Source organism: Tursiops truncatus, chromosome 8 (genome assembly GCF_011762595.2).
Source record: "Tursiops truncatus isolate mTurTru1 chromosome 8, mTurTru1.mat.Y, whole genome shotgun sequence".
NCBI classification, from domain to species: domain Eukaryota; kingdom Metazoa; phylum Chordata; class Mammalia; order Artiodactyla; family Delphinidae; genus Tursiops; species Tursiops truncatus.
This window is the reverse complement of record NC_047041.1, coordinates 49,400,572-49,472,660: the sequence shown is the minus strand read 5'-3', so window position 1 is coordinate 49,472,660 and position 72,089 is coordinate 49,400,572.

Below are 72,089 nucleotides of genomic sequence, written 5' to 3'. Positions count from 1 at the left end.
CTCAACTTTCCCTGTATCTCTAACCATTTCCCAATCTAAGTATTTTGCCTATACTTTTATTCTACAACCCAAAATAATGGATAATATCTGATTCCTTGACAGGGAAGACTTTCATGATGAGGGACTCATGACATAATCATTCAGACAGATAAGAATGAAACATTAATGGTGGAATTCACAAACAAAAAGCAAAAGCATATCTGCATGTGTACGTAAAGTATATATGTAAAATTTGTAAAAAGACCAACATGTTAACACAGAAAACTTCCTTGATTTTAAACCTAAGGTGAGACTTATGCATAGCATCAAAAAGTATCTTTAATTAAAGCACAGAGAGAATGAACCTCCTTTATTTTGTTGAAATTTGTATTAGTAATTTTATAGTAGCTCTCATTTCTAAATTAAAAACACAAGCTAACACTTCAAAGCTCTTGTATAAACAACTGACTTCAAAAAGCCAAATGTGTGTAAGCTCTGCTATAAACCTGATCCTTAATTATGTTCCACTTTGTATTCAAAACCATACTTGTGTCACTTCACTTTCTTTCACCCCTTCAGGAGTATTATTCTTTAGTTTATGTTCAGTTTTTCTATGACTGATAACATCTTTTGATCAATGAAAAGGTTGGTGTTGTTTCCAAAAGTAATGGTATGTAATAAAATTGTTCTACTCCAACAATTAAAAACATTTTATTATGTAATAAAATAGGTTCCTTTTCTCTAGCTCCAGCCACACAACATTAATTCAGACACTAATTCACACATGATATATTATTGCTAGAGCAGTAAGGGCATTTATTAGTAATACATACACACACACACATTAAGTTAAATATTATATATATATATATATATATATATATATTTTTTTTTGCGGTACGTGGGCCTCTCACTGTTGTGGCCTCTCCCGTTGCGGAGCACAGGCTCCGGACGCACAGGCTCAGCGGCCATGGCTCACGGGCCCAGCCACTCCGTGGCATGTGGGATCCTCCAGGACCGGGGCACGAACCCGTGTCCCCTGCATCGGCAGGCGGACTCTCAACCACTGTGCCACCAGGGAAGCCCTAAATATTATATTTAGATGATATCCAGTCTAAGCAGGTTTTTATTTTATTTCAATATAAGGAGAATTTTTCCTTTTGCAAGGGTAAGCCTGCAAGTTTAAGTCCAAAATCAGAAAAATCACTTAAGGTAATTTCATAAGGCAAAAGTATTTTGGAAAAAATATATAAATCAAAACTGAATAGGACAATTTGGACAGCATCTGATCTATAGAACTTAGGGCACAAAAGTTTTGTTAGTTGAGATATAAACACAAAGTATTATTTATAAATTTCCATGCACAATTCAAAGCACCGAACTAGGAGCTAAAAGACTTAGGTTGAATCCCAGCTCTACCAAAACGTAGCCATTGTTCAACCCTGGGAAAGTCACCTCTTTAAGAAAGTTTCCTTCACTGCTTAATGAGGCGTTTGGGCTCAAAAACTTCTCTTGGCAATGAGATTCAGAGACTCTGAGAGTCAGCTGGATTGTTCTTTATTAGAGTTCTTCCTGGCTATGTGCATCAATGATCAGAGTTGAAAGCTAGTCCTTCTGCCTTGTGGTTATCAGATTGAATTTTTTTGTTTTCTTATGTGAAATCTGTAAGTTGAAATGTAAATGCCTTCTCATGACATGCCAAGTGTTAGTGACGCAGAGGATGCCTAATTCTGCAGCCTACTTTCATGCCCTGCTTCATCATTGCAGTCCGGTGTTACTCTGCTCTGTGCGCCAACTGACCAAACCTGCCAGATTAGTTCCTGCTGCTGTGCCTTTGCACTTGTTAACTCTACTTGAATGTCTTTCTTCCCATTTTCTGTCTCCTTAGTATCTATTCTTTAGTCAAGACTTTAATTAATCAAGCAAATATTTGTGTCACCATTTATGGTAATATGGGTAATATAAAGTATAGGGAAATTGAAAACAAAATCACATGAAGAGTTGTTTAAAATGCAGATACATAAATCCATCTTGACTTACCAAAATAAACTCTTAGAACAGGACCTGGGAACCTGTATTTTGCCAGTGTCTCCATTAATCCTAAGACAACTATTCAATTAATGACCCTTTAAGAAACACTGGCTATAAGAAACTCCTACTTGTTCACTGTGTGACCCATAGGAGAGGGGGTACAATGGACCTATTATTCCAGTAGAAGTAAATTTCCTATAAGTTCCTAGGGTAATTTCCATATTTGTTTATTTATTCATTTCTGTAAACTCAGATAATATATGTCAGACTCCATGCTAAATGCTGGAAATATAGAAAGAACAAGGTCAACTCAATCTCTGCTCTTGACGGGGTCTGTTCTACCAGATGAAAGATACATGACAAATTAGTTATATAATTATTCATTTAATTACAATTGTAATTAATATCACGAATGACTCCCTGATAGTCTCTAAGAGTGACTATCGGTGAACGTGACTTAGAATCCTAAGTTACGGATAGTTTCCTTAGATATCTGACAGAAAATAGCACATTGATGCACAGGGATGAAATAGCCCATGGGAATACAAATATATAGATATATTTAAGGCACAGTAAAGAAAAATAAGTTGACAAAGGAGTCAGAGATGCCACAGACACTGATATTTGCACAACCACTCCAGCTCTCTGATAGTTGATATCTATGCAGTGTATTTTTTACCATCCTTTTCCTTTCAACTATTTGTAACTTGGATCTAAAGTGTGTCTCCTGTAAACAATATATAGTTAGATTTTTAAAATTCAGTCTGACAATCTCTGTCATTTTTTTGCGTTAAGCCATTCACATCAAATGTTTTCATTGATATGTTTGGATTTACACCTGCCATTGTGGTTTTCATTCTCTTTATGTCTCATGACTATTTTGTAACTCTGTTCTTCCTTTACCACATTCTTTTGCATTGAATGAAGATTTTCTTGTATACTGCTTTAATTTTTTAAACAAATTTTAGATAAGTTTTAAGTTATTTTCTTAGCAATTGCTCTAGGCCTTACAATATACATCACAACATCAGAATCTACTTCAAATTCTACTTCGAATTCACACTAACTTAACTCCAGCATGATGTAAAAACAGTACTCCTGTAGAGCTCCATTCTCTTCCCCTTTTCTGTGTTATTATTGTTATAATACATATGAAGTTTATGTATGTTAAAAACCCCCAAATTTGTTGTTATAATTATTGCTTTATATAATCATGTACTTTAAAGAGGCTAAGAGAACAAAGGAGGGCTCAATAATATTTATAGGGTTCTTTTGAAAGAAATATTAACCTTCTTATGCATCATTTGTGGTTCTCTTTATTTACTCCTGTGGATTTGAGTTACCATGTGTTGTTATTTCCTTGCTCCAGCATAGCTTCATCCCATTCAATCCCCTTTGTGCTGTTATTGTCAAGTATGTTAATATTCCTATATGTTAAATTCCAAACAGTATAATTTTATAGGTATTGTTTTATGAGATTGCTTTGTATATCAGTTAGCAGATGAAAGGAAAATGAATAGGTAATTAAGCTTTTTTGGGTCTTTACCTTTACCAGATTTATTTGTTTATTTATGCAGATTTGAATAGCTGTCCCATGTCACTTCAGATATTTTCCCTTTGCTTTTATCCTTAGCATGGCTTCCTAGGGGTCGCCCGGGGTCAGTATACACCATTTATGTTATACAACAAGGTTCTGCTCAAGCCACCTGAGCCAGTAAGATTTTTCAGCCTTTACCATTGGATCTCTGGGTGAATTGGAGATGGCTTTCACAGCTCAGGGAATTTACACTTTTGCCTGCACTCAGCCAGGGACAAATAGCTTGGAAGTTCCCTGGCTGGTTGCTCCTGAGAGGGTACAGCCTTGGGCATATGCATGGCCTTCTAGACCACCAGCAATGAGTGCAGTTTTATTTTTGAACCTGGCTTTCTTGAAGTCACCCCTGGGTCAGTGTAGCTTATTATTCATCCTGCTCGTGGTCAAAGGTTGTGCTTAGATCCCTTAAGATGGTAAGACTTCTGCCCTTTGCTCATGAATTTGTTGTATAGCATGGAGAATGCTTTCAACTCTTTCTGCTCTGATTACCCCAGCCTTCCAGATTGCCAGGCATGAATGCAAACCCAGAAGAGTCTCAGATTCCTCTTTCCCTGGCTTAGGCATGAACTTCTCCATGCCCTGCTCCAAGTAAAGCCTATGCTTTCAGGCAGATCTGTGGAGTTAGTGGTCCTTACGTCCTGCCTTTTACCTTGGTTAGAACCTCAGCCCACTGTATGAAGGCTGGGGGCAGGGACAGTAGCCTGCTTCTGCTAGAGTGACACCTCTACTCTACAAGTGAGCACTGGAGTGAATGGTAGCCTCTGGTCTTCTCAGTTTGCCCCTCTTGGCATGAAACCTCAACCCTAAAAGCAACCAAGTGGAGGAAAATTCAGGACCGCAATTTTCTTGGCCTTTTGTATCTTAGGGTAGAGCTCTTACCTTAAGACTGAAAGCTGATGGGAGAAGGGACTCCTAGTTGTCTCAGCTACTCTCACCCAGCCCAGAGCATCTGTGACACGGAGATGGGGACAGGGAGAATGAGATATGCAGGTGACCGGCAACTCCCAGGATAAAAATCACATGCCTAGACTGAGAGCTAAAGGAAGACGGAGACCCATTTTCTTGGCCACACTCCTCTGTGGTAAAACTTCCATAATATAGAGCTGAGGGTTGGCTTGAGAGGGGTAGGAGCAGGCCACAGTTCAAATGCCGCAAACTCACTGTTCTTCCCAAGATTTAGTAGAGTTTCTTGTATTAAGTTTTCTTCATTTGATGTACATTCTTTAGGTCAATTTCCAAAGACTTAAAACAAATTGTTAAAAATCATTTTCACCAGTGAAATGGTTGTTTTGATGACTAGAGGGTCTACCAAGATCCTCACACAGCCATTCTGGAAGTTCCACTCACAGAGAAATTAGAAAAAGACAATCAAAAAAGAAAGGAAAAATTCAATAAGCACATGAGGAGAATATAGGGTCTTAAAGTCATTGGAAGAGAGAATTTAAAGAAGCGTGTGTCAAATAGTGTTAAAATCTTCCCCCAAATCAAGAGCTGTGTATTGAGCACATGCCTTGGATTTAATAGCAAGAATGATGGTGATTTTTGATGTGCAGAGGTAGGGAGGAAAGCCACATTAAAGGGGGTGAGGGGTGTGTAGCTGGTGAGGAAATAGAGAACGGAAGTCATGAACGTGGTCTGTAAAGGGGAAGAGCTATATGGAGTCGTGAACCTAGGGGATTTTTACATTGTTTAAACAGTTGTTTGTAATAATTGGGAGAGAGGTCTATATTTTTAAATATAAGTGGGCAGGATCCTGCAAAGAGAGGCTGGGTGATATCAATGGAATATCAAAGAGTGGAGGATTAAGTTTTCCAAGAAAGTGGGAGGGAATGGAAGTAGAGTCTGGGGGCGGGGGGGATTAGCACTCTAAAATAGGAAAATTCCTCTGTTACAGAAGGAGGAAGGAGCAAAGAATCCATGTGCAAATAGGATCTCAGGTGGCAGAAGGCAGATGAAGTTCACTGGATCTCCATTGTGGAAGGAATCTCAATCAGGCCTCTCATCTAACTCTGTATTCTCCAGCAGCTATGTTATTACCATCTCCTTTTCTGGAACGAATGCTCATTGGTTTGTCCAAAGGTCAAACACTGGACAAGTGATGAAGGGTGTAACATGGGCAGGGAAAGGGACACAGGGTGAAACAGCTGCCCCTGTCTTTAGTACTTTTGAATATTCTCCCCAGTCATCACATACTGGGCTCAGAAGTAGAAACACCCTATGGAGCAATATGAGAGCTGGACAATGGGACGTTGAAGACAGGGAAGGAAGTAAAACCTATCACATCTGAAGGTATATTATGAGCCTCCCTGGGATTAAAAACTCATAAATATAGGTATTTAAATGTCTTGACTAGCTAATCTGGGAAACTCATGACTTTCAGTTGAGAACACTAAGTTGCTTGTTCAAGATACATAATTACTTAGAGGCAAAACTCAAGTCTCCCGACTCCTAGTCTGTGACTGTTCTAGTATGGCTATGTTTATTGTTCTATTTTGCAAGGAAAAGTGACCCAGAATCTGGGCATATAATGACACTTGCAATTAGTTTAGAACTCATGGAATCTGGTATGCATTGCTAGCCTGCTGAGGGTCTTAGTGTTGAAGTATATAATTACCAACAGCTAAAAATTCAGAGGATTTCACAAAAAACCCAGATTTGGAGAACTTCTGAAAAACTGAAAGATCTGGCAAGCCTGCTTCCTTTTAGCATTACTTGGCATAAACTGAGCAGCAATTTCTCTCTTTATAAAGGGTTATATCCTCTAACCCCCCATAATTAACACTGTTGCAATTTTTCTACATTGGGCTGATTTCACCGATTTACAGTTACATGCCTAGTTCCAATAGGCATTTGAGATGGTGCCTAAAAACTTATCATACAGAAGAAGCTAGGATCAAAAAAAAAAAAAAAAAAAGACAAAAAAGTGAAAGACAGCCTGATCCAAGGCACCATCTTACAATCAAAGGCTACTGTTCTAGTCTGCCTGGAACGGTTCTCCTTCTCATCTACCCTTCCTCTACAATCGCCCCATCTTCTCTCTCTGGATAAGTTTCACTCATTTTTCCATCAGCTTAGGAAACATCACATGTAGGAAAGTATCTCTAAATACCCACAAGGTGCTCAAGTTTGGACAGGTGCCCTTCTTGTGCTCCCAGAGCACCCTCTGTTCCCTAGAAGGTCGTACCTCTATCTTACTACATAACCTCTTCATAATTATCTGTGTCTGTGTCCATGTTCTCACTAGATCAGAGACCATAGCTCATCTCAGCATCCATCAAAACATATAGCTGGCATGTGTTAGGCTGAAGGTAAAGGTTCATCAAACTAAACCACACTGAACTCAAGAGTTCAAATCTCTGGACTGGAGAAAAGAAAATGGAGCTGAGAGGACATGAAAATATGTTAGTTCTAATCTACACTCTGTAACTAACCTTTTGAGTGACTTTGGGCAAATCACATTTTCTCTCTGGGCTTCAGTTCCTTACACGGAAAATGAATAAATTTACTAGACTTAAACTCTCTTAAGGGTCACAGTGTGTGATTCATCAATGATGCTCAGGAGGTATTTAAGACAATAAACTGACAGGGATTCCTCAAAGGTCTCTAAGATAATTCCAGCCTCAGAACTATATTGTCGAGGATTCCATCAGAAAGAGCACTATACTGAAGCGGATCATGACTGTCTATGGGTGGCTAAAATAATGGAGAAAAGTCAAAAGGGGTTTCTTGTTCTCACTGGTTTTTATATACACACAATCCTTTAAGATGGCAAAGTTAAAGTTAAGCAAAGTTAAACTAACCACAAAGCAGCCCTCTTGCAAATTAGCCCATGGGCGACCTCTAGAGGCCTTTCGATTTTTTACAGCAATATGAGAAATAAAGAAAACATTTAAAATCTATACATTCATTCTAGTGGAAGGTTTCTAATTAAGTTTTCCATTTAGAGAAAGCGAAATTGATAGTCTATACTTACACAATTTCCAGGTCCAGGGTAAAAAAGAATACTTTTGCTGTTGTCGTTTGTGTTTTTAGGTTAGTTTTTTAATCAGCCTTGCCTAGGTTTAAAACAAGGTCAGATATACAACTTCGCTCCATTAGTACAGTAAAAACTCTAAATGGTGCAGGAAGTCTTTCTTGAGGGATTTTCTAAAGTCACTCACCTTTCGCCTCCAACTGCACACCGTCCAGGGTTGTCCTTGTATCACCACATAGTTTTGTAAATGTCTGTGCATGTCATCCCCTCTAGACTTTCAACTATTGAACAGTAGGTATTACCTCCACATCTCCAGTGCCTAGCACAGTCCTTGTCTTAGAGAAGATTTTTAAAAAGGAGTGACAACAATCCCTGTTCCAGAAGTCTGTCATGAGGATAGCACTGAGGCACTGCACATGAGGCAGCTCTGCACGTAAGGCAGCTCAGCACGTGAGGCAGCTCTGCACGTGAGGCAGCTCTGCACGTGAGGCAGCTCAGCACGTGAGGCAGCTCTGCATGTGAGGCAGCTCAGCAGGTGAGGCAGCTCTACATATGAAACAGCTTTGCAAGGTGCTATCCAAGCACCACAGCATGTCACCACATATCCAGCCTGGTGCACTCTGGGAAAGGGGCTCCTCATCCAGGGCACTTGCAGTGGCTGTGGAAGCAGCATGATGCAGAAATGAGAATAATTTTCTGAGATAATAGCAATCTCTTTAGGGATCTAAATATATCCCTGGCTGTACTCAGAGTTTGAATTGGGCAGATAGGATGCCAGTGACACTAGAAAAAAATGGAGAGTGGGAAACCATAAAATTAATTATAAAGGATTTGTTTTCTGTTTGGGTATTAGAAGTTTTTGTAAAAGATGGATCACTCCTTACTATCACAAGTCTTCATGAAGTTAGAATGTCTACGTGAGATTTTGTTATTGTGTTTATAGATTATGAAACTCAAGTAGCTCCTCATTAAATACAGAATGGGGCATTAAGAATCCTCTAATGGAAAAGGGAACCCTCTTGCACTGTTGGTGGGACTGTAAATTGATACAGCCACTATGGAGAACAGTATGGAGGTTCCTTATAAAACTAAAAATAGAACTACCATACGACCCAGCAATCCCACTACGGGGCATATACCCTGAGAAAAGCATAATTCAAAAAGAGTCATGTACCAAAATGTTCATTGCAGCTCTATTTACTATAGCCAGGACATGGAAGCAACCTAAGTGTCCATCAAAAGATGAATGGATAAAGAAGATGTGGCACATATATACAGTGGAATATTACTCAGCCATAAAAAGAAACGAAATTGAGTTATTTGTAGTGAGGTGGATGGACTTAGAGACTGTCATACAGAGTGAAATAAATCATAAAGAGAAAAACAAATACCGTATGCTAACACATATATATGGAATCTAAAAAAAAAAAAGTGTTTATGAAGAACCTAGGGGCAGGACAGGAATAAAGATGCAGATGTAGAGAATGGACTTGAGGACACAGGGAGGGGGAAGGGTAAGCTGGAACGAAGTGAGGGAGTGGCATGGACTAATATATACTACCAAATATAAAATAGGTAGCTAGTGGGAAGCAGCCACATAGCACAGGGAGATCAGCTGGGTGCTTTGTGACCACCTAGAGGGGTGGGATAGGGAGGGTGGGAGGGAGACACAAGAGGGAGGAGATATGGGGATATATGTATAACTGATTCACTTTGTTATAAAGCAGAAGCTAACACACCATTGTAAAGCAATTATCCTCCAATAAAGATGTTAAAAAAAAAAGAATCCTCTAATGGATTGATGTGTAAACGGAATTGTTCAGAAAAGGTAAACAAGAACAACCAGATTAGGATCAACTGTAGAGGAATGAGGGAATCAACATTTACTGGCATGCACACTCGTGCCCTACATCTTCACTGAACTCTAGATTTCAGAAACCTTCTGAATATCTCAACTTGAAGGTTCCACACACATTCCACACTGGTCATGTCTAGTATGGAGACATTATTAACCAAATTTGTTCTGGAATGTCCTACCTCAATGACTGATGCTACTCAGTCACCCAAGCCAGAAATATGAGTCATCTCTGTTTCCTCTTTACGTGTCATTAAAAATTCTCTCACCTCTTCTCGTTCACTACCATATTTTTAGTTGAGGTCCTCGTCACTTCTCTTCTGAATTACTGACGTAGTCTCCTAGTTGTTTTTCTTGTTTTCAAAATCTAGTTGCTCTCCCCTTTTAATCCACTTACTCAACTGCTTCCAGAGCAACTGTCCGAGAACCCAAATTTGATCATTTTTGTCTCCTGCTTAATATCTTTCAATGTCTCATTACAGCTTACAGGACTACTCTTAAATGGCTTAGCTTAGCATATAAGCCCTTTGTAGTTTGAACCTTTTCTCATCTCTCACCATGCCCTGACAAGTATCCATTGTTTCCTATCTTCCAAAAAGCTATTCAAAGCAATTATACTCCAGCATCCTCAAGTTCCTTCTCTAGTAGGTCTGCATCTTTATTCCCGTCTTGCCCCTAGGTTCTTCTGACCATTTTTTTTTCTTTTTTTAGATTCCATATATATGTGTTAGCATACGGTATTTGTTTTTCTCTTTCTGACTGGGACATATACACACTACCAAACGTAAAATAGATAGCTAGTGGGAACCAGCCGCATAGCACAGGGAGATCAGCTCAGTGCTTTGTGACCACCTATAGGGGTGGGATAGGGAGGGTGGGAGGGAGGGAGATGCAAGAGGGAAGAGATATGGGGACATATGTATATGTATAACTGATTCACTTTGTTATAAAGCAGGAACTAACGCACCATTGTAAAGCAATTATACTCTAATAAAGATGTTAAAAATAAATAAATAAATAATTAAAAACAGCAATGAATATGTTCCTAAAAAAAATTATACTCCAGTATAGATGTTTAAAAAAACAAAAAGATATGCAGTGTTTCCCTTTGCTGTTTCATGGCTCTTTGCTTTCAAGCATGTTCTATCCCTTGTTTGGAATGTGCTCCCTCCCTCCTTTTCCTTGAAAATTTCCACTTACCCTTTAGCACAAAGCATGGGTCACCCCCTCTTCATTGCCATCCTTGACCTCTCACACCACAGGAGTGTTCTAGACGTCCCATCTCTGTGCTATTTTAGCATGTCCTGAAAACCTCTAACATACCACATGTCACACTGTATTGCAACTACTTAATTGTCTGCTACTCATTCTCTTTCAGAAGAGGCTGATTTTTACCAGACACCTTATGGATGGCTCCTTGATGTCCTCAGGATAAAAATTTTAAAGAAATCTTAGCATCACATATGAAGTCCTTTATAATCATTCTCCTAACTTTCTAGCATCATTTCCTCATAAACTTCCCCACTTCACTCCCTATTCTCTAAGCCCAGTGAAACATTTGTAGCTCCCCAAACAGCGTGTGTCTTAACATACTTTCTTAACTCTTCCAGGGACACCATTTTCTGGTCCTCTCCACTTGGTTTTTAAGATTATACACAATGGCCTACCAAGAGTCTTTTCTTCCCCTGTACTCCAAACCAACCCCCTCCCCCAACCATGGTTCTCATTCCACTGTAGAGAAATCATCAGTCTCCCTGTCTGGCGCAGTGAGCTTGAAGGCACTCCTGGGAGGAACCGGCTGTTTTGAGCTCAGGATTCCCATCACCAATTCCCAGCACTACTGGCCAGAGAGCTCAGTGGTTAAAGCTCTAAGCCATAGGCTTTGGAGTTCAACAACCTCCAAGTTCTTCTACGGCACTTTCTAATCATGCGATCTTAGTAGATAATTGGGATAAAAATGTGTATCACATGCTTTTTTCAAGAATAAAACACATATGGTGTACCAAGCCATGATTCCTGCACCTGGCACATAGTAAGCCCTGACCAAATGATAGAGTGAGTTATGACAGGCATTCAGTTACATCACTGGATGAACGAAAGATTGAGTGAGTTGCAAGGACAGTGAATGGATAGCTGTGTGTGCAAGTCCAGAAAAGAAGGGTGAAAGATATTCCAGGTGAGAAAAACACATGAAAGTGTGACAGCATGTCACACAGAGAGGTAGATATGTCTGGAGAAGATGAATGAAATGTGGAGTAAGAAATGATCATGAATGCATGATACTGATGACAGCCTCACCTTACTCTTCAATGCAGGCTGGGCGCTGGACCACACTAGGGGTCTGGATGAACCTCCAAGCTTATTGATACTAAGAATTCAAATGCTCATTCACAATTCTACCAGGTTATTTTTTTCTGATCACTCCAGAATTATCTGCTCCTCCATCTTTCTTCTCCTTTTACTTTCCACTGCAGTCCCAGAAGGACAATCTAATGGATTCACTGGGTTCCCATGGTTATAATTACCTCTTGCTCACTCCCCTGACTGCAGTGGTACTTCACATACCCTCCATGGGGTAGACAGACAAAAAGGTAGTTAAGTGGAAAGATGTCGTTTTGCTGAGGTGGTGCCTAAGGAAGTGATGCTCCTGGCCATCTTACATTTGTACCTTGAATGGCATTTTTGTACTTTTCTTTTTCAAAAGAAGAAGAAAAAAATCAGCAGGCCTGGAAGATTCTTATTCAGCTACTGGGCATCTCCAGGGCCAATCACTTCAGTATATTTTTCTCTTCCTCCTCTTCCACCAGCGTTTTTTTCTGTCCGTCATGTAGTTTCATCCTTTATAAATTAATAGGATTTGCTTTGCTATCAATCACCTGCTGTTTTTGGAGTTCTGTAGACCTGTCTCTCCTGTTTTTCACTGTTATATCAGAAGTATAGAAGTTAGAAGTGGAGCACAATATCACAACCCAACACACACACACACATTCACACAGAGGTGCACACATGCACGCATAAGGGTGCTCAAACCTGTACGCACATCCAGAATCTATTGTTAGTTTGAAATACTGACCTTAGAGAAAAGCTGGAAATGGACTGAAATAACGTAGTAGCCAATCCAGCCCACACAGAGAGTACATGAAGGAGCTATGAAAAATGAATTGTCTTTTTCCCATTTCTTATACACTGGACCACGTGGAGGATGACAAAGAACTTGTGTCATGACCTCATCCTCCTCTACTGCTTGGGAGATGCCAAGTCAGCTCCTTCCTCAGAGTGGTTTGAATTAGTTGAAGAAAAGAAAGCTATTTTTCCAAGAATAAAGGCATGAAGTTTCCATGTTTCTGGAAAAACATACTTTTCATGGTCCCTGGTACTCTAGAATCCAACTTACATGAATGTCAGGATCTAATATTTTTCATACTATATATAGTTTTTTGTATATTTGTTCATCTCTCCACCCCAGACTGTGAATTCTCCGCAGACAAGCTGATTTTATCATTATTTTCTTTAATTTATCAAAGAATTGCACTTTATGTACAATGAGACAGGCACTACACCAAGTGCTTTTTAAATATTAAAACTCATTTAATCCTCATAACAGCCCTATGATTTAGTGACTTCTATTATCTCTCTTTTTCAGATTAGGAACCTGAGACTCACAGAGATTAAGTAATTTCCCCAGGGTCATAAGCTAATAAAAGAAGATAGGAATGGAAACTAGATAGTAAGGATCCATGGCCTCTGCTTTGAAGAAATTTCTTTTGCAGTCTTTAATGATTATCACTTATACCCTAAGGCTAGCACAAGGTCTGCACATATTAGGTGCTCAATAAGCGTTCACGGAATGAATAATGTATTTGACCTGATTTTTAATTTTCTGATTTAAATGTTTACATGTTTACTGTGTGTCTCCCACTAATCTATGAGCTCTCAGAGGGGAGGAATCTTGTCTGACTTACAGTTGTATCTCAGCTTCTGAAATTGTGCCTGGAAAATCACTCAACAACTATCTGTTCAACAAATGGATGAATGAATGAGTCAGTGATCTTCATATCAAATAGACAAACTTCCACAGATAGAAACTATGCCATCATATGTTTTTCTATTGGTTTTCTATTGCTGCCATAACAAATTAACAAAAACTTAGTAGCTTAAGAAAAAAAAATATCTTACAGTTCTGAATGTTAGAAGTATGACACGGGTCTCACTGGACTCAAATCAAAAAGCTGGCAGGGCTGTGTAGCTTTCTGGAGGCCTAGGGGAAACCCATTTCCATGCTCTTCCCAGCTTCTAGAGGCCACCCATTTGCTTGGATCATGGCCCACCGCAATCTTCAAACCTGGCAACACTGTGCCTTTCTGTACCTACTTCTATAGTCACATCTTCCTCTGGCTAATTCTCCTCTTCTGCCTCTCTTTTCCACTTTTAAGGACACTTATGATTACATTGGGCCCATTTGATAATCCAGGATAGTTATTATTATTATTATTTTTTTTTTTTTGCAGTACGCAGGCCTCTCACTGTTGTGGCCTCTCCCGTTGTGGAGCACAGGCTCCGGACATGCAGGCTCAGCGGCCATGGCTCACGGGCCCAGCCACTCCACGGCATGTGGGATCTTCCCGGACCGGGGCACGAACCCATGTCCCCGGCATCGGCAGGCGGACTCTCAACCACTGTGCCACCAGGGAAGCCCCAGGATAGTTATTTTAAGATCAGTTCATTAGCAACCATAATTCCATCTGCCACCTAAATCCTTTTTATCATTCAAACTAACATTTTTATATGTTAGAGGGATTAGGACATGGACATCTTTAGGTGGACATTATTCTGCTTTCCATACCTTTCCTCCTTTACAAATTTCTCTGATCCAAAATGTCTATCCCTACACTTCATCTACAGATAAATCCCTCTCCTTAATTTTTTAACCTCTGCATGGTACTGATCTCTTTCCAACTTGTATTATACACATAGTCATACATATCTTATCCCCCAACAACAAAATAGGGCTTTTGCAGGAAGATACACACAACTCCATACGTCACAGAATTTAACACAGTAAGAACTTTATACACAGACTTACCAGTGTTTATCTATAGAGGAACATCATACAGTTTAGTTCTTTCAGCCACAATTTCTAAAAGATAAAGCTGAGTATGTACTAGGTGCTAAGTGGAAAAAACAGTTGAAGGCAGAGAGACAAGGACACAGAGATAGGGTAAGAGAGATGTGTAATAGATAAACAGTGTTGTGACAACAACAACAAGAATAATTTGTACAGATGCCACTTCCTGTGCCAAGCTCTGCACTAAGACATTTAATTGCAGTATCTCATTTAAATTACGTAAGCAGTGAGGTAGATCAGCCTTAGTATATAGATTATCAAACTGAAGCTCAGAAAACTTAAATAAAGGACCAAGAAGAGTACTTTGTATAAATATATAATTTCTACGAAAAATATTTTATACTCATTTTATATCTGAATAAACTAAAATTCAGAAAAGTTGAAGGCCACACCCACTTCTAGTGTCAGATCCGGAATTAGAAGGTAGGTATTTCTGGCACAAAAGAGTATTCAATCTCCCTCAGAGCTTTAGAGAATGCTTAGAAAGACTATTCTTGGCATAAAGATGCATAAAAAAATGGGAGACCTTAAATGACTGAACTTATTTAGTTTGTAAATTCTGACAAGTTTATGACAAAAATGAATAACAACAGCTGTATCCTAACTTTATTGGGAAAATTTATTTATTATTAATAATCTATGAAGAAAATATGTGATCATGCTCTACATGATCCCTGAAGAAACTGGTTTATAAAACAAATTAAGTAATCAATGTATCAATAAATCAGTGTGTATATACATATATATGCACACATATATGTGTATGTGTAAACAAATATATAGGTTTTTTATCTCAATAAAGATGTTACTGAGATAACAGCTTTATTGAGATATAATTCATATATTATAAAATCCACTGTTTTAAAGTGTACAATTCAATGTTTTTCAGGATGTTCACTAGTTTTGCAACCATCAGCGCTAATTTTGAAACACTTTTATTATCCCAAAAGAAACTCCATACTTATTAGCAATCACTCCTCATTGCCTGCCCAAACCATCACTTTCCCCACCCCATCCAAGCCATAAGCATCCACTAATCTAACATCTGTCTAGATATGCCTGGCCTGGATATTTCTAATGAATGAAATCCTACAATATGTGGTCTTTGAAGCTGAATTTTTCACATTCAATAATGTTTTCAAGGTCCATCCATGTTGTCTCATGTATCAGTACTTCATTCTCTTTTATGGCCAAAAAATATTATGTGAAAAAGGGAGGGTAAGGGAAGGGAGAATGGAAAATGAGAGAAAGAGAAAGGAGATGAGGGGAGGTAAGAGAAGAAGATGGAGGGAGGGAGGGAAGAAAGGAGGGAGGGAAGGAGGGAGGGGTTAGTTCACGGGAAAGAGGCGATATAAGATGTGGTTATAGATATAGGTGAATGAGGAAAGTGACCAAAATACAGAAGGTTAGCCTTGAATAGGTGCAGAGAGAGAGAGAAAGAGCTCATCTAACTGGAGGAAAAGAGATAAGAATTGCTGTGGAAGCAAGATAAGCTTGGCAGCAGAGGGAATTTAGTGGAATATCAACTGCTTGGTTCTTAATTTTCTTTTTTTTTGCGGCACGCGGGCCTCTCACTGTTGTGGCCTCTCCCGTTGCGGAGCACAGGCTCCAGACGCGCAGGCTCAGCGGCCATGGCTCACAAGCCCAGCCGCTCCACGGCGTGTGGGATCTTCCCGGACCGGGGCACGAACCTGTATCCCCGGCATCGGCAGGCGGACTCTCAACCACTGCGCCACCAGGGAAGCCCGGTTCTTAATTTTCTTAATGAGATACATATAAAAGAATCGAAACTTACTCAATTTGGCAAGTGTGTATTGTTGACTTATGCCATATCTAGGTCTATCTGAAGCATCATGAAGGATCCCTAAGAAGTGAAGGCTCTAGCCCATGACGTTTAACAGCATGCAGAATCATTAAACTTGTTTATTTTTCCCTGAAAAATTAGTACTTTAGGAATTTTATAGAATCAGAAATTTAGGCTTGGAGTCTAACTTTCCCTTATACATGCTTGTGTTCCCTTCTACAACATGCTTAGCAAGTGGGTTTTCAATTTCTGCTTGAATATTCTTGGGGATGAGCAACTCTCTCCCTCATAGGACAACTATTATAAGTGCTAAGGGAACAGGCTTGAAGCCATATATTATCTGAGTTCAAACACTGTTTCAACCACTTGAAAGCTATGCGACCTTGGGAACCTTTCTATGCTTAGTTTTCTCATCTGTGAAGCAGAAATAATGAGTATACTAACTCAGAGGACTGTTGTGAGGATTCAAAAAGTTAATATGTGTGAAGAGTTTAGAACAGCCTGACATATATTGTGTGCTTGGTAAATGACAGCTCTAGCTATACAATAGTATAATCTATCTTCAAATTCTTTCTGATACAGAGCAAAATTTTGATCTTTGTGGCATCTATCCATAGGTTCTAGTTCTAACTCTTCCTTCCTTGGCCATATAGATCTAAAATTTCTGTTTTACATGCACGTATGAAATCTAAGAATCATGTTGTTTCCTCTAAACTAGAACACCCTACTCCCCAACACTGACTTGGTTAAATTAGTTTATACTATTCATTTTTATACCTTTCAAGTAACACTATAGCATTCTTGAACAAAATATTTTAATAGCTGCAGAGTATTTATATCATGTAGTTTTACTCTAATTTGTGTAGTACTTTTTCTTTTTGGAAACATATTTCTTCACTTTTATTATAAGTAAAGTCATTATTTAAAAGTTTGGCTGCATTTCTGATCATTTTATTAGACTCAATTGCTATGAACAAAATTATTGTCTAGAAAGGATACAAAATGATTTTCTATTCTGCCATCACATTCTCACACACAATGAGTTTTGTTACTTTTCTCTTTACTTGAGGACATTTTTAAATGATATTTTTTATGTCTTTAACTTATGTATTTAAAAAACTGACCAAATTTCTTAGTAGGGTTCTTCTCAGAGCTTCAATATGTACATTAGAAATATTAAAAGGGAGAGTGTTATAGTCACTGTGTCCCAGTGTAGTTGCCCATGAAACTTTCTTTTCTATATGTGGAACGTATTTCAAGTAATGTATTAGAGTACTGAAATAATTCGCCCAGTGCACACAGCAGAAAAGAAGGATTCCCTTTCTTTGTTCCTTTTTTATTCCTAGGTGTGGCACCATTTCCTAGGGAGCACCCAGATAAAATTTTAAGTTGTAAACCAAAAAATGACACTTCCTGCAAGATAATGAAAACAAAACAATTTAACACTTCAGAAAAAAAAAAAAAGGTGGGAGGAATTTAACAGACGATCTACCCTAATAAACACTTAAGAAAGTAAAAATTAACATATTCTGGAACAGTTACATCTTCATTAAATGTTTTCCACAGATCCCATGGGAACCTGACAGCCTAAAAATATTAATAACTAGAAAACACAGGAATATCTGACTAGAATATAACAAAATTTTAATGAAGACATTAAGATGACTGCAATTAAATGGTCTCTGTAATCATCTCTCTAGAACTGAAGAAGAAATCTTACATATGAGACTATATTCTGAATAATCACAGACAAATGAAACGGAATTTATGAAAAAATAGAACAGCCCGGGCTAACCTTTTCGTTTAGTCACTATTATTGCAGCTATGATATTGGGCAACACAGATATGGGTCTTTTTCTCCTCCTTCTACATTTATCTTATTTCTAGGGCATCATCCAGCCCTGATCTCTGCCCTTGTCCCCTCAAGCTGATAGGACTGTGGTTTTCTGCTGCCATTATCAAGAGACTGTGTATTACTCGGGTGGAATAAAAGCCACAAACTCATAGTTCTTAACTGTTGCTGAAGTTTTCCAATAGTAAACTCTTTTCCTGGTTCCATCTGCTTTTTGATGTTCCAGTGATTTTAATTTTTTTTTTATTATTGAAGTATAGTTGATTTACAATATTATATTAGTTTCAGGAGTACAGCAAAGAGATTCAGATATATATATATTTTCAGATTATTTTCCATTATAGCTTATTACAAGATGTTGAATATAGTTTCCTGTGCTATATAGTGAATCCTTTTTGTTTACCTATTTTATATACAGTAATATGTATCTGTTAATCCTATACTCCTAATTTATCCCCTTGCCTCCCTTTTCTTGCAGCAAATAAATGTATGGACATGCTAGAAAGTGGTGAACTAGCACCATGAGTTGAGAGGGTTTGGTCATCAATTAGTGTGTTTTACAGAGGATATGGAGATAGATGGTTAACTGAATAAGTTACTTAAGTGGAGGTCCATTAAGAGAGTGTCCATTTTATTACCCCCTCCATTTTTTTCTGAAGAATATGAGGCTGAGAAAGAGGGATAATTTCCCCAAGTTCATACAACTGGTGTGTGCCAACATGTCATTGAAACCCATGTCCTCTTTCTGATCCTGAACTTTTTATATATATTATATTTTCTTGATAGACTATTTTGTACTCTGTGTCTCTCTGGGGGTACAACATACTTTTTTTCTAAGTCACCATAGAAAACATGCCTGAGAAAAACTCAAAAGGTATTTTTTTTAATCTCTGGTGTTCAGTTAGTCAGCGAGTTGTTGAAGTTCAATCTACGGCAGATTAGGTAAAGAATGCACCAGGGACCCTTGTAATACAGCTGAAAATTGCATCTACCTGCATGAAGTAGCTGACTGAATGACAATTTTTCAATATAACCTAGTTAAACCAAAATCAAACCTTACAGACATTGCCCTTTCTATTTCTTTTGCTATACTGAAAGCCAGCCAAGTCATTCATTTCTTCTTGCCTACTTCAACATGTTTCTAAATTGCCAAACATACACTGCATTTGGCTAAATAATTATACAAATTTTACTTTGGAAAATGTAATACCAGCAAAATCATTCTCCTGAGTTATAAACTTTACATTCATCTCTAAAATCTATAATACTAGAAGGGTATACACTGCTATCTATCTATCTAAATACCGGTATATTAAAACATTTACATTGTTTTTGTACAATGACTATGGAGACTTGTAATGACACATAAGATTCATAGCTCTCTTCAACCAAATTTTTGCATTCTGAAAATTTTCACTCCTAGTAAGGACACAAGGTTCATAAATTCTTAAACTGAGAAATATTTCAGATACAAATGAGTCCATTGGTTTCCAGTGTTGTAGTCCCATATTTCTAGTGATCCTTTGTTAGCACTAGTGTTCTGGAAGTGATTTTCAAATTTTCAAAAGAAATCAGGAAAGTAGTATATTTACTTCATCTAAAGTCCGTAAGTTTAAAAAAAAATCAAGGTGAATTTATATTAACTCACAGTGGCAGGACTTCAGGCCAGATATGGCCCATGGGCAACCCCTGATTTAGTCCATTTACATTTAAGATAATTAACAATAAGTTTCCATTTATTTGTTTTCTTTTTGTGCTGTGTGTTCATCTGATCCTAATTTTAGCTTTCTTTTATGTTAATACAATATCTTCAGTTTCTAATTTCAACCTATCTATTGGCTTTTTAGCCACATGCATCATTAACTTATCACGATCAATTTAATGTAGCTTCACTTCACATAGGATGTTAAGAATCTTGGTTCCACTGACCCCATGTTATGTGCCGCTGTGAATACACATACATATATGTATATATATATATATCTACATACGTTATAAACTCACAACTTCTGCTTTAAATATGCCTTTCAAATAATTAAGAAAAAAATATTGCTTTTATTTACCCACACAGTTGTTACTTCTAGTAAAGAAAAATGAGGTACCATTACTCTTCATCCTGAAACTTTCTTTAGCATTTCTCACAGTGAAAATCTGCTGGCAACAAAGTCTCTCAAACGTTTTAATTTGAAAATGTTTTATGTCATTCTCATTTGTGAAGGATATTTTCACTGAATATAGAATTATTGGTTTATAATTTGTTTTCTTTCAGCACTTTAAAAAATGCCATCTATTTTCTTCTGACCCCCATTGTTTCTGAGGGAGAGTACATATCATTTCAATCACTATTTCCCATCCATAACACGATATTGTTCTTGGCAGCTTTCAAGAATTTCTCTTTATTATTGGTTTTCAGCAGTTTGACTACGAAGTGCATAGGTGGGATTCGTTTTGATTTTTCCTGCTTTCATTTTGCTGAGCTTTTTGGCACTGTATGTTTTTACCATATTTGGTCATTTTTTAAATTATTATTTCCTCAAATAGTTTTCTGTTCCACTCTCTATCTCCTCCTCCACAATTTTAATTGTATGTATGTATGATAGACTACTTAGTACTGGCTGATATTTTTTCAATCTTTTTTCTTTATTCTTCATAGTAAATACTTTCTATTCATCTATCATCAAATTCACTGACCCTTGTTTATGCCTTGTTCAAGGTGACAGAATAACTATGGCCAGTTGACATCAGCCAGTCTCTATGGACTGACGGTGTCAGGATTAGAGTAAGCATAGTATCAGGGATAAAGACAAGGCATAGATCCAAGACTCTCACTTGCCAAGGCTGATCTTGCAACTAACCCTTGCAAACATCCAAACCTCCATCAACCAACTGATGCTGAATCCCCAACATGGCTACATGTCTCAAGGAGACTGACCACTCTGTCACAAATTTATTATACTGGGCTCCTTCTAAACTGGACTGAGCAGAAATTCACTATAACTAGAACCAAAACATATGAGGGGTATAAGTATGCCTTTCTTGCCTAGAGTGTCTCAGCCAGTACTTCTATTCAAGGGCTCACATGTAATATGTAAGTGATCTAACAACAACAGGATTTTGCATAACATCACATCATACTAAGGATTCACTTTACATCAAAAGAGGCATGGTAGAGGACTCCACTGAGTTCCAATGGATCCACTGGTTCTATCATATGCCATATACCCTGAAGCTGTCTGCCTGGCCAAGCAAGATAACAGCCTTTTGAAGGTGTGGTTGAGGTCACAGCTTTGAAATAATGGGACTCTATCCTTTAGGATGCAGAATATACCCTAAACCAATATTTATTACACAGTGCTATATCCCTAATAAGTAGAATATATAGGTCTAGGAGCCAAAAGATGGGATCAGAAGTGGTCATTCCTAGTAATCTATTGGGAAATGTATACTCACCATTCCTGCACTTCTAGTTTCTGTGGATCTATAGGTCCTGGTTCCAAGAGGAAAATTCACCTCATTAAACTTTATCTATAGCTACCACCCAGTCACGTTGGACTCAGGAATCAAGAAAGGGAAACTACCATCCTGGAAGGGATAATTAACACTGCTAGTCATAAGGAAGTAAGTCTGCTGTTAAACAATGTGGGAGAAAATAATACATTGGACACCCAAGTGATCAAGTGAAATTCCCCTTCGTAGTCTTCTGCCCAATTTTGTTAGCACATCAACAAGTGAAGAAGCCATAATCTGAATAAGACATGATAATCAGGAGCTCAAAATTCCTCAGAGATGAAGGTCTGGGAGATACCATCAGCAGAAACGCCAACTGAAGGGTAAGGAAATCTAGAATGATAGTCATGGGGAAAAAAATGGTGAATATCAGTTGTAGCCTGAAGAGTGTCTGCAGCAGCGGGGGCTATATTTCATTCCACCCACCTTCCTCTAGTAAGGACTTTGGGTACCCCAGGAAGTGACCAAACAGAATCTAGAAAAAGCTGTTTCTAGATGGTGTAAGCTTATTACAGGAAGCAAGTGGATGCAAGTGGTGCAAGGGGTAGAAATATTCAGAACCAAGGCATTCACCCCCTGGCTACCAAACATGTCTGCTTACAGCTCACAGCTAAGTCCCTCCCTAGAAATTACACTTGTCTCAAGGGAGCAGCCTTACCCAGAGTTACACCCTCAAAGGCAGTCCAGATCCAGTGACCTGCCGATGCAGTTGAACAAAGACTCAGATCCCTTGCTCCAATGTGAGACACCACTGAAATGCCATCTTTGTGTGACAGCATTTCCTGGGATCAGCTGAGGCATCTGTTGCAACTACACTGCAGATCAGTCTCTTGCTCTGACCAACCCTGCTTCTCTTATGCCTCTACAGGTGGTGTACCTAAGACCACTCGCCAGTAAGCCACTTGCACTCAAAGTTCCATCTTAGAGTCTGTTTCCAGGACAGTTCTATGTTTCTATAGATGTGTTTAATAATTGCTTTTCAGATGAACAAAAAATACTGAACTATAAATTCATATTAATGACTATCACTGCAAATAGTTAAAGGAAGAAAAGAAGAATATCTAACTTCTCTCTTAGCCCAATCCGACTTCCCTTACTCCACTGTAGCTATTTTCCCCAAAAATATTCCCCAATAAATGACCTGAATATAAATGTCTATCCCAGAGATTTTTTTCCTGGGGAACCTTACCTAAAGCAAGCCTGAAATATACATTATTGCCATTTTACTCATTAGTGAATTGAGACTCAGAGAGGTGAAGGAATTTTCTCAATGAACATACAGCAGTAAGTGACAGGTCCACTAACTCAAAACCAGGTCTGTTTGATTCCAAAGCACTATGCCTTGGACTATAATATACTCCCTACCCTCTCTTCTCCAAGTGAATATTACTTTTTCAATAAAAGAATCTGCAGCCCTTTCTGTTTGCTTTAAAGTAAACCATCTCAAACTGACAGGTCTATCAGAACTTGTCACTTACTATTTAATGCCATGCAGCCTGTTTGGGGCTTGTCAGACTGACGGTAAAGCCCGAATGGGTACTGTGCCATTATGCATTTAATGATCTGCCCTCACGCAGCCAAGCACCACATTAAATACTTAATGCCAGTCAAATTTATTTACGGATCAACTCTCTTGCCTTCAGATATTGCCTTTTATCCTTTAGGCTAAAGCCTCTGGAACCCTTTGGGAGCCGCCTGGCACTTCGTCTACCTGGGAGAATCCATCGCCCATGGTGACATTTTCCAGCCTAGGGTGAAAACTATTTTTGAACAGAAACAGACCCCAAGGAACTTCAGGTTGAGAGAAAAGAGATGAAATACCAGAAAAGATATTGTTATCATGTAGAACTTGTAGAAATAGATAAAAGAGCTGTTTTGTTCTGTCTCTTTTGTCCTACATCAAAAGGCTATTTATGTTGGCCAAAGTCATTTGAAGACTGATTCTAAATCCATCAGCTTTGCTCCCTTAACACCTTTTAAAATATTATTGATATGAGGAAGGGAAGTAGAGAAGCTTAGGCGATAGCACCTGTCTCACCAGCCCAGCAGGATTTCTGGGGTTACTCCAATAATTCTTGGCTAGCCTGATATTTTTTGTAGGATTTCAACTGTACCTTCCTCCATCCTCAGTTTGGGATTCACAGGCATTGATTTTTCTCCTGACACGCTTACATGACTTCTTTGCTGCTGTTTTGTTAGGAACACATGGAAAGGAGACAAAGACAAGCTGGAGCATGGCCAAAGGGGAACAGAAAGAGGGGTGAGAATTCTGGAGTTCAAGTCATGTGAGAAATGGCTCAAGGACCCAACGATGTGTAAACCAAGAAGATTTAAGCGAGGGTAGCAGTGCACCATCGTGGGGCAGGGTGATTATCCTAGCCCTAATCTTGTCCTCATCTTGCCCAGTTCAAACTCTTCTCACAGATCATTCCCTGTCCAGAACAGTTCTTCATTATCACTACTCCTACCTCTCTCTTCGTTAAGAACAATTCACTCTTCACTTCCCAATTTAAATATCATGTCTTCTGGAGGTGTCGTGTCCACCTGCACCACCTCAATGACTACTACTAATGTCATAATTGGTCAGTTTGCTCTATTATATGATCTCTTAAAACCCCTATTGTTGACACCTGGTGGGGAGAGACCTTCAAGATGGCAGAGGAGTAAGACATGGAGATCACCTTCCTCCCCACAAATACATCAGAAATACATCTACACATGGAACAACTCCTACAGAACGTCTACTGAAAGCTGGCAGAAGACCTCAGACCTCCCAAAAGGCAAGAAACTCCCCACGTACCCGGTTAGGGCAAAAGAAAAAAGAAAAAACAGACAAAAGAATAGGGATGGGACCCGCACCAGTGGGAGGGAGCTGTGAAGGAGGAAAGGTTTCCACACACTGGGAAGTGCTTTCCACACACTGGGAAGGCCTTTCGCAGCAGAGACTGCAGGTGGCAGAGGGGGGAAGCTTCGGAGCCGCGGAGGAGAGCACAGCCACAGGGGTGCGGAGGGCAAAGCGGGGAGATTCCTGCACAGAGGATTGGTGCCGACCAGCACTCACCAACCTGAGAGGCTTGTCTGCTCACCCGCCAGGGCTGGTGGGGGCTGGGAGCTGAGGCTCGGGCTTCGGAGGTCAGATCCCAGGGAGAGGACTGGGGTTGGCTCCGTGAACACAGCCTGAAGGGGGCTAGTGCGCCACGGCTAGCCGGGAGGGAGCCCGGGAAAAAGTCTGGACATGCTTAAGAGGCAAGAAACCATTGTTTTGGGGTGTGTGAGAAGAGGGGATTAAGAGCACTGCCTAAATGAGCTTCAGAGACGGGCGTGAGCCGCGGCTGTCAGCGTGGACCACAGAGACGGACATGAGACGCTAAGGCTGCTGCTGCCGCCACCAAGAAGCCTGTGTGTAAGCACAGGTCACTATCCACACCTCCCCTCCCGGGAGCCTGTGCAGCCCACCACTGCCAGGGCCCCATGATCCAGGGACAACTTCCCCAGGAGAACGCACGACGCGCCTCAGGCTGGTGCAACGTCACACCGGCCTCTGCCGCCACAGGCTCGCCCCGCATCAGTACCCCTCCCTCCCCACCCCACCCCGGCCTGAGTGAGCCAGAGCCCCCGAATCAGCTGCTCCTTTAACCCTGTCCTATCTGAGCGAAGAACAGACGCCCTCAGGCGACCTACACGCAGAGGCGGGGCCAAATCCAAAGCTGAATCCCAGGAGCTGTGCGAACAAAGAAGAGAGAGCGAAATCTCTCCCAGCAGCCTCAGGAGCAGCGGATTAAATCTCCACAATCGAGTTGATGTACCCTGCATCCGTGGAATACCTGAATAGACAACGAATCATCCCAAAATTGAGATGGTGGACTTTGGGGGCAACTGTAGACTTGGGGTTTGCTTTCTGCATCTAATTTGTTCCTGGCTTTGTGTTTATCTTAGTTCAGTATTTAGAGTTTATTATCATTGGTAGATTTGTTTATTGATTTGGTTGCTCTCTTCCTCCTTTTTATTAATATAGATATATAGATATATAGATATATTTTTTCCTATTTCTCTTTTTATGAGTGTGTATGTGTGTGCTCCTTTCTGTGATTTTGTCTGTATAGCTTTGCTTTTACCATTTGTCCTACGGTTCTGTCTGTCCGTTTTTTGTTTTTTTTTAGTATAGTTTTTAGCACTTGTTGTCATTCGTGGATTTGTTTTTTGGTTTGGTTGCTCTCTTCTTTCTATTTTTTTTTTTACTACTTTTTAACTGTTTTTATTTTTAATAATTACTTTTTATTTTAATAACTTTATTTTACTTTTTCTTTCTTTCTTTTTTTCTCCCTTTTTTTCTGAGTGATGTGACTGACAGGGTCTCAGTGCTCTGGCCGGGTGTCAGGCCTGTGCCGCTGAGGTGGGAGAGCTGAGTTCAGGTCATGGGTCCACCAGAGACTTCCCGGCTCCACATAATATAAAACAGTGAAAGCGCTCCAAGAGATCTCCATTTCAACTCTAAGACACAGCTCCACTCAACAACAAGCAAACTACAGTGCTGGACACCCTATGCCAAACAACTAGCACGACAGGACCACAACCCCACCCATTAATAGAGAGGCTGCCTAAAATCATACTAAGCTCACAGACACCCCAAAACACACCACCGGATGCAGCCCTGCCCACCAGAAAGACAAGGTCCAGCCCCACCCACCAGAACACAGGCACCAGTCCCCTCCACCAGGAAGCCTACACAAACCACTGAACCAAAATTACATACTGGGGGTAGACATCAAAACAATGGGAACTACGAATGCTCAGCCTGCAAAAGGGAGACCCCCAATACAGTAAGTTAAGCAAAATGAGAAGACAGAGAAACACACAGCAGATGAAGGAGCAAGGCAAAAACCCACCAGACCTAACAAATGAAGAAGAAATAGGCAGTCTACCTGAAAAAAAATTCAGAGTAATGATAGTAAAGATGATCCAAAATCTTGGAAATACAATGGAGAAAATACAAGAAACGTTTAACAAGGACCTAGAAGAACTAAAGAGCAAACAAACAATGATGAACACCACAATAAATGAAATTAAAAATTCTCTAGAAGGAATCAATAGCAGAATAACTGAGGCAGAAGAACAGATAAGTGACCAGGAAGATAAAATAGTGGAAATAACTACTGCAGAGCAGAATAAAGAAAAGAGAATGAAAAGAATTGAGGACAGTCTCAGAGACCTCTGGGACAACATTCAATGCACCAACATTTGAATTATAGGGGTCCCAGGAGAAGAAGAGAAAAAGAAAGGGACTGAGAAAATATTTGAAGAGATTATAGTTGAAATCTTTCCTAATATGGGAAAGGAAATAATCAAGTCCAGAAAGCACAGAGAGTCCCATACAGAATAAACCCAAGGAGAAACATGCCAAGACACATATTAATCAAACTATCAAAAATTAAAACCAAAGAAAAAATATTAAAAGCAGCAAGGGAAAAACAACAAAAAACATACAAGGGAAACCCCATAGGGTTAACAGCTGATCTTTCAGGAGAAACTCTGCAAGCCAGAAGGGAGTCACAGGACATATTTAAAGTGATGTAAGGGAAGAACCTACAACCAGGATTACTCTACCTAGCAAGAATCTCATTCAGATTCAGTAGAGAAATTAAAACCTTTACAAACAGGCAAAAGCTAAGAGAAATCAGCATCACCAAATCAGCTTTACGACAAATGCTAAAGGAACTTTTCTAGGCAAGAAACACAAGAGAAGAAAAAGACCTATGATAACAAGCCCAAAACAATTAAGAGAATGGTAACAGGATCATACATATCAATGATTACCTTAAATGTAAACAGTTTAAATGCTCCAACCAAAAGACATACACTGGCTGAATGGATACAAAAACAAGATCCGTATATGTGCTGTCTACAAGAGACCCACTTCAAACCTAGGGACACATACAGACTGAAAGTGAGGGGATGGAAAAAGATATACCATGCAAATGGAAATCAAAAGAAAGCTGGAGTAGCAATTCTCATATCAGACAAAGTAGACTTTAAAACAAAGACTATTACAAGAGACAAAGAAGGACACTACATAATAATAAAGGGATCAATCCAAGAAGAAGATATAACAATTGTAAATATTTATGCACCCAACACAGGAGCACCTCAATACATAAGGCAAATGCTAACAGCCAAAAAAGGGGAAATCAACAGTAACAAAATCATAGTAGGGGACTTTAACACCCAACTTTCACCAATGGACAGATCAACCAAAATGAAAATAAGGAAATACAAGCTTTAAATGACATATTAAACAAGATGGACTTATTTGATATTTATAAGACATTCCATCCAAAAACAACAGAATACACTTTCTTCTCAAGTGCTCATGGAACATTTTTCAAGATAAATCATATCTTGGTTCACAAATCAAGCCTTGTTAAATTTCAGAAAACTGAAATCGGATCCAGTATCATTTCCGACCACAATGCTATGAGACTAGATACCAATTACAGGAAAAAGTCTATAAAAAATAAAAACACATGGAGGCTAAACAATATACTACTTAGTAACAAAGAGATCGCTGAAAAATCAAAGAGGTAATTGAAAAATACCTGGAAACAAATGACAATGAAAACACGACGACCCAAAACCTATGGGATGCAGCAAAAGCAGTTCTAAGAGGAAAGTTTATAGCAATACAATCCTACCTCAAGAAACAAGAAACATCTCACATAAACAACCTAACCTTACACCTACAGCAATTAGAGAAAGAAGAACAAAAAAAAAAAAAAAACCCAAATTAGAAGAAGGAAAGAAATCATAAAGATCAGATCAGAAATAAATGAAAGAAATGAAGGAACAAATAGCAAAGATCAATAAAACTGAAAGCTGGTTCTTTGAGAAAAACAAAATTGATAAACCATTAGCCAGACTCATCAAGAAAAAAAGGGAGAAGACTCAAATCAATAGAATTAGAAATGAAAAAGGAGTAGCAACAACTGACACTACAGAGATACAGAGGATCATGAGAGATTACTACAAGCAACTATATGCCAATAAAATGGACAACCTGGAAGAAATGGACAAATTCTTAGAAAAGCACAATCTTCCGAGACTGAACCAGGAAGAAATAGAAATATAAACAGACCAATCACAAGTTCTTAAATTGAGATTGTGATTAAAAATCTTCCAACAAACAAAAGCCCAGGACCAGATGGCTTCACAGGCAAATTCTATCAAACATTTAGAGAAGAGCTAACACCTATCCTTCTCAAACTCTTCCAAAATATAGTAGAGGGAGAAACACTCCCAAACTCATTCTACGAGTCCACCATCACCCTGATACCAAAACCAGACAGAGATGTCACAAAGAAAGGCCAATATCACTGATGAACCTAGATGCAAAAATCCTCAACAAAATACTAACCAACAGAATCCAATAGCACATTAAAGGGAACATATACCATGATCAAGCGGGGTTTACTGCAGGAATGCAAGGATTCTACAATATATGCAAATCAATCAATGTGATAAACCATATTAACAAATTAAAGGAGAAAAATCATATTATCATCTCAACAGATGCAGAAAACCTTTTGACAATTTTCAACACCCATTTATGATAAAAAAGAACCTCCAAAAAGTAGGCATAGAAGGAACTTATCTGGACATATTAAAGGCCATATATGACAAACCCACAGCCAACATCGTACTCAATGGTGAAAAACTGAAACCACTTCCACTAAGATCAGGAACAAGACAAGGTTGCCCACTCTCACCACTATTATTCAACACAGTTTTGGAAAGTCTTAGCCACAGCAATCAGAGAAGAAAAAGAAATAAAAGAAATCCAAATCGGAAAAGAAGAAGTAACATTGTCACTGTGTGCAGATGACATGACACTATACATAAAGAATCCTAAAGATGCTACCAGAAAACTATTAGAGTTAATCAATGAATTTGGTAGAGTAGCAGGATACAGAATTAAAGCACAGAAATCTGTTGCATTCCTATACACTAATGATGAAAATATGAAAGGGAAATTAAGGAAACACTCCTATTTCCCATGCAACAAAAAGAATAAAATACCTAGGAATAAACCTACCTAAGGAGACAAAAGACCTGTATGCAGAAAACTGATGAAAGAAATTAAACATGATACAAACAGATGGTGAAATATATCATGTGCTTGGATTGGAAGAATCAACATTGTGAAAATGACTATGCTACCCAAAGCAATGTACAGATTCAGTGCAATCCCTATCAAACTACAAAAGGCATTTTTCATAGAACTAGAACAAAAAATTTCACAATTTGTATGGAAACACAAAAGACCCCGAAGAGCCAAAGCAATCTTGAGAAAGAAAAACGAAGCTGGAGGAATCAGGCTCCCTGACTTCAGACTATACTATAAAGCTACGGTAATCAAGACAGTATAGTACTGGCACAAAAACAGAAATGTAGATCAGTGCAATAGGATAGAAAGCCCAGAGATAACCAATGCACATACGGTCACCTTATCTTTAATAAAGGAGACAAGAGTATACAATGGAGAAAAGACAGCCTCTTCAATAAGTGGTGCTGGGAAAACTGGACAGCTACATGTAAAAGAATGAAATTAGAACAATCCCTAACACCATACACAAAAATAAACTCAAAATGGATTAAAGACCTAAATGTAAGGCCAGACACTAAAACTCTTAGAGGAAAACATGAGCAGAACACTCTATGACATAAATCACAGCAAGATCCTTTTTGACCCACCTCCTAGAGAAATGGAAATAAAAACAGAAATAAACAAATAGGACCTAATGAAACTTCAAAGCTTTTGCACAGCAGAGGAAACCATAAACAAGACAAAGAGACAACCCTCAGAATGGGAGAAAATATTTGCAAATGAAGCAACTGACAAAGGATTAACCTCCAAATATCCAAGCAGCTCACACAGCTCAATGTCACAAAAACAAACAACCCAGACCAAAAATGGGCAGAAGACCTAGACATTTCTCCAAAGAAGATATACAGATTGCCAACAAACACATGAAAGAATGCTCAATATCACTAAACACTGAAGAAATGCAAATCAAAACTTCCATGAGGTATCAGCTCACACCAGTCATAAAGGCCATCATCAAAAATTTACAAACAATAAATGCTGGAGAGGGTGTGGAGGAAAGGGAACCCTCTTGCTGTGTTGGTGTGAATGTAAATTGATACAGCCACTATGGAGAACAGTATGGAGGTTCCTTAAAAAACTAAAAATAGAACTATCATACAACCCAGCAATCCCACTACTGGGCATATACTCTGAAAAAACCATAATTCAAAAAGAGTCATGTACCACAATGTTCACTGCAGCTCTATGTACAATAGCCAGGACATGGAAGCAACCTAAGTGTCCATCAACAGATGAATGGATAAAGAAGATGTGGCACATATATACAATGGAATATTACTCAGCCATAAAAAGAAATGAAATTGAGTTATTTGTAGTGAGGTGGATGGACCTAGAGTTTGTCATAAAGAGTGAAATAAGTCAGAAAGAGAAAAACAAATACCATATGCTAACACATATATAGAATCTAAAAAAAAAAGGTTCTGAAGAACCTAGGGGCAGGACAGGAATAAAGACGCAGATGTAGAGAATGGACTTGAGGACACGGGAAGGGGGAAGATTAAGCTGGGACGAAGTAAAGGAGTTGCATGGACTTACATATACTACTAAATGTAAAATAGATAACTAGTGGGAAGCAGCTGCATAGCACAGGGAGATCAGCTCAGCTTGGTGCTTTGTGACCAAATAGAGGGGTGGGATAGGGAGGGTGGGAGGGAGACGCAACAGGGAGGAGATATGGGGATACATGTATATGTATAGCTGATTCACTTTGTTATAAAGCAGAAACTAACACAACATTGTAAAGCAATTATATTACAATAAAGTTGTTTTAAATCAAAAAAACAAAAAGCCCTGTTGTTTTACTTATTAGCACTTATTACAGTTTGAAACTTTATACCTATTAGGTGATTTTGCCATCACTATTAATTTCACCCGATATATTCTAAGTCCTATCTCAGCATAAACCATTGTTATGTTGTTTACTATTGCATCCTTAGGGCTTAGGAGGGGCTTTCGACAGAACAGGAACTTTACAAATACTTTGTTCAAGGAAAAAATTACATAATGCATGAATGAATGAATGTCTTAGTATAAAGAAACAGATCTAAAAACTAGAAAGCAGAGAGAGCTACATGATATTTCAACAAAAGATAAACTTTAGTGTAATGAGAGTTATTCAGCAGTGAATCTACTTACATATGTGAGATTAGTTCCCTGCCGGGGAAAGTATCCAAAAGCAGAGACCAAAACTTGTTTTTAAAGCTTATGTATATATAAATTAAACTTGGACCCCAATAACTGATACCTAATGTAATATTCTAGAGTTTTAAGATTCTATTAATGTTATCCTCCTTCCTTTTGCTTCTCTATAAGATCATCCATTTGTATTAGATTTTGATTAACAAGTTCTAACAAATCCCACAGCTCTCATAGTTGTGGCAATACAAACTTGCCAGGTGCCATCAGGAATCAGCAGAGAAGGTGGTTTGCTCGTTGGAAGTCTAATCTCTGGGGATTCATTTATGAAAGAGTAATTCCCTATGTCCTATCCATCAATCCTGTCTCTCCTGGGTATAGCAAATGGCTTTGTATACTGAATATTTAAAACGTAGGTTTTGGTGATTTTTTTCCACTCCCCTGAGAATGGTTCACATAGTTATTAAAGTGAAAAATACAAATAGCAAACTCAACAGGCAATCAAGATTTCTGGGGGGAACTCTATTTCCAAGCTAGGTTTCATAATGCACATATAATGAACAAAAAGAAGTAAAAAACTAGATGGAAATGAGTTTTTAAAATAAACTAATAAAAACAATATAAATAAAAATAAGAAAAACTTTACAATCAGGGAGGCAGATTTTGACTCAATATGAAAAAATACTTTCCAAATTGCAAGTAATGAGTTTCGTAATGATGGGAGTGTTTCCATGAAGGCTGACAGACATTTGGTAGAGATGCTGAAGCTAGGAGTCATATATTGAAGTGCTTTTGAATTGCAATATTGTTTAAAGGTCTTTCCAATTCTGAGATCTAGGATTGTTACTTTAGTTTGAAAAAGAGATACGTAAACAATTGGGAAATAAGACTGGACCTATATGATACCAAACAACCCATAAACTCAATTATTTTATCCAGTGAAGGATATGGTCATTCAGGGAAAATGATCTGCCAGCTGGTCTAGTCTAGAAATATTATTTTTCCACTTAACAGTTGAGGAAGTTGCTACTCAGATAAGACAAAAAATTCTTCCAAGGATATATAAAATAAAATTCTAGAATTTTAACTCAGGTATTTCTGACTACAAAGAATAATGCTCTTTATATTACATCTAATTAACTGATTATACAAAGAAAATCAGAACTGATGACAGAGCAAATGGGTAACAGTGTCTTGTTTATAGGGTATCAGACATTCATAACACAGACTGGGGATTGAAGGGAAATGATTTGAGAGCAGAGTCCAAGGTCCTGAAGGAGGGAGATCTCATGAGGAAGACAGGCATCCTTGACTCTGGGGCTCGGTAGAGAGGGACCCTGTATGGCTGCTCTTCATTTTTGTGAATCAGGGAGTGAGGCTCCATAGACCTGGCCAGGTGGTAACTAGGTCAGGGCACTGCCCTCAGCAGCAAAGCAGAGTCAGGAGACGATCATTACTTCTAAGGGTAACAAATTGCGTCATCATCCCAAATAGGGCGAGCAAACACTGTCAGGACCTAAAGCCACATGAGAGGAGCTTCAAAGTAGATGGTGGGGAGAAAACCAGGGTTGATTCTGAAGCACAGGCAGCTCCAGCTCTGGGGCTCAGCTCTAATTGCCATAGCTATAGCCATGCCTCTGTGGGGAAGGCAGGGGACACTCCCAAGGAGTGCTAGGCAGAGCAGCCAAGGCAGAAGGTAACGTGCAGGGGGTGGCAGGATGAGGACTCAACCAACTTTCTTGTCACTCTGATCTTGTCCCTTGAAACTTCTGTTACCAAAACTCTGGGTAATACCATAACTGCATATTCTATCATAAGAAAGGCCTGAGGCTGCTAAGCAACTAAAAAGCTACCTCCACACTGATCAGGACCAGTTCAAGAACAAGATAAGCTGGATTTGCAGGGGGGATTATCAATGATTCCAGATGGGGACCACTGGGAAATTCAGCAGCCATTTCCTAACATGGCATAAAGGTAGATTTATATATATTTAAATTATAATTGCTATTATCAGTCTCAACAATTAAGACATAATTATTACATTATTATAATACTAGGAAATATCATTGTAAAGTTGTGGGTTTTCGTTTTCGGTTTTTTGGTGCTATTGTTTTTTTAACAGAGTAATACAAGGGAGGACAATGCCAGTTCACTCCAGCCCAGGAGAGAAACATTTTCTTCAAATCCTGGTACATGTATAGCAGTGTTTTTATTTGTTTGTCTACCTGTTTGGATTTATTTTGTGAATCTGAATGTAAATTTTCTACTTGATTAACTGTGCTTTGATTCTCCTGCAGCTGGAATGGGGGTTGTAATGCCATGTAACATGCCAAATTCAGAGAAGAAGCAAACAATGAACAAGCAAACAAACTCTGCTCAGAATTTGAAAGGAGGCATTATTAGTCACTAAAGATTGCCTGCTACATTTGTGCTCATTTGTATGAGCAAAGACTGTGTGTCCAGATAGAGATCCCGAACTACTGTCTCCAAATCAGTACTGGTTTGGCTTCACTACCAGAATGCAAATTATGTTATTTGCTGCCATTGTATGTCAGTTAAAGATAAAATGTCAATTCCTATTGCAATATGCTCCTACGGGCATAACATCTGGGTTTACCTAAAATTCATGGACCAGTTTCCAAAGATGTTGCATGCTTGGATGCAGGAGGTAGGAAGTGTTGGCCTCTCAGCAAAGCTGTGGAACATCTCTGGCAGCAGTAGAATCATGGCTCCTGATGTGTGTCCCAAACATGCTTTCTATAAGAGAACTTATCTTTACTTTCTCCCTGTTCTTCCTGTTGAATTTATGCTAATACCACTACTATCTTTCTAATCACCAAGATTCATAGGTTAACACAGAGTATGCTATTTATCCCACTCTCTCTCATGTCACTCTATAGTCTGATATCAAATCACAAAGATTCCATTTTGCTATATCTGTTACCTAAGCTTACTTCATCATTCCCACAGATCCTGCCTGGATTCATATCCCCCATTCCCATTGCCCTAAAGTATCTCAATAAGCTCCAATTGGTTCCCCTTGCTCTGGCTTCTCCGCTGATCGTTTTTCCATAATATATCTGTATTGCCTCTGTAAACGACCTTCCCCCATGAAGGGGAATGAGGGGGCCCTCATGGCACTCTCCTTCCCCCAAACTTCCTATGGCTTCCCAAATTAAAGATGCGATGCCATGAGCAGCTTGTCTATGAGTCAATGTCTCTCCTTGCTGTCTACTCTCTTTGGGATGTTTTGTTCCTCTCCAACCTTATTTTTTCTAGTAGTTGCTACTCATTTTTCAAGACACAGCTCAAGTATTTCATCCTCTCTGAAGCATCCCCTTAAACATTCAAACAACCGTGTCTTCTATTTATTTATTTATTCATTTATTTCATTTATATTACCTACTTCCGTTATTTCATTTATCTCCTACTTTTCTACCATTTCTTTACATATTTGGTTACTAATCATTACCACAGTGTGTTTTTGAAAATAATTAGTGTTATTCAATTTTAATCTCTATCCTCATGATTTAGTACATAAACAGGTGTCCAATAAATGTTTTTGTAATGAATGAATGAATGGTGAATCAGTCATTAGGTGTATATTTAAGGAAATATTTGGGGGCTAAAGAAAAACACTATTGTCTCTAAAATATTTAGTTGACTATAATAATTCTTACAACTCCTATTTGATATTTGATATAAGAAATTCTACTGAGCTGCCTTATCTTATTCATATAGCTGTATCTCTCTGATAAAGAAAATAATGTGAATCTGGAATAATTCTTAAGCTTTCATAGGCTTATGCAAGCAAATAAGCGGTATTATTGTCAATATGTCCCTTAATAGAAAAAGTAAAATATAAGAGACTTATAAAGTCCCATTCTGCTTTAATGAGGTAGTTTTGTAGTGTTTTGACTCACTCTCTGACCAAGTGATTTTACTTGGATAAACAGAGTAACTGCTATACAAATAAGCTCTTGAGCATTTAAAATACTATAGTGGAAGCCATTCATCAGCATTTATTAGACACCCACTATGGAGACACTGCCTAATCTCTGAAGAAGCAAAAAGCAAAGTTTTAGTTTTAATACTTGAGATTACAGTCTACTGAGCTAGACTGACCTCTAATTCAATTCCTACAATACCAGAGAATGAAAGCTCTAACAGAGAGATGAACAGCTTATTCAAGGAACACAAGGATGGTGAGATCAAGTCAAACTGATGGTTCTGGAATGAAGGCTTAGGACATAGGTTTTAGGGAATAAATAGAAGTTTGACAAACAGAACAGGGGGAATTCACATTTCAGGAACAAATTACCGTCTTTGAAGTAAAAGGCATATGCATAAGCCCGACTTGAGCTCCCAGGTAAGAGTCAACATTAATCACCAGACGACGGTTTGAGCCATCTTGGACATGGAGTCCAGTGCAGCTCACAGTTACACAACTGGCAAATAGCAAAACTAGAATTTGAATACAGGTCTTATGACTCTATAGCCAGAGCTCTATCTTCTACTCCACTGCTGCCTACCAAATGGAACTAGATAATATCTAGCATAGAATTTAAGACCAGTATAACAGAGTAGTTAAGAGCTCATGTTACCAAGTTATCTAAACTTGGATTAAAGTCTCAGCTCTGCCACCCACTAGTTGTGTGAACTTAGATAAGCTATTACTACTCTAGACCTCAGTTTCTTCATTTAAAAATAGAGTTAACAATAGTCTCTACTTACCTCATAGTATTATTATGAAGGATAAATGAGTTAATGAATATAATACTCCTGGCACATAATAAATACTCAGTAAATTATAGCTATTATAAAAAGACTACTGTCTTATGATTTTTCAGCCTTTGTGACTCGGTAAACCCGTCTCTAGCTCATTTTTCACCACCATGGTCTCAAAGAACAAAAAGGCCTTCACATATAAACAGACCTAAATGTTTCCTTTGTTCCTTGAACAGACCATCAGCAAGTATCTCACAGCCAAATGCATGAACTTGACTACAGTGAAATCTCCCAATGTTACACAAATTTCAAGAGACTGAAAATTCATCTAGATAACACAAAACCAATGTTCATTATAGCTTTAATTAAATTCCATTGTGGTGTTTTATCTACCCACTTATCTGTCTTTGAAGTCTCCTATAAGGTCAGAAACTTTATCTGGCCATAAAAACTAAATAGATTTGGATGATTCTATCAGAAAACACTAAGGCCATTTCCTTATCTCTGTGAAATAGTTTTTTCTCTATACATACCTCTGATCTACAGGAAGCAACTTTGGTTGTATTGTCCTCAATTTGCTCTAATTTCTTTTTTTTTTCCCTGCAGTTTTTCTGCTAGAAACTTAATTTTGTCCTTTTTGTAGGTACATGATTTTTTAAAGCATCAAATCTTTGTATTTCTTCATCCTTTTGGATATTACATGAAATGTTATCTGTTGTACTGAAAATGCCTCCTCTACTTGTAATATTTATTATTACCATCTGAAAACTTCTTCTGAGAACTAGGTAAAGGTTAACACTATATGTTCAAGCATACAACATATTTCATATGCCTGAGGAAAACACCACAAAACAATGATCTTTCCATCCATGACTTGTTTAAATCAAGACTAGCTGCAAAGCATCAAATTTTCCATAACTGGAACCTTGATAACGTAAGATCCACTTCATATTTGACTAAACTGACACTCCCACCCAGAGGCTGTACCTCCCCTTTTCATATATCCAAATCCTGTCCTTTCTCCGAGGCCCAGCTAGAGACCTACCATTGCCGAAATCCTTCCCTTCCTCTTTGAGCTACAACAGCACTGCTTAAAGGCAGCACTCCCTGCCATTTGCTGCATTGGACAGTACTTAGCCAGATTTTTGCCAAAAATCAAACTCCTCTAAGAAGATTCCACAATGCTATATGTGTACAAGGAGATTGCTCCTTAGAATTGTTAGAATGGATTTATTTGAAGAGCAGGAGGTACCATGTCATGGTGAAAAGAATATGAACTCTGGCATTGCCTACAACTTCAACTCAAACCTAGCATTAAAAATGTGTGAATCTAAGAAACAATTAACAGATAAGAAAGTGAGTGTGATTTGCTTATGTTCATCCTAGTAATGAGTGATAGGTCTGGGGTCTAGGATCAAGTCTATCTAATTGCAAAGGCTTCTCACCTTCTACATATTACTATGGAATCAGAAGACAAAAATATAATAATAACTGAGATTTTCATATCCATATTCCTAGATTTAATACCTTTGCTAAAATCCAGCTACCTTCTCCATACTTTACCTGCATGTCTTGTTGTCAATCTAAGCATCTCCAACATTAATTTTCATTGATCCTTCAAACTCTTCTTTCTCTTGGGTGTATCATACATCCCAAGACTAATATCTGCCCAGCCACTCCAATTCCAAACATATTTGATATCTCCATTTCCCTTACCACCTTCCACCCAAACCAATCAGTCATCAATTTAACTCTCACACTTACTGCTAAAACGATGCAAAACTATCACAATCTTGTGACTGTTCAGTTCAGCCCTCATCACATGGGAGTCCTGACTATGGTGACAGCCTTCTAACCACCTTTTGGCCTCCATCCAATTCATCCTCTACATGGTGATCAGCGTTACATTTCTAAAATAATAATTTGGTCACATCTCTTTTCATGTTGCAATTACTCCCTCTATACTGCCTTCAATATAAAATCCAATTTATGCAGAATTCAAGCTTATTCACAAACCTCTTCTCTAATGTCTTTTTCCCTCACACATATATTCACACACCCACATTGAACAACCAGCCGTTTCCTGAAGGTGCCTTATAGTTTCACATATTTGTGCCTTTGCATATGCTATTCCTTCTACCTAGAAGCCCCTGATACTGCATGAAAACCACATAATTATCCTTCAGAATTCATCTCCTATGCCACTTCTACTCAGAAGCTTTGCAGAACTCTTCTCTTCTGGACAGAAAAAAATAAAATCACTTATTCTATTTACCCAATGCATATTTTTCAAACCATATACAAAAATAAACTCAAGATGGATTCAAGACCTAAATTTAAGACTGGAAACTATAAAGTTCCTAGAAGAAAACATAGGCAGAATACTTTTTGACATAAGTCATAGCAATAATTTTTTTGGATCTGTCTCCTGACACAAAGGAGACAAAAGCAAAAATTGTAAAAAATGGGACCTAATTGAATTTAAAAGTTTGCAAAGCAAAGGAAACCACTGACAAAATGCAAAGACAGCCTACTGAATGGGAGAAAATATCTGCAAATGATGTTACCAATAAGAGTTTAATATCCAAAATACATAAATACTTCATACAACTCAATATCAAAAGAAACAAGCTAATTAAAAAATGAGAAGTTTATTTCTGTATATCATGTGAGAAAATGTTCTAATTTCATTTTTACATGTAGCTGTCCAGTTTTCCCAGCACCACTTATTGAAGAGACTCTCTTTTTTCCAGTGTATATTCTTGCCTCCTTTGTCATAGATTAATTGAACATAGGTGCATGGGTTTATGTCTGGGCTCTCTATCCTGTTCAATTGATCTATATTTCCATTTTTGTGCCAGTAGCATACTCTTTTGATGACTGTAGCTTTGTAGTATAGTCTGAAGTCAGGGAGTGTGATTCCTCCAGCTCTGTTCTTCTTTCTCAATATTACTTTGGCTATTTGGGGTCTTTTGTGTTTCCATACAACTTTTAGAATTATTTATTCTGCATTAAGTCCCCTACATACGAACCTTCAAGTTGTGAACTTTCAAAGATGTGAACATGCATCACTGGATCATTTTTTCAAAGGGTAGATAGAATTGAATCCAGTAAGGAACCAGAACATGTGCCATCAATGTCAGGCATGAGTGAAATTGCAGCTTGTCCTCTATCTCCTATTGCTGATTATCCTTCAGCTCTACCATCTCCCACCTCAACTCCCTCCTCCAGTCAGTAACTCTTCTTGCCTGTTCATTTGATGGCAGTCCCTGTATGCCAGCAGTTGTACTGTACTACTGTACTTTTCACTGTACCATAGTGTAAGATTAAAAATGTTTTCTTTATTTTTTGTGTTTGTTTTTTATGTATTATTTGTGTGAAAAGTACTATAAACCTATTACAGTACAGAACTATATAGTTAATTGTGTTAGTTGGGTACCTAGGCTAACTTTGTTGGACTTACAAACAAATTGGACTTATGAATGTGCTCTCAGAACAGAACTCGTCTGTATGTAAGGGACTTACTATACTTCTGTAAAAAAAGGTCATTGGTATTTTCCTAGGGATTGCATTGAATCTGTAGATTGCCTTGGGTAGTAAGTCATTTTAACAATATTAATTCTTCCAATACAAGAACATGGTATATCTTTCCATCTGTTTGTATCATCTTCAGTTTCTTATATCAGTGTCATAGTTTTCCAAGTGAAAGACAAGTCTTTCACTTCCCTAGGTAAGTTTATTCCTAGATATTTTATTCTTTTCAGTGCAATGGTAAATGGGATTGTTTCCTTAATTTCTCTTTCTGGAACATTCTCTAACACCATATACAAAAACAAACTCAAAATGGATTAAAGACCTAAATGTAGGACCAAAAGCCATAAAACTCCTAGAGGAAAACATAGGCAGAGCACTCTGACATAAATCATAGCAATATTTTTTTAGATCTGTCTTCTAAAACAGGAAATAAGAGCAAAAATAAACAAATGAGACCTAATTAAACTTAAAAGCTTTTGCATAGCAAAGGAAACCATAAACAAAATGAAAAGACAATCTACTGAATGGGAGAAAATATTTGCAAATGATATGACCGATAAGGGGTTAATATCCAAAATATATAAGCAGTTCATACAACTCAACATCAAAAAAACAACCCAATTAAAAAATGTACAGAATAACTGAATAGACGTTTTCCCAAAGAGGAAATGCAGATGGCCGAAAGGCTCATGAAAAGATGATCAACATCGCTAATCATCAGGGAAATGCAAATCAAAACCACGATGAGATATCACCTCACACCTGTCAGAATGGCTACCATGAAAAAAACACAAATAACAAATTTTAGTGAGAATGTGTAGAAAAGGGAACCTTCCTATACTGTTGGTGGAAATGTAAATTGCTGCAGCCACTGTGGAAAACAGTGGAGGTTTCTCAGAAAGCTGAAGACAGAACTATCATATGAGGCAGGACTTCTACTCCTGAGCATATAACCGAAAAAATACAAAAACACTAATTAAAAAAGATACGTGTAACCCAATGTTCATAGCCACATCATTTAGAAATTGCCAAGATATGGAAGCACCCTAAGTGTCCATCAACAGATGAATGGATAAAGATGTGGTATACACACACACACCCATACATAACAGAGTATTATTCAGCCATAAAAAAGAATAAAATTTTGCCATTTTCAACAACATAGATGGACCTGGAGCATACTGTGCTTAGTGAAATAAGTCAGACAAAGACAAATACTGTATGTTATCACTTACATGTGGAATCTAAAAAATAAAACAAATAAATAAAACAAAATGGAAACAGACTCACAGATATAGAGCACAAACTTGTGGTTACCAGAAGGGAAAAGGAAAGGGGAAGGGGTGAGATAAAGGTAGGGGATTAAGAGATACCAACTACTATGTAAAAAATAAGTAAGCTACAAGGATATATTGTACAGCAAAGGGAATAGAGCCAATATTTTATAACTTTAAATGGAGTATAATTTATAAAAATTTTGAATCACTATGTTTTACACCTGAAACTAATATGATGTTGTAAATCAACTTAGCTCAACTAAATAAAAAATAAATAAAATCTATGTTGAATTTAATTAAAATGAGAGGAAGATGTTTGTGTATCCATGCACACAATCAGCATATTTTTGAGCATCTACTAAGTGCTATGCACTCTATCAGGTGCTGGAGATCCATCACTAAGCAAAAGAAACCAAGGGTAGATAGAGACAGGGATAGATAAAGTGCTCTGGGAGTTAATGGAAATAAAAAATATATCAATTTTATTTACTTAATAATTTTACTTTGAGTTACTTTCCTATTGTTGTCATAACAAATTAACATAAACTTAGTTACATAAAACAACACACATTCATTATCTTATGGCTCTGGAAGCATGAAGTCCAAAATGGATCCCACTGGGCTAAAATCAATATGTTGACAAGGCTGAATTCCTTCTTGAGGTCCAAGGGGAGAATGCATTTCATTGTCTTTTTCAGCTTTTAAGGGTGGCCCCTTTGCACATCCAGCAGTATAGCATCTTCCACTTTAAAGGATGCCTGTGATGACACTGGGCACAACTAACTTATCCAGGTTAATCACTTTAGTTTAAGGTCAGCTGATTAGCAACCCTAATCCCCACTTGCCATATAATGTAATATATTCTAAGTTTCAAGGATTAGGGTATAGGTATCTTTAGGGAAGGGGCATTATTTTGCCAACTACTGACACCCAAAGAATAGGAATTATATTTTGTCCCTTCTTTTCAGGTGTTGGGAAATGTAGAAATGCAGACAGTTAGCCACTGATCAGCTCTCCTTTGATGGTGCATATTAAGATTATCTAGGATATTGCCAGAACAAGCAGGAAAAAATTCCCCCAAAAATGTCTATTATCTTGTTTTCAAATATACAGAGCCAGATACTAGGTGGATGAGGAACACAGATTTCTGCAATATGGAGAGAGAGATAAAAATGCAAAATAAACTGTAACCTCTATACAGCCTACACTCTTCACCCCACTCCAGCTTTCCTTCTTGTGATCTGCTGCACCCAATCATGAAAATAATTTAAATTTACATTAACTGTGCAACTGACAAATCTCTTTCAACAGTTATATATTTGATGCTCAAAAAAGCCTGAAAAGAAAGAAATTTTATATGAATCTTACATTAACCATAGAACCTTAAGTTGTATAATCAAAAAGCCAGGGCCTGTGTTTTCTGCATGATGGTGTGCTCCCTAGGTAAGCACTGTCATCTTCCTTCCATCTTCTCATGTGTTCTTTAAAGTGCGAAATTGAATTTCTACTTGTACGAGGATGAAATAGGCTTTTGTATAAATCTCCAGCCTTATCTAAAAATTAACTCAAAATGTAGCATAATCATAAATGGAAAACATAAAAATAAAACTTATAGAAAAAAATACAGGGCTTCCCTGGTGGTGCAGTGGTTGAGAGTCCACCTGCCGATGCAGGGGACATGGGTTCGTGCCCCAGTCCAGGAAGATCCCACATGCTCCGGAGTGGCTGGGCCCGTGAGCCATGGTCACTGAGCCTGCATGTCCGGAGCCTGTGCTCTGCAACGGGAGAGGCCACAACAGTGAGAGGCCCACGTACAGAAAAAAAAAAAAACAAGAAAATCTTCAAGATTTAGTGCTAGGTACAAAGTGCTAGGCAAGGAATTCTTATACTTGACACCAAAAGTACGATCTATAAAAGGAAATGAAAAACTGAACATCATTAAAATTAAACTCTTTTGCTCTGTGAGAGAGTCTGTTAAGAGGCTTAAAATACAAGCTGCCGACTTGGAGAAAATATTTGCAAACCACCTATTTAAAAAGGATAAAATCTAGAATATATAAAGAAAACTCAACAGTAAAAAAAAAAGATTAGAAAATGGGCAAATGACATGTACAGACATTTCAAAAAAGAGAACATGAGGATAGCAAATAAGCACATGAAAGATGTTCAACATGATTAGCCATTAAAACAATGCAAGGTAAAACCAAAATGAAATGGCACTATGTAAATATCAGAAGAGCTAAAACAAAAAACAGTGACAACAACAAACACTCGTGGGGATGCACAGAAACTGGATTATTGAGACACTGCTGATGAGAATATGAAATAGTTTAGCTATCCTAGAATACAGTTTGACAGTTTCTTAAAAACCTAAATATGCAAGTACCATATAAACCAGAAATTACACCCCTGGGAATCTATCCCATAGGAATTAAGAATTATCTTCACACAAAAACCTGTCCATAAATGTTTAAAGTAGCTTTATTTATAATAGCTCCCAAATGGAAATAACTCAGGTGTCCTTCAATGGGTGACTGATTAAACAGTGGTATATCCATACCGTGGAACACTACTCAGCAGTGAAAAGAAATTAACTATTGACATATACAACCTGGAAGAATTTCCAGTGAATTATGCTGAGCGAAAAAGCCAATCCCAAAAGGTTACATACTGTATTAATCCATTTATATAATTCTTGAAATGACAAAGTTATAGAAATGATGAAAGTGGTTACCAGTGTTTAAAGGGATGGAGGGCTCAAGAGAAGTAAATCTGGCTATAAAACAGCAACATGAGGAATCCTTGTAGTGATGAAAGTATTCTATCTCTTGACCATACCAATGTCAATATACTGGTTGTGATATGATAGTACAGTTTTGCAAGTTGTTACCATTGGGGGAAACTGAGTAAAGGGTACATAGGAACTCTCTATATTATTGCATACAACTGTGAAGTTATAATTATCTTAAAATAAAATGTTAAATTTTTTAAAAGCCTGAAAAATATTGTAGTTCTATTTTTAATGTTTTGAGGAACCTCCTTACTGTTTTCCACCACAACTGGACCATTTTGCTTTTCTACCAGCAATGTACAAGGGTTCCGATTTCTCCAAAACCTCACCAATACTTGTTGTATTTTTTTTGGTTGATAGTAGCCATCCTAACAGGTATGAGGTTATATCTCCTTGTGGTCTTGATTTGCATTTCCCTGGTGATTAGTGATGTTGAGCATCTTTCCATAAACCTGCTGACAATACATCTTCTTTGGGTAAATGTATATTCAAGCATTTGGCCCATTTTTAAATCAGGTTATTTTTTTTGGATTGAGTTGTAATAGTTCCCTATATTTTTTGGAAATTAATCCCTTATCTTATATATGGTTTGCTAATATTTTCTCCCATTCCATAGGCTGCCCTTTCACTCTATTAATTGTTTTCTTTGCTGTGAAGAAGCTTTTCAGTTTGAAGTAGTCCCACTTGTCTATTTTGGATTTTGTTGCCTATGCTTTTGGTGTTATAGCAAATGAAATCATTGCTAAGGCCAGTGTCATGGGGGGAAGGGAGAAATGAGGAGTTGCTAAGCAAAAGCATGAAGTCTCAATTATGGAAGATGAGTAAGTTCTAGAAATCTGCTGTACTACATTGTACCTATAATTAACAGTATTGTATTATACACTTAAAGATTTGTTAAGATGATAGATCTCATGTTAAGCGTTCTGACCAATAATTTTTTTAAGGCTGAAAGCACATGTCACTTTGCTTTCTCTCAATGTCCCAAACTTATACAACATAACACATGTCCTATTACAATTGGAATCTTTCCCTGATGAAACTGAAAACCTATTATTTTGTGGTGAGAAGCTTTCTGGAAAATGAAAAAGTCATAATGAAAATTGTTACAAATGACTGTTCCATGGATACATCATCTTAAAAAGTAGGAAGATTTTACTGTCTGAAACTTAATAAGACTGTATTTTCCCATTACAAAGTAATATATTTGAATCAAATTATATTTCATAATAATTATATAATTAGCAACTTGGACATCTGGCTTCATGTAATTTTGATTACCTATGGAGAGTCTATTTCCCAGAATATCTTTCTACTTAACATTTCTTGGTAATAATAGAAATGTCACATCTCCTGTTAAATTATATCAACCCCTGTTAAGGCAAGAACATTAGGAGAGAACAGAAGTTCAAAGATTGAAACCCATAATCAGTTAAAGCCACACACACACACACACACACACACACACACACACACACACACGCACACACTGGTTCCCAGGCCCATGACTTTTGTTCCTTTAACCCGGAAAGACATATCCAAGAGAATTTGATGGAAATAACCTTCATTACTATTATCTTGCCATTCATTAATTAAGTAGTCACTGATTTCTATGTGCCTAAGAAAGCACTAGAAGTTGAAGAAATTATAAATTTCAAAAGAGAGTCCCTGTGCTGCTTGAGTGTGTACCAGACTGTAGTTTGTCACTGAAATGGCTGTTCTCTGGATATATGTATCTATTTGTACTCAGCACCATTTCTGCCCTTCTAAGTTCTCTCGTCCACAGATTCTGGGAGCCTAGAAAGCTTCTCTTCCCAGATTCTAGAGCCAGCAGGATTGCATGGTTAAATTTTAACCAGGCAGAAGATTCAACTTTATTTTATCTATTGTGGGTTTTTAATCGCAACTATTTTTATTTTACTTCCTTTTTTGATTTATATTTTATATTGGACTATAGTTGATTTACAATGTTGTGTTAGTTTCAGGTGTACAGCAACGTGATTCAGTTATACATATACATTATGTGCTTTATATTTCATTATTTCTGCTCTTACCTTTATTATTTCCTTCTCCCTACCTATTTGGAGTTTACTTTGCCCTTTTTTTCCTAGCTTAAGGTGGAACTTTAGGTCTTTTATTATAGATCTTTTTAAGGCACATAAGCATTTAAAACTATAGATTTCTCTCCAAACTGCTAACATAAGCATTAAAAATTTAAATTCCCTCTAAAGCCTGATTAGATACATACCACAGAACTTGATATATTGTATTTTTACTATCATTCAGTTCAAACTATTTTCTAATTTCCCTTGTGATTTCTTCTTTAATCCATGAGTTATTTATAAGTACACTGGTTAATATGCCAATACTTAGGGATTTTTGGAATATCTTTTTGCTACTGATGTAATTTATTTTGTGGTATTTATATATTTTTAAACGTATTGAGACTTTTTATGGCCTGTCATAAGGTCCATTTTGGTGTATGGACCACTGACTATTTTGGTATAATTATTCCATCAACTGCTGAGGACAGTGTGTTACAATATCTAATAATGATTGTGAAAATTGTCTGTTTTTCTTTTTAATTCTGAAAATGTTTGCTTCATGCATTTCAAAGTTCTGTTGTAAGGCGCATATACTTTTACAACTGTTACATCTTCCTGACATGAATTCTCTTTTATTATTACGATATACCTCCCTTGATCTCTGGTAATATACTTTATTTCGAGTCTACTGGATGTGATAGTAATATAGCCACTTTAGCCTTCTTAAACTTACTGTTTTCAAGATATATATCATTTTCCTTCTGTTTACTTTAACCTATTGTATGTATCTCTGTGTTTAAAGTGTATTTCTTGTGGATAGCATATAGTTAGGTCTTGCTTTTTTATCTACTCTGATAATCTCTGCCATTTTATTGGCATGTTTAGCCCATTGTTGCACTCAATGTATTTTGGTATGGTTTGATTTAATCATGATTTTCTATTTATTTTCTCTGTTTTCTTTGTTGCTGTTATTTTCCCACTTTTATTGCTTTGCTGCCTTAAATTTTTTTTTAGAATTTTAACTTATCTGTTGACTTTAGCTATACTTATTTGCATTATTCTGTAATGGTTGCTCTAGAGATTATTCGTCCTTAACTTTTCACGTTGTAGAGTTAATTTTGTGTCATTTTACACCAAATTTAGAAAACTTCTAACATATAGTTTTATTTACAACCTCCTCATCCTTTATGTTATAGCTTTTGTATATTACATTTATATATTTTATAGGCCGACAGTTCAGCAGAATTCTCCTTTCATAATTCTGAAGACGTTCCTTTAACATTTCTTTTAGTGCTGGACTAATGACAACAAATTCTCTTAGTCTTTTTTTTATCTGAAAATGTATTTATTTGCTTTTATTCATGAAGAATATTATCAGTGATATAGTCTAGGTTGACCTTTATTATTTTGCTTTCTCCCAGTCAGTTAAAGATAGTCTCCTACTGTCTTATGGCACCCACTCTTTCTGATGAGAAGTCAGTCATCATTTGATTCATTGTTCCCCTGCATGTAATGTGTAATTTTTCTTCTCCAGTTGTTTTCAAAATGTTTTATTTACATTTTATTTTCATCAGTGTTTTATTTATCATGACAGATTCATTGAGCCTCTCCTATGCCTTTCATCAAATATAAGAAATTATCAACTGTTGTTTCTTCAGATATTGTTTCTGTCCCATCCTCTCTCTCCTCTCTTTCTGGAACTCCTATTTTGAAATCTTTGCTAATCACAATACCTGTGTCATCTCAGAATACTGACTAGTTGTTTCTTTTCTCTTCAGAATAGATCATGTCTTACTACCTTTTAAAATGTCAGGTGATTTCAGATTGTATTCTGGAATTATGAATAATATGTTGTAAGACTTTCCTGTTATAGTCTCTGAAGAGTGTTGTTGCGTGTGTGCGCGCACGTGTGTGTGTTTGTGTCTTAGCAGCAAACTAACTTGGTTGGACTCAAACTGCAAACTTTGTCTTCTTTTTTTTTGTAGGCCATTGTGCTTTTAGAGTTAACTAGGTTTTTTGGAGTCTGCTTTACACGTATCTGCTTCAGGGGTCAGACAGAGATTTGTACAGTGCCTATACACCAAACTGTGGTCTCCGCTCTCTGGTTCTCTCCTTTCCAGGATTCTCCCTCACTTCCTAGTAACTGTGATGGCCCTGAACTCTGCCTTCTGGTTCCTGAAGCAAGTAAGACTAGGTTTTTGTTGTTCCCACATGACACACAATGAGGCATGTTCTCAGGAAAATAGCCATAAAAAATGTGAAATTCATCCAAGGCTGTCCCTTTCTTCCAGGGGCAGACACTGCTCTGGTATGTGTCTGCTTTGGGTTGTTCTCAAGTTCCTTCATATCTTTTTCTTTTTCTTGTTTTAAATTTTTTCCAGAATTAGTACTTGTTATTTGCAGAAGGGTTGATCTAACAGTACTGGCTTTAGCAGAACTTATGTAATATGTGAATAGCAGAATCAGAGCAAGAGTTAATAATTGTACTAAAAATGTATTTCAATTTATTATTGCTTTGTAACAATATCCTCAAAAATTCAATGAATACTATCAGAAGGTACCTGTACCCACTTCTTTGGCTAAATATCCAAATAGCTGGCAAAACTCAGAAAAGAAATCGTCAGGCACTGTAGTATATTTTAGGCCAATACTGCCTGGACACACTCAAGAGTAAAATCCATCAACTTCATTAAAGTTTTTCTACTGTGATCTCATGGGTGGCTTGCTTTTAGAAGATAAAAAAGAGTGGCTGTTTATTTGCCTTTCTTACAGTAGACCCTGGACACTGTCTTGGGAGTCATCATACTTATACCCTGGAACCTGTGTGAACTCCTAAATTTATAAATGGATTATTTTTCAGGTTCTCTTCTTTACCTCAAATTATATTTCTGTTGAGAGTAACGAGTTCCCTGGCCTAGCTTCAAATTTTAACTACAGTTTTCTACATTTACTAAAGTTCTATCTCTCCCTTTGTCAGCAATATTTCATAAGTAAAACATTTTTACAACCTTAGGAGAATTTATAAGTAGATAAGGAGAAGGAGAGAACAACCCAGCTGCATTGGGATGTGATAGACTAACATCATTCACTATCTCAGTAATTCACAGCTCAGCATTCAGGTTTGTGCTTCAGCAAGGGAACAAATTGTCATGGTAGCACTTATCAAGCACTGTAATTACATGATTTCTTTTCTGTATCTTCTACTAGATCATAAACTAAATTGTCATTGCATCTCTAGTACCTACCATAGTAGGTCTTCATTAACATTTGTTGAATAATTATTGAAAAGATAAAACTAAGAATACTAAAGCTCCACTGAATTTACATGTTAAAATAAAACCTCTGTTTTTCAACAGTAGTGACTGTTATGAGAATGTGCGTGTGTGTGTGTGTATAAATGGAGGTGTGTGGGTGTGAGTATGTGGGTATGGATATGATCATTATAAATATACAGGCATATCTTGGAGATATTGGGTGTTCAGTTCCAGACCACTGCAATAAAGTGAGTATCGCAATAAGTAGAGTCACATGAATTTTTTGATTTCCCAGGGCATATAAAATCATGTTTACGCTATACTGAAATCTATTAAGTGTGCAATTGTATTATGTCTAAAAAAACAATGTCTATGCCTTAATTAAAAAATAAGAATTGCTAAAAAATGCTAACCCTCTTCTGAGCCTTCACTGTATTATAATTTTTTGCAATAGTAACATCAAAGATCGCTGATCACACATCACCATAAAAAACTATAGTAATAATTTAAAAGTTAGAAATATGTGAGAATTACCAAAACGTGGTACAGAGACACACAGCGAGCCAATGCTCTTGGAAAAATGGCTCCAATAAGCTTGTTCGACGCAAGATTGTAGCAAAATTTCAATATGTAATAAACGCACTGTCTGTGAAATGCAATAAAGCAAAGCACAATAAAATGAAGTATTGCCTGAATAACACTTTACATGAATAATTTTACAAACATCAGTGTCTTGGATGACTACATTTTCTGAGACATGAGTTGTTTGTACCTTAAAAAACACTCCTGCCTATGTGATAATCTACAACATTTTCCTTCTATGCCCACCCTCTAGCTTTTCTTTTGATAAAACCTAGGCAAAGGGAGATACTCCAAGGCTAGGTTTTACAGAGAATTCACTGAACTCTAAAATACTCTGAGGTTTAACCTCAGACATCTGATGAAAGCTATTCCACTGACCAAAGATACATCATCCATCAATCAGGAATACTTTTCTTCAAGTGTAGCTCCCATCATACCACTTTCTTGCTTAGAACATTCATTTGTGCCCCACTGTCTAATGTACACAATCCAAACTTCTTAGATATCCATTCTCCTTTGCCTTGGTCTTCTGCTTTAAACTATTCACTAGCTAAGTGATCTTGGAAAAGGTACTTCTCCAAACTTCAGTCTCCACTTTTATAAGAGTAATACCTATGAGTATCAAATATAAGCAATATGAAAGACAGTAGGTATTTAATCAATGATAGCTATTAATTTAATTATTATAATTTGTCTTATTTTCTTTCTCACTAAGTTAACTGAATTATGAGCCATTCCTCCAAAATGCACCCTCTTCCCCTAGCACAATTATTACAATTTAATGCTGACAGAATTTTCTGTGATGTTAGAAATGCTCTATATGTACATTGTTCAATATGATAGCCATGTAGAAATGGAGCATTTAGAAAGTGGCTTGTGTAACCGAGAAAGTAATTTTTAAATTTAATTTAATATTAATTCATTTAAATTTAAATAACCACATGTGCTTATTGGCCACCATATTGGATAGCAGAGATCTATACTTTCCTTGAAAACCTCTGTGATTCCCTCTAGAGAAACGTGATTCCTTCCTGAGATGTCCTATTTCTTTAACCCTAGTGAACTACTATTTGATCACTTCCACTAAGAAGCCTTGGTTTTATTTGTTTGTATGTGGGTTTTTTGGTGAGGGATGTTGTTGATCTCTCTTCTTCTCAGATGGATTGAATTATTTTCTCATCCTCAGATATTCTATACATATCTTTGTCAAAATTTTTGAGCTACGTTGAAATTGTTCATTTACTTAAGCGAAAGGCCTACATATAATAGAAACTCAACAAAGATAGGTGAAAAGGAGGAAAAAAGTGCAGGAGGGAGGAAGGAAGGAAGAGAAGGGGAGAGCTTAAGGTAGGCAGGCATAGAAAATGTGTAATGGAAAGTACATTCACTCACAACTACACTGAGTCAACAATGCTACTTAGTTCCCAATTTTGAACAACCACTACCTAATATATTCCCTGAAGGTCTCATCTAAACAATGATAATCAATCGGCAACTGAACATAATGGCACCTTGGTGTGAGTTGTTTGGTGGAATGCTTGATTATAAGGAAACAGAAAATAAGAAACACTTATAATTGCTCTTTCAAAGCTTCTGCTCATAACACAGATAACATTTCATAATTCTCAGGAGGCCCTTAGTCACCTCTGGCTGTCACCAGAAGAATTGCTGAAACAGTAGACCCAGCCTGCGTGGCACTTTACAATTTCACTTTTTTACATGTACTTTCTGGAACTAAATTTTTGAGCCATCTCATTCCACCACAGAAGGACCAATCTACAAAGCAGCTCTTCCACCAAAGGAAATGCTAGGGTTAATGGACTTTCTCTTGAAATCTGATCAATAATAGTCATATAACATGTAACTGTCATGTTACTCACTGTTGTTACTCACTGAACCCTAATCCCAAATAATAGCTATAAAGCTTTTCCAGAAATCTCCGTATCAATGAGCTCACTTAATGAAGTTTAGGTATAGGTATGAGAAGAGCACCAGTATGCAAAATGAATGAAGGATTTACTGCTTGGCCAGTAACTGATTAGATACTTCTGCAGAAGACTGGCAGAGTGGTACACTTATCTTTAAAATATCTGTGCTCATCACCTACTACGTTCAGGCTTAGAACGGACATGGGACACAAAAAGGAGAACAAGCCACAGTTCTTGACCTTAAAGAGCTCACAGGTTAGTATGGAAAATAAAGTGAACCATTTAAAAACAATACGATAAATACAACCATGTGGAGTGAGAGATGGGGGCAGCCATAGGACATTTTTGAAAGTAGGTAAAAGCTGAAATTTAAAGAATATTTAGGGGTTACCCAGAGAAGTATGTGTGTTTGTATTGATACTGGAATAGGGTAGGAGGTGACAATGGTAGAGGGTTTTGAATAGAGTGTTCTATTCAGAGGGAAAAATGTGTGCAAAGTTTTAGAAAATGATACTCAACCAGGCATAAGGAAAAAAAAATGAGTAAGAAACAAAGATATTGTCCTGAGGAAGCTCCCAGTCTGTGTCTTCCCTATAAGTGGATACCTTAAACTGTGACAAGTTGAGTTCTATAAGAGGGAATGAATCAAGTTCTAGGGGTCTAACATTCCTTGGAAAGTCAAGAAAATTTCTTAAAAGAAGATAATATTTGATCTTCAACCTTCAGATATCCTGTTCCCAAGTTAATTATTTTAGAAGCTTGACAAACCCCTTAATGTTTCCAGCACAAGCATCCTAAAAAGGTTTCAGAGTAATATGAAAATGAGCATGTGTTTTAAATGTATGCTGAAAACAGGAAAAAAAATAGTTTACTGTTGAACCAACAGAGTGAGGGTAAAGTATTTCTGTTGATGTCTGGATCAAAAAGGAGAATTTGTGGAATCATGGAAATATTAAATATCATAGGATCAGAAGTCAAATAAGGACTCAGTCCATTTGCTGAGTCATCCAACTGATATTTAATGATATTTAATTCCTCCATCATAGGAATTTTGGACATAGGGATATAGACATAGGTTAAAAAGGCAACATCTTCTCTCAAGGCTAGCAGAGGAAGAGTCATGGAAACATATGAAGTACAATGGATACGTAAGTGCCTTGATAAGGTATGCCAAGAGACGCAAAGGCACTAACCAAGTTTTCTGGAGGGGAGAGGAGCAGAGATGGGTAATTAGGTCAGAGAAGGATATCTGTAGGGGATATTACTATAAAGGAATCTGCAGTCCTGAAGATAATAGGTTGCCCAATCTGAAGCTGTAAAATAAAGAAATTCATTCCTCACCACAGTCAACATTCTGAGCTGGTGTGAATATGGAATTAAGAAGTCAGTGATTAAGGCCCAGGTATGTATTAATATAATCAAGGTGCTGCCTGAAACACATGTTTTTTGATGTTCCCTCTCTTGAAGACGATGATGGACAAGTTTATTCTGATAGTCAGTGATAGACAGTGAAAGCAAAGCCTGAGGCAATGGAAATCAGGTCATACTTATATGCCTGAACAACCCCCTCCATGTACTGTTTCTAGGGAATCTTGGAGAAATGACAATTCAAAGACATTTCAATTTCTGGTGTTCAGTGTTTTCAGTAGACAAACTGTGAAAGAAGAGACTGCTTAATTGGAGGCGCCTAAGGTATTCATGTAAGTGTAATTGGAAATACAAAATTTTATCTGTGGTATTCCCCTAGAAACCATGCACAAAATGAGAAGATGACCGTAAGTTGGTATTTGCCCAAGACGAGTGTTTCATTACAGGACTGCCCTGGGCTAATATAAGAATATGAAAAGACTTTGATTTCGTCTAGAACCACAGGCTGAACCTTACCTTTTAACCTACAGAAAATTAATCTGTTCAAAAGACATCTCATCTGAACTGAACATAATTAAATAAATTTACACTACAACAAACAAAGTAATATTTTCAATTGTAAACTTATGTTCACATATATCTTCAAAAGCATTCTATGACATAGATATTAGATGCCTTTTATAGATGTACAAATGAGAAAAATAAGCCTCTGATAGATTAAATGCGATATCCAAGAACATGCAAATGTGAAATGACAGAACTGAGATTTAAACTGAGACTTTTCTCTATCCAAAATCCAAATTTCTTCCCTAGTTCAAAAGTCATCCTCCTAGAAAATAAAATCACCACCAATAATGGTTTCTGGAGTAGGGATGGGGAATAGAATCACAATATAAACAGCACCAGCTTATCTTCTTAAGAACTGATTGGTAGTGATATTAAGGAAAATTAAAGTAGCAAAAATACATTACAATTAAGAATATAAGGTAATATTATCAGAGCAAATCCACACCAAAAATATTGTTGTCTGGGTCTTGGAAAAATAGGTTGTTTCAATAAAAAGAAAAAGAAAATCAAAGCAAAGTCATGGGTCTCATAAAAAAGATAACCCAAAATAATACCCTCAAAATGGATATGACAATATTCAATATAAAGGACCTTTAAAAAATGAATTTACCCAATCCTTTTACAGCATTTGATTCTGTTGAATACTTTCTCTTACTTGAGACTCTCTCGTCCCTATTTGTCTGTGATAACACATTCTTATTCTCCTCTTACGTCCTGAACCATTCTTTTCTAATCTCCTTACTTTCATGCCCTCTCCCTCTTTCTGATCCTAAAGTGCCGGTATTCCCCTTAATTCTCCCTTGGCCTATTGCTCATTTTACTACCTAAGATTTTGTTAGCTAACCTTTTCTACTGTCAATGTTTTAACATAAAATGACATGCTACTGTAATCCAAATTCCTATCTCCAACTCAAGGCTAGAATTTCAGTTCCTCTAACTCATCAGTCTGTACTCTTTCCAGTACAACATCATGGTCTTAGGTAAAATACAGCAGGTTGAGAATTCCAAGTGGGGTTCCTAAAACTACAGTGGATTATTGATAGGTGACTGAAAACTCAAGAAACCAGATAAGACCAAGTATGAGTGCCTGAGATGAGGGCCACCATCATTAATTCAATGAGTCTAGATAAACTTGGTAGAGTTTGAATGTGTTTCTTCCAACTGCCCTCTTAGGCATTTATCCGTCCTCAGGTGTGGCTTGTCTACTTTAAAAGAAGAGCAATGGTTTCTATTCTAAGTGATCCCTTATCTCCCCTTAGATCTGTAAAGACCAAAGCAAAATACAGCTGTTGAACAAATTTCCCTTTCCTTAGCCTATGTCTCTAATTCCCCATTCTCATTTTTCAGCAAACCAATTTTCTCTTTACCGTCTGTCTCCTACAAATACATTCGAGAAATCTTTTCTTGCTGATTGAATTAGGCCCTGCAAATTAATACTCTGTTTTTTTACTTTCTTTCACTTCCACTTGTCTCTTAAAAATTTGTTCAGCTCACTTGCCTTTGAATCTTCCCAATTCTTCCCATTACTGAAGAGCTGCGTTTTTCTTTTAAGGCATCCTATTTTCTAAGGTTTCTTTGTGAGGAGTGGTGGAGAGAAAATCGCCTCTTTAACTGTTTTATCAGAAAATATTAATATATTTTTAACTAAAGCTGATTAATTTTGCACTTTAGTTTCAGTGTCTTCAGCCTTACCATAGTTTAATACATATCTTACTAATACTTGGTCATTTACTCATTTAAAAACCATTTATTGAACCTATAATGTTCTAGAGACTATATTAGATCTTAGAGATGTTAAAATGAACTACACATGAAAGCTTCCTCAAGAGGCTTAGAATCTTGAGAAAAAAAATGTACATAGGTACCGTATAATAAATATATTTACTAATAATAAAATTTTGTAGGTGATCACATGAGTATAACTATGAGAAATAGTCAGACAGAGATGATATCCTGGAAGTAATGACTGATGGGAGCCTTCTGTGCAAATCAAAGGTAAAAGTGAATTTAAGGTAGAGGAAGCAGCATTCTAAGGCCACATACATTTACAGTGGACCCTTTATTGGTGCCTGGAAAGCTCAAAACAATACACCCTTACTTAGGAAAGGCCTCCCTAATCTATGACACTGACACAGGTGTGGACCTCTAGAGACAAGTTTGAACTTCATGACCCACACCACACTCCCGGCCATAGCTTCTTGGGCCAAAAGTGCACATTTAAACTAAGTTAGGCAATACAATTTCTTTTCCAAATAATTTGATGTGGGGCCTTAAGAAAGGCATATCACTCTCCTTATGTAACTGTAACTTAAACACATGAAGGCAGTAGCTCTGTAGTAGCAGCTACTGAGCAGTCTGAGGTTGCAAAGGGAGAAAAAAATGAATTACACACGGTGAATAAAGTAGAAGAGAGAAGTAGGGGTCCTGACTGCCTTCTAAATATCCATTTCTGTCTTTCAGAGACCTAAGTGTATTCTAGCTCAAAGGTTCTGGGGATGCTCCTATGTCTAACAAATTTCTTTTTTGGCTTAGGCAGGCCTGAGCTGGTTTCATTACTGGTAAAACACCAGTCTTTACTGATCCAGCTATTCGAAAGTCTGAACCAACGATTTCAAGCTCCCAGTGGCCAAAGCTGGAACACACTGAGCAACAAAATAAATAATGTAGTATTGGATTATAATCCAAAGTAGAAGCTGAATATTCATAAGATCATGCTGATATACTTTATTGACTAAGCCAGTAAATAAATAAATAAACAAACCAATAAATAAATAAATAAGGGAAAGGAGATAAATTGCCTTTACAGAGGAATTCCAAATAATAAATGGTATACTTTTCCCTCCAGGGGGTGGAGCTTAATCTTTCCCTCACCCTTGAGTGTAGGCTGACTTAGTGACTCACTTGCAAAGAACAGAGTATAGAAAGAGGACATTAGTAACTTTACAGTGAAGAAACCTGACAAACACTACGTTAAGCAAGAGGTCCAGGTTAACATCACAGTGATAAGTTATGTTGATAGTATGTTCCCCTTGATATGATGGGATGCGCAGGGCTTGGCACCTCTGTGGTATTCTTTACAAAACCCTATAACTCCAGTCTAACCATGAGGAAAAACATCAAACAAACCCAAATTGACAGACATTCTACAGAATACCAGTACTCCTCAAAATTCTCAAGGTCATAAAAAATGAGAAAAATCTGAGAAATGGTTACATACCAGAGGAGACTAAGGAGATGTTATGATTAAATGCAATGCGGTATCCTTGATGGGACCCTAGAAGAGAAAAAGGACATTAATGGAGAAGCTGCTGCCAATCTATACATGAAGCATAAAGTTTATCAGTAATGTAACAATATTTGTTTCTTGGTTTTGACAGATATACCACAGTAGTGTAAGATGCTAAGTATAGGAAAAGCTGGTGGGGGTATATTTAAATTCTACTCCACCTTCACAAAGTTTCTGTAAATATAATTTTATTCCAAAGTAAAAAGTAAAAACAAAAATATATGCTAAAGTAAAAAAGATTTATGCATGGCTAGAATGCAGGATTCATGTAAGGGAACAGCAACAAACATTGAGATCAAAGAAGTGAGTGAAGACCAAATTGTAAGGAATTGTCTTTGGTATACAAGATGATGAAAGTTCAGCAAAGGAGTGAAACTACCAAACCTGTTTTAGAAACAGCATTCTGCATCTGTGAAGAAGCTATACTTTTAGGGAGGCAAGGCTTGGAGAAGAAGCATAGTTGCAGGGCCATTACAAAGTCTAGCAAAAAATTTCAAAGACATATATTAGGATATCTTTGTTGATATGGTACTACCTACTGAGACCAAGACCGTAATAGAAGCCCATTCACTCAACCAGACGTGTAAAGTCATAAAAAGCAACTTTTCAGAGTACTGAACAGAGTTCCCTGTGCTATACAGTAGGTTCTTTTTTTTTTTAACATGTTCATTGGAGTATGATTGCCTTAAAATATTGTGTTAGTTTCTGCTGTATAACAAAACGAATCACCTATATGTATAAATATATCCCCATATCCCCTCCCTCTTGCATTTCCCTCCCACCTCCCTATTTCACCCCTCTAGTTGGTCACAAATCACCGAGCTGATCTCCCTGTGCTATGTAGCTGCTTCTACTAGCTTTCTATTTTACATTTGGTAGTGTGTATATATATATCAATGCTACTCTCTCACTTCGTTCCAGCTTACACTTTCCCCACCCAGTGTCCTCAAGTCCATTCTACACATCTGCATCTTTATTCCTGTCCTGCCACTAGGTTCATCAGAACCTCTTTTTTAGATTCAATATATATGTGTTAGCATACAGTATTTGTTTTTCTCTTTCTGAATTACTTCACTCTGTATGACAGACTCTAGGTCTATCCACCTCACTACAAATAACTCAATTTCGTTTCTTTTTATGGTTGAGTAATATTCCATTGTATACATGTGCCACATCTTCTTTATCCATTCATCTGTCAGTGGACACCTAGGTTGCGCCCATGTCCTGGCTATTGTAAATAGAGCTGCAATGAACATAGTGGTACATGACTGTTTTGAATTATGGTTTTCTCAGGGTATATGCCCAATGGTAGGATTGCTGGGTTGTATGGTAGTTCTATTTTTAGTTTTTTAAGGAACCTCCATACTGTTCTCAATAGTGGCTGTATCAATTTACATTCCCACCAACAGTGGAAGAGGGTTCCCTTATAGCCACACCTGCTCCAGCATTAATTGTTTGTAGATTTTTTGATAATGGCCATTCTGACTGGTGTGAGGTGATACCTCATTGTAGTTTTGATTTGCAATTCTCTAATGATCAGCGGTGTTGAGGATCCTTTCATGTGTTTGCTGGCAATCTGTATATCTTCTTTGGAGAAATGTCTAATTAGATCTTCTGCCCATTTTTGGATTGGGTTGTTTGTTTTTTTGATATTGAGCTGCATGAGCTGCTTGTATACTTTGGAGATTAATCTTTTGTCAGGTGTTTCATTTTGCAAATATTTTCTCCCATTCTGAGGGTTGTTTTTTAGTCTTGTTTATGGTTTCCATGACTGTGCAAAAGCTTTTAAATTTCATTAGGTCCCATTTGTTTATTTTTGTTTTTATTTCCATTTCTCTAGCAGGTGGGTCAAAAAGGATCTTGCTGTGATTTACGTCATAGACTGTTCTGCCTGTTTTCCTCTAAGAGTTTTACAGCTTAAGGCCTTACATTTCGGTCTTTAATCCATTTTGAGTTTATTTTTGTGTATGGTGTTAGGAAGTATTCTAATTTCATTATTCTACAGGTAGCTGTCCAGTTTTCCCATCACCACTTATTGAGGAGGCTGTCTTTTCTCCACTGTATATTCTTGCCTCCTTTATCAAAGATAAGGTGACCATATGTGTGTGGTTTTATCTCTGGGCTTTCTATCCTGTACCATTGATCTATATTATGGTTTTTTTGCCAGTACCATACTGTCTTGATTACTGTAGCTTTGTAGTATAGTCTGAAGTCAGGGATCCTGAGTCCTCCAGCCCCGTTTTTCTTTCTCAAGATTGCTTTGGCTATTTGAGGTCTTTTGTGTTTCCATACGTATTGTGAAATTTTTTGTTCTAGTTCTGTGAAAAATACCAGTGGTAGTTTGATAGGGATTTCATTGAATCTGTATATTGCTTTGGGTAGTTTAGTCATTTTTACAGTGTTGATTCTTCCAATCCAAGTACATGGTATATCTCTCCATCTGTTTGTATCATCTTTAATTTTTTCATCAGTGTCTTAAAGTTTTCTGCATACAGGTCTTTTGTCTCCATAGGTAGGTTTATTCCTAGGTATTTTATTCTTTTTGTTGCAATGGTAAATGGGCGCATTTCCTTAATTTCTCTTTCAGATTTTTCATCATTAGTGTATAGGAATGCAAGAGATTTCTAAGCATTAATTTTGTACACTGGTACTTTACCAAATTGATTGATTAGCTCTAGTAGTTTTCTGGTGCATCTTTAGGATTCTCTATGTATAGTATTATATCATCTGCAAACAGTGACAGTTTTACTTATTCTTTTCCAATTTGGATTCCTTTTATTGCTTTTTCTTCTGATTGCTGAGGGTAAAACTTCCAAAACTATGTTCAATAATAGTGGTGAGAGTGGGCATCCTTGTCTTGTTCCTGATTTTAGAGGAAATGGTTTCAGTTTTTCACCATTGAGAATGATGTTGGCTGTGGGTTTGTCATATATGGCCTTTATTATGTTGAGGTAAGTCCCCTCTGTGCCTACTTTCTGGAGAATTTTTATCATAAACGGGTGTTGAATTTTTTGAAGGTTTTTTCTGCATCTATAGAGATTATCATATGGTTTTAATCCTTCTGTTTGTTAATATGGTGTATCACATTGATTGATTTCCATATATTGAAGAATCCTTGCATTCCTGGGATAAACCCCATATGATCATGGTGTATGATCCTTTTAATGTACTGTTGGATTCTGTTTGCTAGTATTTGCTGAGGATATTTGCATTAATGTTCATCACTGATATTGGCCTTTCTCTGTGACATCTCTGTCTGGTTTTGGTATCACGGTGATGGTGGGCTTGTAGAATGAGTTTGGGAGTGTTCCTCCCTCTGCTATATTTTGGAAGAGTATGAGAAGGATAGGTGTTAGCTCTTCTCTAAATGTTTGATAGAATTCGCCTGTGAAGCCATCTGGTCCTGGGCTTTTATTTGCTGAAAGATTTTTAATCACAGTTTCAATTTCAGTGCTTGTAACTGGTCTGTTTATATTTTCTACTTCTTTCTGGTTCAGTCTCAGAAGGTGGTGCTTTTTTAAGAATTTGTCCATTTCTTCCAGGTTGTCCACTTAATTGGCATATAGTTGTAGTAAACCCTCATGGTTCTTTGTATTTCTGCAAGGTCACTTGTTCTTCTTTTTCATTTCTAATTCTATTGATTTGAGTCTTCTCCCTTTTTCCTTGATGAGTCTGGCTAGTGGTTTATCAATTTTGCTTATCTTCTCAAAGAACCAGCTTTTAGTTTTATTGATCTTTGCTACTGTTTCCTTCATTTCCTTTTCTTTATTTCTGATCTGATCTTTATGATTTCTTTCCTTCTGCTAACTTTGGGGTTTTTTTGATCTTCTTTCTCTAATTGCTTTAGGTGTAAGGTTAGGTTGTTTGAGGTGTTTCTTGTTTCTTGAGGTAGGATAGTATTGCTCTAAACTTCCCTCTTAGAAGTGCTTTTGCTCCATCCCATAGGTTTTAGGTCATCGCGTTTTCATTTTCATATGTCTCCAAGTATTTTTTGATTTCCACTTTGATTTCTTCAGCAATCTCTTGGTTATTTAGTAGTGTATTGTTTAGCCTCCATGTGTTTGTATTTTTACAGTTTGTTTTCCTGTAATTGATATCTAGTCTCATAGCATTGTGAGGGGAAAAGATACTTGACATGACTTCAATTTTCTTAAGTTTACCAAGGCTTGATTTGTGACCCAAGATATGATCTATCCTGGAGAATGTTCCATGAGCACTTGAGAAGAAAGTGTATTCTGTTGTTTTTGGATGGAATGTCCTATAAAAATCAATTAAGTCCATCTTGTTTAATGTGTCATTTAAAGCTTGTGTTTCCTTATTTATTTTCATTTTGGATGACCTGTCCATTGGTGAAAGTGAGGTGTTAAAGTTCCCCGCTATTATTGTGTCACTGTCGATTTCCTCTTTTATAGCTGTTAGCAGTTGCCTTATGTATTGAGGTGCTCCTATGTGGGTGCATATATATTTATAATTGTTATATCTTCTTCTTGGATTGATCCCTTGATTGTTATGTAGTGTCCTTCTTTGTCTCTTGTAATAGTCTTTCTTTTAAAGTCTATTTTGTCTGATATGAGAAATGCTACTCCAGCCTTCCTTTTATTTCTATTTTCATGGAATATCTTTTCCCATCCCCTCATTTTCAGTCTGTATGTGTCTCTAGGTCTGAAGTGGGTCTCTTGTAGACAGCATATATATGGGTATCGTTTTTGTATCCATTCAGCCAGTTTGTGACTTTTGGTTGGATTATTTAATCCATTTACATTTAAGGTAATTATCGATATGTATGTTCCTATTACGATTTTCTTCATTGTTTTGGGTTTGGTTTTGTAGGGCTTTTCCCTCTCTTGTGTTGCTTGCCTAGAGTAGTTCCTTTAGCATTTGTTGCAAAGCTGGTTTGGTGCTGCTGAATTCTCAGCTTTTGCTTGTCAGTAAATGTTTTCATTTCTCCATCAAGTCTGAATGAGATCCTTGCTGGTAGAGTAATCTTGGTGTAGGTCTTTCCCTTTCATTATTTTAAATATGTCCTGCCACTCTCTTCTGGCTTGCAGAGTTTCTGCTGAAAGATCTGCTATTAACCTTATGGGGATTCCTTGTTTTTTATTTTTTGCTTTTCTCTTGCTACTTTTAATATTTTTTCTTTAATTTTTGATAGTCTCATTAATATGTGTCTTGGCATTTTTCTCCTTGGATTTATCCTGTATGGGTTTCCTGCATTTCCTGGACTTGACTATTTCCTTTCCCACATTTGGGAAGTTTTCAACTATAATCCCTTCAAGCATTTTCTCAGTCCCTTTGTTTTTCTCTTCTTCTTCTGGGACCCCTATAATTTTAATGTTGTCCCAGAGGGCTCTGAGACTGTCCTCAATCCTTTTCATTCTTTTTTCTTTATTCTGTTAGGCAGTAGTTATTTCCACTATTTTATCATTCAGGTCACTTATCCGTTCTGCCTCAGTTATTCTGCTACTGATTCCTTCTAAAGAATGTTTAATTTCATTCACTGTGTTGTTCATCATTGTTTCTTTGCTCTTTAGTTCTTGTAAGTCGTTGTTAAACATATCCTGTATTTTCTCCAGTCTATTTAGAAGATTTGGGATCATGTTTACTATCATTACTCGAATTCTTTTTCAGGTAGACTGCCTAGTTCCTCTTCATTTGTTTGGTCTGGTGGGTTTTTACCTTGCTCCTTCATCTGCTGCATATTTTCTGTCTTCCCATTTTGCTTAACTTACTGTGTTTGGGGTCTCCTTTTCGCAGGCTGAACGTTCGTAGTTCCCATTGTTTTGATGTCTGCCCCCAGTGGGTAATGTTGGTTCAGTGGGTTGTGTAGGTTTCCTGGTAGAGGGGACTGGTGCCTGTGTTCTGGTGGGTGGGGCTGGACCTTGTCTTTCTAGTGGGCAGGGCTGTGTCCAGTTGTGTTTTTTGGTGTGTCAGTGAACTTATTATGACTTTAGGCAGCCTCTCTGTTAATGGGTGGGGTTGTGTTCCTGTCTTGCTAGTTGTTTGTCATCGGGCATCCAGCACTGGAGCTTGCTGGCCATTGGGTGGTGCTGGGTTTTACTGTTGAGACAGAGATCTCTGGAAGAGCTCTCGCTGATTGATATTACTTGGGGCCGGGAGGCCTCTGGTGGTCCAATGTCCTGAACTCGGCTCTCCCACCTCAGAGTCTCAGGCCTGACACCAGGCCAGAGCACCAAGACCCAGTCAGTACACAGGTTGAAGAAAAGGGAGAGAAAATGTAAGAAAAATATTAAAAATAAAATTAAAATAAAAAAGTAAAAAATAATAAAAACAAAAAGGAGAGAAACCAAATCAATAAACAAATCCACCAATGATAACAAGCACTAAAAACTATACTAAGATAAACATAAAAATCAGAAACATATCAGCTGCAGACAGCAAACCCCAAGTCTACAGTTGCTCCCAAAGTCCACCACCTCAATTTTTGGTTGATTCATTATCTATTCACATATTCCACAGATGCAGGGCACCTCAAGTTGACTGTGGGGATTTAATCCGCTTCTTCTGAGGCTGCTGGGAGAAATTTCCCTTTCTCTTCTTTGTTGGCACAACTCCTGGGGTTCAGCCATGGTTTTGGCCCCACCTCTGCATGTAGGTTGCCCTCAGGCTTCTGTTCCCACCCAGACAGGATGGAGTTAAAGCAGCAGCTGATTAGGGGGTTCTGGCTCACTCATACTGGGGGGAGGGAGGGGCACCGTAGTTATAACTGCAACGTGGGGTGAGCCTGCAGAGGCCGGCATAACGTTGCAACAGCCTGATGTGTGCCGTGTTTTTTCCCAAGGAAGCTGTCCCTGGAACACGGGACCCTGGCAGTGGCGGGCTGCACAGGCTCCCAGGAAGGGAGGTGTGGATAGTGACCTGTGCTCGCACACAGGCTTTTTGGTGGCTGCAGCAGCAGCCTTAGCATCTCATGTCCATCTCTGGTCTCTGCACTGATAGCCACGGCTCACACCCATCTCTGGAGCTCGTTTAGGTGGTGCTCTGAATCCCCTCTCCTTGCACACCCTGAAACAATGGTTTCTTGCCTCTTAGACAGGTCCAGACATTTTTCCAGACTCCTTACCGGCTAGCTGTGGCACACTAGCCCCCTTCAGGCTGTGTTCATGCAGCCAACCCCAGTCCTCTCCCTGGGATCTCACCTCCGAAGCCAGAGCCTCAGCTCCCAGCCACCACCTATCCGGGCAGGTGAGCAGACAAGCTTCTCAGGCTGGTGAGTGCTGGTCGGCACCAATCCTCTGTGTGGGAATCTCTCCGCTTTGCCCTCTGCACCCCTGTTGCTGCGCTCTCCTCCGTGGCTCTGAAGATTCCCCCCCCCCCATCCACACCCCTTCTGCACCAGTGAAGGGTCTTCCTAGTGTGTGGAAACTTTTCCTCCTTCACAGCTCCCTCCCAGAGGTGCAGGTCCCATCCCTACTCTTTTGTCTCTGTTTTTTCTCTTTTCTTTTGCCCTACCCAGGTACGTGGGGAGTTTCTTGCCTTTTGGGAATTCTGAGGTCTTCTGTCAGCATTCAGTAGGTGTTCTCTAGGAGTTGTTCCACATGTAGATGTAATTTTGATGCATTTGTGGGGAGGTAGGTGATATCCACGTCTTACTCCTCCACCATCTTGAAGGTCCCTCTGATGAAAATCTTAAACTTCTCTCTTTCAGTGAATTTGAAAGGAAGCTATATGCCAACTGTTTCTTACAATTGATATAACTCAGGGAACAGCCAGATGGGAGAGATGCACAAATGAAGACACATGGCGAAAGGGCTGGAAGCTTCCATCTCTCTCTGAGGGTATCACTCTTGCAGCACCTGCCTGTGTTCACTCTCCCGGAAGTTCTCTCTACAGTAGGTTCTTATTAGTTATCTATTTTATATATAGTAATCTGTATATGTCAATGATCTATATGGGGGAAAATATCTTAAAAAAGAATGGATATATGTATAACTGATTCACTTTGCAATACAGCAGAAACTAACACAACACTATAAAGCAACTATACTCCAATAAAATTTTTTTAAAAAGAAAACAAACAAACAAAAAAAAGCAATTTCTCAAAGGCCAGAGAGACACCTGATATACTTGGGCAGGTCCTGGCTCTGAGACTGTTTTACAGGTCTAAGATCATTAAAGAGTTTTAATTTTCTTTATTGATTTTAAAGAATCACTTCAATTCACCTTTAAATATTCTTCCCCTCTTCCCCTTTACATTATAAATTTTCCATCAAAAATCCTTAGAGCTTTGCACACATTCCTACAAAAGCAACTTCTTTTAATGCTTCTTTCACTTAACATTTAAAATCTAATAGTACTGCGGTCACTGCCATTCCCCAACGTCTAACCCATTATCATAGTTGGCTTTTTTCCTAGGATGTACTTAGAATAGCAACTGACCAGAGCCCAGGAAGAGCAGCCAGGTCCCCTAGCTTGCATCCAAGAAATCAGCCCTGTTCTCAAACTCTCCCTTCTGTAGTTGGTTTCTAGGTATTCTGATCAATATCTAAGTAATTAAAATTTCTCATGATCAAAGTTCTGACCTTCACACTGGCTCTGCTTATCAGTAAAAACATGTCTTGATCTCCTTGTTGGTACCGGCCTGGAGGTTCCTACAGAATATCTCTAAGCCCCTGCCTCTCTCCCTTGTCCTTGACTTTGGTTCATGCTGTGTCTGCTGTGTCAGCCGAAATCATGCCCTTCACTCCCTCAGCTAATCCTCAACCAGCACCACTTCCCTTCCCTCTTCTGTAATGCTCCTCACATACTCTCTCAACTGCCATTTTAAATCGTCTGATATTTTGCTGATTCAGCTCTATATCTGGTTAGTTTTCCTTTTATGAAATCTTAAAAACAGTAAATTCAAATCCAATAATCCAATTTTGTATGCTCTGGGTATTTGTAAAGAAAATGTATTCTCTGCTTTGCCAACTGAGACAGTGACAGTCCTCTCTTTTTCAGGAAGCACCATCACTATTCTAAGCCTCCACATTCCCACACATAAATAAATAAAGGCTCCCTTCAAAGCTGAAATCTCTTTGACCCCTGAGTAGGGTTATTAAATATTCTTATTTTACATTTACCCACCAATTGACTACTGAGTGACTGCTATCATCAGGTATTGTGGAAGGTGCCAGGAATAAAGCAAAAAATCAGAGAGATATGGTCTCTGTCATGATGGGTCTTAAATAAGTAAATGGGCAATTGTAAAAAAAGTTGCAGTTAAACAGAGGCTTGTCCACAGCTATGTACTGATATGTAAGAACTGTCTACCCAAGACAGAAATTTAGAGCCTAGAGAAAGGCATAGATTGATCCAAATTCCCATCTATAATGAAGATCAGGAAAGCCACTGCTGTCTTGGGGCCAAACAAACATAGACAGTCACTCAGCAAGTGTCTGAGGGTCCCCCTATCCAGATCTCAGGGACACTGAGATCATCTCTACCTTCTAGTTTACTTTCTACATTGGATTTTTGTGCTCAAAATCCAAAAACACTTCTCTGGCCACTTTCTCAATCCAAGGCATAAAAGAAATATGAAACCCTTCAGCAGATTAAAACTTTCTTAGAGAACTAAAATCACCATGTGGACTGGATTCCATCAATATTATTCACTGCCAAGTGTCAAGTGCTATGGTAGTGTAACTATAAGATTTTAACCCAATTTATCGTGATAGATTGGCGAGAGTTGCTCCAGGCAACACTGGTCTGCCCCAATCATTAACTCACTTGGTCTTCCAAAATACTCTTACTGACCATCTATCAAATAGTAAGAGCAATGAGAATAGTTAAATTTCACAATCTGTCCATATAAAATGGTCAACTTGCAGATTCAGTGCAATCCAAAAATTTTAGTCAAAAAAGAGAACTAATGGATATAGTTTTAAGTAACTGTGGTCCACATCAGAATGTTATAGAAAGAGCAGACCTTAGAGTTTACCAATCTTCCATCTAACCTAGAGAAGAGAAAGCTGAGACCAAAGAATTTAACCAACATGCTCAATGCTGCATAATTGATAAGAAAGCCCAGACTGGAATCATTATATCCTTGAATCTGAGTTTTTAAAGGACAATAAATAATCTTACAAGACTAGCCCATAGTAAACATTTACAGAACGTTTTCTAGGTTCAAGATACTCTCCGAAGGCTGCCCCTCCTTATTTCATTGCACTGTGATAGATATTAAATGTAATAATGGATGTGAAGAGTAGTATAAACTGTTCAGCACTTAACAATTATAATAGTAATTGTAATATTTGCATCATTACACCCTCTCCCATTTCCATCAAGGTGAGATAACACAAAGTTCCCTGAAGATATTTACTAACTGAAGGAACTAGTAAAACAATAAAAATAACACAAAACTTTACCATAGAAATAATTTTCTGAGCTGTTTATTTATATCTCCTAATTTTGTTTGCCTTTTTACTTCAGTGTAATTGCATAGGCATTTTATTCACCTCTACTTTTCATGCAGCACGAAGCAGCGTACTGGGGCATAATAAATAATATATAGCAATATAATCATATCAAAGTAGAGTATCCATCAAAGCCTAAAGAAAGAACTGTTCAGAACTGTGCATAATCGGATGCATCAGAGGAAAAGAATATGGGATAACTATGTTGGGAAAGAAACTATGTTTGTTCACATAATGTTATATTCTATTTGCTAATTATGTATTTCATGTGGAATAAAGTCACAGCATATGAGATTTAGAAATATGATGAGAAATCATATAAACTCATCCCATCACTTTTTAAGATGAGTTTTTGGAGAAGTTAAGTTTATTTCTTATCTTCAAACAGATACCAAGTCAGTTATCCAAGAGTAAACTCAAGTCAGACAGACTGGTTCCAAAAACAGTGCTCAAGGTTACTACCAGTATGGTTGTGTTCATATCTTCACAGTTTTGTACAAGTCAAGAGTGTCCTTGCTATGACATCCAGAAGTGTAAAGGTTAGATTGGGAAATCCATCATAAAAAGGCAAAAATAAATATGCACTTAAAATTGTAACATCTAATAACAATGGCAAACATTTATTGTGCTTCCTCTGTGCAAACACTGCTCCAAGTCTTTTACACTGTAATAACTCAGCTAATAGTCACATTAACTCAATAAAATGGGTTAATTAATATTGGCATGTTGTATTTGATGAAGCTAAATGACACAGTGGTTAAATAACTTGCCTAAAACCAAACCTGCCAGAAACTGGCTAGAGAGCCCACGTTTACTGTATGAATTGCAGCAACTTTAATGCCAGCTTCCTGGCTCCAGAGCCATTCTTAGACTAATAAGGCCTACTGTCTATTGGTAATTAGTCCATGGCATAATTGTTTTATTTCCTCCTTCTACAATTGAACAGCAGAGCCTCTTCATGAAGAAGACGAGCATCTCCTCCTATGCCAAATTCCAAACTCCTCTGCAAATATGTTAGTCTACTCATTCTCTTCTCCCTTTCCTGCCTTGATATTCTCTCTCACAATGGTCTCTTAAATCAACATTTACACATACGCAGTACATTTCCCAAACCCTCCTTCAACTCACATCCTTTTCCAAACATTCTCCCAAATACAGAATCTCCCTGACTCCTTCAGAAGCTAATTATTTAAAGCAGTTCTGTTTATTCAGGCTGTTTTCTCCTTATCAATTACCCATTGATGCTGCAACCCACGAAAATCCACCTTAGTTATATTTATATATTGATTAATCCCCACACTGTAAATCTATACCTAGAATCTCTTTCCTAAGCTCTAAATTTATAGATCTAATCAATTCAACTAGCTACTCCACTAGGGTGACCTCAGGATTCTCCGACTCAGCACATGTAAAACTAAACTTCTCTTTTCCCTCTTAAGTGACCAATCACAGTGAATGATACCACCATCAAGGCAATCTAGGCCTTTCTTATATGCACCTCAAAACCCTTCCAGCCTTTACCCATTACCCAGTTCCAAAGCCACTGTCACATTTTTTGGTATTTGTTACAGTAGCACCCTGCTATGAGAAAAATCTTTGAGTACTCTTACCCTTTCTGTCCTCTCTCTACCTCTCACACATTTTCTACCTATCACCAAGTCTTGTCAATTCCACCTCCTAAATATTTTTCCAATCAGCTATTTGAGTGCTAGTAGCCTTGTTTAGGTTGCCATCAATTTATGCCTATGAATTAGTTTCCTATGGCTGCCATGACAAATTACCACACACTTAGTAGCTTAAAATAACACCAATATTTTTTCTTACAATTCTATAGGTCAGAAGTCTGACATGGGTCCCACTGGGCTCAAATCAAGGGATCAGCAGAACTGTGTTCCTTTCAGTAGGCTCTAGGAAAGAATCCATTTATTTTCCTCTTTCACTTTCTAGCGACCATTCATATTCTTAGGCTTGTTGTCCCCTTCTTCTATCTTCAAAGCCAGTAATCTAGCATCTCTCTGACCCAGCTGCTCTCCTCCAATATCTTTCTCTAACAATAAGCTGGGAAAAGCTCTCTATGTTTAAGGACCCATGTGATTAGATTGGGCCATTTGGATAATCCAGGTTAATCTCCACATTCCAAGGTCCTTAATCACTTCTGCAAAGTCTCTTTTTCCATATAAGGTAACATTCACAGGTTTTGGGTGTTAGGACTTGGATATCTTTGGGGCCATTATTCTGACTACCACTGTCCAGATTACTCAAATAGCCTCCTAACTGATGTTTCCACATTTACCCTTTCTCCCTCCAAAGCATCGCCTATGTGCCACCAAAATAGCCTCCTACGGTACAAATGCCTTTCTTAAAATCTTTCAATAGCTTCCCACTAATCTCCAGATAGAGCACCCAGTTATGTTAGGTGAGCCAGACACAACAAGAGGGAGCCCAGGCAAGAGAGCTATTTGGTCCAGCCACTGTGCACTTTCGTATAAGTTCTTAGATTGTTTTTAATCACCAAATGAGATCATTCCCAGTTGTATTTTTATAAGATTATTACTTTATCAGTACAAATATTTTAAATAGAATATAAATTTAAATATAAATGGCCTGAAATCAACACAGCTCCAAATCTTGAAGTGAGCACCATGGTGCTAAAAGAGCTCCAGAAAAACCACTCTAGCTCTAAGAGGAAGAACTGGAGGGGGGATCTTTAACACAGAGAAAGAGTGCGGAAATCCCACAGTTTTTTCTTTTCCCTCCCTTTCCTTGTACCCCAACCCACAAGAAATCTTGTGAGGGTGGCGATAGAGATAGAGAACAAGCAGTCTACAATGGAAACTCATAGGAGCCAAAATTTTAAAGGAAGATAATTTTCCTTTCCCTTCAGTAGTGCTGTAGTTCCATCAGGATGGGATCCACCTGTAAAGGAGGGCTACGGGGAACCACAAAGTACTGGGGATGTTACTGAAACAGAGGAGCTTGAAGAATTGATCCCATGAAGTTATTTATGAACTCTGGGCTCAAATCCATGCCACAGATGCATGAATCTGATACATATTAACAGCATACCTAAGACTTTGAGAACTGAACTAACGACAGACCACTGTTAAGGTCCCACACTGTCCACTGGGTGGTGCACATTGGAAACAGATGCAAAGCTCTCTACAATGGTTTTGAAATCTACACTGACTGAAATCTCAGCCCACAGAAGATTTGGAAGTTGCAGCATGACCCTAATCAGGTAAACTGCCTACTAAAACAAAAACATCAAGATTTTCCATTGGGTTTAAATAAGACTCAGAGTCTCAGAACATATATTTAAATGTCCAAAATTCAAGTGAAAATTATTCAGCATTGGAAGACCCTTGAACGGTTGAACTCTCGTGAGAAAAGACAATCTACTCATACCCATGTTAAGATGACACAAACAGGGCTTCCCTGGTGGTGCAGTGGTTGAGAGTCCGCCTGCCGATGCAGAGGACACGGGTTCGTGCCCCGGTCCGGGAAGATCCCACATGCTGCGGAGCGGCTGGGCCCGTGAGCCATGGCCGCTGAGCCTGCGCGTCCGGAGCCTGTGCTCCGCAACGGGAGAGGCCACAGCAGTGAGAGGCCCGCGTACCGCAAAAAAAAAAAAAAAAAAAAAAAAAAAAGAAGATGACACAAACATTGCAATTATCATTCAAAGATTTTAAATCATCTACTAGAAAAATAATCAAATGATTAACTGCACATATATATATATATTTTTTAATACAATTTTTTTTTTTTTTTTTGGCTGTGTTAGCCCTTCGTTACTGTGCAGGGGCTTTCTCTAGTTGCGGCCAGTGGGGGCTACTCTTTGTTGCAGCATGTGGGCTTCTCACTGCAGTGGCTTCTCTTGTTGCGGAGCATGGGCTCAGTAGTTGTGGCTCAGGGGCTTAGTTGCTCCGTGGCATGTGGGATCTTCCCGGACCAGGGCTTGAACCAGTGTCCCCTGCATTGGCAGGCAGATTCCTAACTGCAGTGCCACCAGGGAAGCCCTGCAAACATTCTTGAAACAAATTTTAAAGTAGAAAGATTTATCAAAGAAAAATATACAAAGAAAACCAAAATGGAAATTTGAGAACTGAAAAATGCAATAAGTGAAATTAAAGGAAAAAAACCCACTGAATACACTCAACAGCAAAATGACAATAATAGTAAAAAGATTAGGTGAACTTAAATTAATAGATATGATCTAATCTAAAGATTAAAAAAAGATTTGTAAAAACATGAACAGAGTATCAGGAACTTGAGAGACAATAACAAAGATCTAATATCTGTGTCA